The 72,089-nt window shown below is 26.9% G+C and overlaps 1 protein-coding gene across 1 annotated transcript; it reads left to right on the top strand.

Annotated features, from left to right (window-relative positions):
* Positions 1 to 24,798: 24,798 nt before the first annotated feature.
* LOC100163518 lies at positions 24,799 to 66,423 on the top strand. The gene is made up of 3 exons (XM_029487883.1): positions 24,799 to 24,820; positions 31,398 to 31,544; positions 65,935 to 66,423. The coding sequence occupies exons 2-3, from the start codon at positions 31,401 to 31,403 to the stop codon at positions 66,097 to 66,099; spliced, it is 309 nt and encodes a 102-aa protein (XP_029343743.1). The 5' UTR covers positions 24,799 to 24,820; positions 31,398 to 31,400; the 3' UTR covers positions 66,100 to 66,423.
* The last annotated feature ends 5,666 nt before the right edge of the window (positions 66,424 to 72,089 follow it).

Below are 72,089 nucleotides of genomic sequence, written 5' to 3'. Positions count from 1 at the left end.
CTGAAATTCAAATATCATATATATTTTATAAATTAATATATAATAGTTTTGTATTTATGATTTTTAAAATATGTACAGATTAAAATCATTTCAATGAACAACAACAGCACAAATATATAAATAAAAACTGTGATAACTTAATACGTATAATAATTGATGGCATCAAATTGTATTATAATGAAATAATAATAAATAATATTTTTTCTGTTTATATTATGTAAAAATTAGTTGTATATTACTATATTAGTTTGTGCTCAAAATCATTGAATTGATTTTTAAAAATCAAAATCAAAATCGTTAAAAAAAATATTTTAAAAATCAAAAATCAAAATCTTGTCAAAAATGATTTTGAAAATCAAAAATCATGATTTTGATTTTGATTTTTGATTTTAAAAATCGTTTGATTTGAAATCATGCCCGTCTCTGCTTATCAGTTATTACCCATCATACGTATAAACTTTCTCGAAAATTACTACAACCTCGTGTTCAATACAATACGCACATAACTACGCAAATTCATTACCATTTACATAAGCAGAGTAAATTGGCCACGTAAGACGCCTAAAAATCTGGTACACCGCTCTATCTGGCTTTGACACGGTCGACGATTATCTTTACGATCGCTGTTCCTTACCGAACGGCAAACGTATACTTGCAGGATAATATCTACATTCAGTGATTCGGACGTTTTATATAAATAATTATTTTATAGAAAATAGGCGATATTTCATAGGGACTGTATTATTTCTATACTCTACGTATATTATAGTAAACATATTTTTTTCATAAATTATATCGAATGTATAAGCGGTGACTGCGCATTAGCGTATTGAACGAGTCAGTAAGTTTTAAATTGTATTTTACCCAAAATCGTTCAGTCATTAATCACTTACAAGTTGCAACTATTCGCTTTCCTAATATCAGCACAAGACGTTATAGAAATATATAAATAATTTACCTTCGATATCTTTGGAATTGGTATACTAATATCGATATTACTATAGTAGTAATATCATTTTTCATCTTTCGGTATTTTCTAGAGTTGCAGACACAAAAATTTATGCTATATTATAAATCATTTATTTTTATTTTGTATACATTTTCATTATATGTTGACAAATATTATATTATACCAAATAATAACGGGCTCACAAAATATTATTATATAAATCATAAAAATAAAAGCCATTAGTTCATTTTTGGAAAATGTATTTAAATTAATCAAAAATAAAATTATATTGATAAAATATTATACGGAAAATTCCAAAACTTTTAGCTTTACGAGTGAGAGGCTGTAATAGATCAATAGTAATAGGTATATTTGGTTAAACGTATTCATTAAATGACGAATATATTATTATTATAGATACGTAATTACTAATTAGTCATAGTAATAAATTACAGACAAGTACTTAAATTTGAAGTATTAGTAAAATAAAAGCCAGTTTCACTATGAAATTGTTCAATGTGTAAATCTGTTACTATTACTATAGCAAAAATATTTATTTTGGCTGCAGGAAATCATTTTATCGTTATCTTACATAATATGAGTAATGAGTATATAAACTCTATATTATATTAAGCAAGAACAATATTGTTATTATTATAATGCAGGATTTGTTACAACATTGTAAGTATGAAGAAATAGCTGAGCCGAGTACATTAATTATTTAATTAGTTGCTATTAACATGCTAATATATTAATATATTTTATTTTAAAAGATAACAGATGAGTAATATAAATAATGCATACCGTTAAATTTTTATTAGTTTTTTAACTTTCGTAAAAATAAAATTACCATTTTAGACTATAAAACTTATCTTAAAGTAAAAGAAGTTTTCAAGATCTAAAATCAAAAGGTGCCTAGAAATTTAGGACTTAAATAAATTATAATATATAAATTACTGTATTATTTTCAAAATGTTTGGAAAATGTATTCATAATTTAGTGAATATCACTGATTAATTGTAGAATAATGACAAAAAGTGTAGGTATTCCATAAAAAAAATTGAATCAACTAAAATTTAAGAATAAATTTATAATGTATACATTGTGGATACTACAGAGTACCTACCTACTGGCTTATACAATTGTTAAATTATTATATTTTATAGTGTGTATAATAAAATTATTATAGTTACGAATCAAGGCATATATAATGTATTTTTATCAGAAACGGATAATAAATAAAAATATATTAAGTGTAAATTCAATTAGTTCTATGTCCATTATAGCCACGGACTTCATCCGAAAACACATTTAAAAAAAAAATATATAAAATACGATATTTGGTGTATTTTGATTTGAGTGTTTTTATTACCTCAATTCACGGGAAGTCAGTGTTGTTGTACTAGGTATACCTAAATTAGTTAAACAATCCGACCGAGATGGACAATCCACCTGTACGTGGCGGATTAAATACATCACTTGGTGTATATTGGTTTAAGTGCAATAGTTACGTTAGAAAATCTGTTTAGGTGTACCTTCGCCTGGGAAAATAAAACAGATTTTAACAATGTAAAGTCAGTAGTTCCGTGGACATTTATTTTTTAAATTGTCAGTGTAAAAACATGACAAATGGTACCACGGGTGTATTCCTATTTAATAAAACGATGAGCTTAAAGTCTTGCGGTGAAATAGATAAGGTACCTAAGTATAGTTAAGACCTCAATCCACAATGAACATTTCAGATTCACTGTATGAAATTGTTCTCGAACTATATGGACTTTATATAACATGGTACCTACGTATTAAACTTATTAGTTATTTCATTTTTTGGACGCAAATGCATGAAATATATATATATGTATAACTCAATACTAATTTGCAAATTATATGATAAAATCTTAATTAGGTATAAATTCCTTATTTAATTGGAAGTCAAAAACTGGTTATTGAAGTATGAAACTAGACTTACTGGACTTTCTATTAGTATGTTATAATTATATTAAATAATAAATAATGACAAGACTGAATTGAATTATGCATTTTTTTTTTTTTTTAATGAAAAGATAATTATAATTTAATTTTTTTTTTTCATGATGAACGTAAATATATTAATCAAATAGTATAATATAATTACACAATTTACATTATTTTACATAATAATTGATATTTTTAGTTGAGCAATGAAAATACAAATTGTATAATAAAAGTCTGTCCAAAATGTAAATTTAATTCTGATGTGTCCAATAGTAGGTAATCAATATAAATAACTTTTCAAATGTTGACAAATGTTTTGACTAACCGGAATGGTTTTTAATTGCTTTCAAATTTAAAGACACCCAGCTTTTATTTCATTCATTTTCATTTGATTAGAAATTGTAAAAATATATTTTACATTTTATAATCATTACTAAAATATATAAAATCATCACATTATTTTAGAAATTTGTAGTATTTTAAATAGATATAACGTCACTAATTATAATATTATGTACCTACACAAGTGATGATTTTACAGCTTTATCTTTCATTCTAATAAATTATAACAGTTAGTTTTTAATTACTAATAATTAGCTTAGTATAATAATATGATACGTTGTGGCCAAATAAATAATATTATGACTCAAGTTATGCTTGCCATGATTCCTTTATATTATATAATAAAACGGTTAACTACTCGGTTGTTCGCTTAAACTCGGAGACGGTACGGTTATCTTATAATATAATTGTATATACTTACGAATAAAATATAAAAGATAAAAACATTTTATTGCTGCACATGCAACTCACATTTGAATTCAATAATGATTTAATGTTAAATTAATTCACATTACACATAATGCATCTAATTAGGTTAAGTTTTTAATTTTAGATTGTAATGCATTTACTCCTATTTGCTTTGACCCTACCACCTTTTACTTAACCAGATTATACATATTACACACAATATTATATAATCCCTAATTGTGATTTTCTATCGTCTATATAGGCATTGTTATCATTATCAATAGCCAATAGGTACCTATCTACTTCTAAGATGTTTGGATCTACTAACAGTTGTGCATCTTTCCACTCCAGGTTTAAGAGTAAATAGTGTGTTTTATTCAGTTCACCGTAACATTTTCCAATGTATTGATATCTTAAAAAATTTACAGAAATATTCAAATATGTACAAGCTATTATGTACAAGCAATTCTTGAGAAAAAGGGATTTCGACTATTTTTGAAACGAAATTCATATGCAACGTCGTATTCCTTGAAAACAATAATGTACCTATTTTTGGACAAAAAGGTATAACTAAAACGGTTATTATATACTTATAAAAAATTCTGTATATCACGATAACTCATAATAATATAGTGTATGGTAATGCACATTACCATACACTATATACAAGTACGACAAATAAACAATAGTATTGTGGATAAAATATAAAAAGTTTTTATTTACACCAATATTTCAGTTGTTCAGTTTGTTCACGAATTCTAACGAGTTGGAATATTTTTTCTATTCGTGTTATTCTTTCTTGATTTACAACGCTAATTAAATTTGTTTTCCATCATTACAATAAAATAGATAATACACTTTAGCCAGTATAGTACAACACCACATTATCGCTTCCGCGCAGTATTATTTTAAAGTCGAGTCACAACGAAGGAACAAACCGTGTGAGCGTGCAGAGTGTGTGCGAGGGGCTATATATTATATATATACACATTATTTCCTCGACCTTTTGGATGTCACTTGGGCGGTGAAACACTATAGTGCCAGAGCACAAGAGGGTCGTGTCGGTAGTTTGCGGCGCCGCCGGATTGTCTACTCGGACCCTGCCCACTGCGCCCTCTCCCCCCGTCAGGTTCCCTCTCACATCGCCGCCAGAACAGTATAATGTAGCGGCGACCGGGGCACCGTTTTCTCCGCACATTTTCGCCTAGAGCGTAGGGGTAGGTACGACGACGACGACGTTCGCATGTTGTCTGCAAAAATTATTATATTGTTGCCGCACAGAAAGAAAAGAAGGGAAAATAATAGTTTTATTTTTGTACGCTCACGCCAAAGGATTTATTTTATAAAGCGAATCAGATATAATGCAGGGCGCCTGCAACTTTTTATTTCACAGGGGTCAATAATATTTTTAATCATCGAACATTTACTGGTGTGTTTTCTCGTAGGTACCAGCTCGGTGTGTGGGATTTTACGAAAAAAATAACCATTTACTATATAATATATATATCTATATTGATTAATTCAGACGATTATTCGCCGAAAATATTATATTTACACCTGCAATATATAACGTCACAATAATTGCTCTTGAACACACACACACATTGCATTATATATACGTCGTGCACGTGCATGTGCATGTGGGCATTATTATGTGTTGATAGAAATACTATGGCATTAAATAATCGTGTAAATATACAACCAAAAACGATACCTACTGTGTTATTATAATTTTGACTTGCCTAGTAGTTGTGTACTTACCTAGTAGTAAGTACCACGTGGCCTGTACTCGAAACATTAATATTTCTGTTGGTGCGTTTGATATTATTATTATTCTGATTAGCATCTATACGTCTTTAAATATGATATATAATATAATAATATGTGAGTACCCACGGTCAATTTATTACGACAGTAAACGTAATCTTGTCGTAGGTTTTCGACCATGGTTGTTTTAATAATATCTGGTTACGTGATCTTGGTCTAGGTCCCAGAGCGATGAAATAATTTTATCTCGTGCTTTTACTATGATGATATCATATTATACACAACCCGTAAGCTGCAATCATCGTATTATTAGTGCAAAGAATTGTATCACTGTATTCGTCCCCTCAACAATTTGTTAATAATATAATGACACTATTGTTGTTTTTACACATACATATTTTATTATGTATTACGACAGTTGTAGTTAGTTAGGTACCTATTGTTTTATAAAATTTTCACGTATGAATATTTTATTTGGAGAGGGGCTAAACTGCCTTTTAACTTGTTGATGAAAAAATCAATACAAGATTTGTTCTTATTCTAGTAAACCTGATTTATTCGTTTTGCTCGATTACATTTATTAGTGATATTGCTTGTACATATTTCTATAAATCGATATTATCTTTTATCTTTTATAGCTTCTGAAATAAAATTAATATCGTTAAAATCTTGAATTATAAGTTCTGCTTTACACTATTATCTAATTCTATTCGACTAGATTCCAAGAGTTTCGTGTATAATTTATGTCTATAGATATAAAGTTATTTTAATTGGCATAAGTGTAGACATTTTATTTTGTGTACGATATTTTCATTGATTATGTTGAAAAATAGCTAATAAGAAGAAAAAGTAAATGCAATTATTATTATATTTCCGTATCGAACAAAATCGAGTTTAATTATTTTGTTGTATTTTAGAAAATTAAAATCGCTAACTTAAAATGTTCGCATAATATAAACATGAAATAGTTTTCAAAAAAAATGAAATGTTGGGGTGAAATAAAGCATTTTCAAAATTATTGTATAAGTATTAGTTTGCTTAAAGGTTATTTATATATTTGTCTTTTAAATATAACTAAAAACTTTTAAATACCAATATTAAAGCTAACAATTTTATTTATAAACTGCAATTTAATGATATAAGTTTCCTTCAAAATTGTATACTCTTACAAACAATTAAGATTTTCTTTGTCAAATTGTAACTTATAAAACTAATATATTTTACCCACGCCTGGCTTCGTTTGCATCGTTTTTATGTTTTTACTTTAATTATATGTAACACTATCAATGTAACAATATAAAAAACATGTTTTTGTTTATAGTGTGAAGATATAATTAATTTTAACATCGAGAGTATGTTTTTTGGATGGATAAAACTTTTTGTTTTATAACTGATTTAGGGTAACATTTTGTTTATTGCCATAGCAACGCAAATCAACAATAAAGAAAAAACATATCTATAATTCATTGATTCCTTAATTGTTCTTACTTCTTGCAGAAGAAAAATATCTAGTTGCATTTTTTGATTATTTAAGCATTATGAATACCAGACACTTTGTTTAAAATATTAAGTCAAAAATAAAGCAAATTATGTAATAATATAATCAAAACCATCAAAAAGATCATTTTTACTGCATTTCAAACATCTATATTATAGACTTACAAAAATATAATATATATTTTGAAGATGATTCTTTAATTTTTCGTCGTGTTTTTATTTAATTTTTATACATATTGTAAATATATATGTCCTCTATATTTTAATATTACATCTGTATAAACAATTTATGTATCAAGTCACAATAAATATACAATAAGTAAAAACTGTTTAATTGACCACTACCTAAATAATGATAATCGTCTCGTCAATTCGCATAAAACAACCCTTACCTAACTTTTACCTTTGTTTCAATGCATTTATTCAGCCATAATGTGATACTCATTAATTGTTCTATTACCTACTTACATTTGTAAGAATCTGATACCTAAACAGAAAACTAATTACTTAATTATACGTTAATTCGTTTACTAAAGTGAATAATAATTTGTATTGTGCCTTTTTTGTCATTTAAAACTGTTTGACATGTATTCATATTCTGTATAATAAGATATATTGAATGAGTGAATTATATAATAACTAATAATATAATTGTTATCAATTAATAATAAATACATATAATAATTATATGTTAAAATTTAGAATTATTTTAATCAGCTAAATTTATTCGAATATTTAAGAATAATTTCCTAACAGGTATTTCGGTTTTAAAAAATATATGGTAACAAATAAATATGGAATAATTTATAAAAACTAAATTACACATTATCTTCCGTTGAGACATTTTATTGGAGTCCATTAAGTCATTTCAATTTTTATTAATATAAAATAATATAATATTTACATTTAATCTTTATAAATTGTACTTTATTATTATTTATTAATCTTATAAGCGGCACCTAATACTTTTGTCTATTTTTTTTAAGTAGCGATAATTAGTTGAATTGAAAAGCATTTCTTACTTTTATAAACCCACCTATAAAGCTTATAAATTATTTCATCGTTATAACAGTATTTTTTTTTTTGTATATTTTAATAATTTAACTGTCAGCAATTATAATAAATTAGGTACTTATGCTGGTAATTTTATTTTTATTTTTTAGAACGATTTCATTTTTGAAATAAAATCTTTTTCTTTATCTAGTGTAACAACTAAATTGATAGTCAAACATTAAATTTAAATGTAGTGAATAGTTAAAAGACAAAAAATGAGTGTGTATTACATTTTTTATGTCGTACGATATCCTGGTACATATAATATTTAAATTGAATAAAAAAGCGATTTCAAAGTAAAGAAGGTAATAAAAATAAAATACTACTGAAGCAATTATTCAAATGTATATCGTACTAGAAAATATATTTTATACTTTAATCTCTTAACATTATATAAATTGTGATATTATCTAATTTAGAAGTTTCGCATTTTATTTTAGATTCATTATAAAATATCATAAAATTATAAATTTAATTTTTGTGATGTTACTTCACTGGTTCAAATATTTTGTATTTTATAGACTAGGAACTTATGCGTCAAACATGTTCTAATTTTGTTTGTCATTATGTTTCTAATTTAATTTTGTGATTCAACAAAATTACTCGACATTATTAACGTTTTTGTAAACGAATCTGTATTATTCATTAAGTTAAGCTTTCAGCTGGTCAGTTGCAACTAAAACAAAATTTGAATTTTATGATCAGTGTACCATTTGTGGTTATCTTTAAGTTTTTCCTTCAGGAATGAAAAAAATGTTTTTGTCTAATATAATTTCTTCGATATTGAAGTAATTATACATTCTACAGAAACTATTAAAATAATTGAAAGTAAAAAATCATATAATATTGTTCTATTGATTATGAAAGGCTCATTAAATATTTTATTTTAATAATGATTTTTAATATTTAATATTTTTTTTATTTACTAAATTTACTACTTAATTTACTATTACAGTTTATTTATCATGGATAAATAGCAAAATTGTATTTAAACTATTAATTTAACACCTAGCGCTTATCGGGTGTCTGTCTTCGTTACTACTATCTTGGTCCCGTTTTATTAGTGTTGAGAAGCTGTACTCGATAAAATCAATATTATTTTTACATAATTTAAATGGCTGTCGGTTATTATTTAGCAAAATTGATCTAGCAACCCTACAAATGACTAGTCTCAACTGATCAATGAATGGGACAATCGAAAATAATTTTTGCGTAATTGTTTGTGAATGCAAAGGCGTAATTATTGGTAAACTCCCTTTCATATGACTGCAGGTCCCCTGGTTTAACTCTCACAATTATATTAAACAATGGTTTTGAAATATTATATAATGGACTATTAAAAAGCTTGTATTCAATGGATATTTAATTATATTGATTCATGGTAAATTGGTCTAGATTTGTAGAGCGATTCAACATTGATTAAAATAATAAACTTAAAGACGTTCTATAGTTCGAACAATTTAAGGGTTCAGTTCAAAATCTTCTCAATAATATCTCATATCTCCTTGAATATTATTAAAAGGTTTGTCACATTGTCATGCGATATATAATCTTTAAATCTCGATGATTGGTGATATCAGTGATTGTACACGAACGGTGGATTATACATTCCGCCATTCATACAGGTATATCAATCTTGATTATTAATTATTATCCTTGGTATGGCTATTATTTTATTGATAACAAATGAATTCGATTTTGTGCTGCTGCTTCGTTCGTTTGTTATAATTTGCCAATCTAAAATAATGTATGTTAACGTATTATATATTCGATAATTACGTTCCTATATTATTATTTTGGTAATTTATCAATTTGAGAATTAGTCAATATTACATTAATAATAGTAATTATAAGCCCTAACACACCAATACTTATACATGATACATTTAATGTAATATTTATAAAAAAAAATGCAAAGAAATGCACTTATGACACCAATATGATTATTGGTCAGCAGTCACTGAACCCACTCGATATAAAAACTAGACAGAGCGATACAATTACGTATAAAAAGATTCGCCCAAATGGTGTATTGGCTTATACACTTTTATATTAATTTCTACTTATAAAATATTATTTATGCTACTTTTTATGCATAATATTAGAAAATAAACCACTAGGTAATGTCTTATATTATATTACATAAAAAATTAACAAATTCGGTACTTGGTTTAAATTTTCGATGATAATAGTAAAATCATATGACTAACACAACGTGCAAATATTAACATTTTAATAAGATTCAAATACCTTGTTTGCTTATAACTTAAATTTCAGTTATCTGGGAGAATAAGAAAATTAGTATTTTACATGTCTTCAATCTTCGATTAAGTCTCGTTTGACAACCGGATTTTGCAGTATTTTAACGTGTATACTGTACATAATAACAATAAAAACATTGCTGATGGCTGTTTGGCCGTTCGCATATTACTTATTTCTAAAACTGTTTGAACAGAATACATTTTTATTTGTAAGGAATAGCTTGTATTTTGAACAATTTGAATATTATGTTTTTAAATCAACACTAACAACTGCAACCAACCAGTAAAATGTCAATATCTTGAATGTTAGGATAATCGCAATAAATAAAAAACAATATATTATTATTCAACATTAATTGTATACCAGTTACCTATACGTAATATTAAACCAGTTTAAAATCGTATTAAAACTTCAAACGTATTTATACAAACACATGTTCATTAAATTAAACTTCTCTCTACAATAAGAAGTGTTGACTACTGACAATACCGTGATAAGACCGATATTTTTTAAAGCAGCCTTAGGGCTCAAAATTTGTTATTAATTCTTCAAAACACATTGGGATTTTTTAGTTTTAGCATTTAGTTTTTAGCATTTAGCATTTAGCATTTAGCTATTTAGCATTTCAGCCAGTAATAATATTATTGTAATAAATATATGTCATCCATCGATAATATAAAACATCGTACACACAGGTACTGTCATAGAAAAAAGTAGAACAATTATGCATTCCAAGATAATGTTACAAGAGAGTGATTCCACCACAATACACAACTTCAGTTAGCTAACAAGCCAGTAAGATCGTGAATTCCTACAGGGCAAATGAATTGCATGGCAACGTGTTGCGTCCGCCTTGCCTACACATTACGCCGTTTTAAAATGAGTGTAAAATAATTATATAATTTATTAACGTACGTTGATTTATGATCAATGCAAATAATTTATCAGGTTTTGGTAAATGATAAACCATTGCAACCTGAACATATTTCGACTTCTATAATGAAACTTTTTTCATTGTTGAGTTGCTTATAAAAAATTCTTATTCAAATAATTGGTGATATTCTCAAATCTATTATAATTATAATTATACTAAATTTTTCATTATTATTAGAATACTAATTTAACCAAAATAAATTCAGTTCAAAATCAATGTGCTGTGTTTTTTTAATATAGTTTATTTTATTTAGTGCAACTTTATTATCATCAGCGGCCACAGTGCACTGAAATATTATTAACTACATATTTGTCTGAAATTCTTGGTAGTTTTTTGTTGAGCTTAGAAAAACTAATTCCAAAAAATTAAATTTTCTATCTAAAAAGTTAAATTATACAAGACTTTTATATTCAAAATATTGGTCATATTTTAATACAAACCTAAAAAAAGGTCATTCATGTTAAATTAATATTACATTTTATTATATAAATTATTATCAATCTACGTAAATCTCGAGTTTCCATAAGTTTCAATATTTTATTTTACCACCTAAATATAAAATAACAAAATTATACGTACGTTTATTTTTTTCATTACACTTGTTGCATATTTTAATTTTGAAATTTCCATTTTTTCCACATCAAGTATTAAAAAGTACTGGTTATAATTAATAACATAAAACGCATCTTGTCTAACTGTTTCTGTGTAATCAATAACTAATTATCCATAACAAATAAAATGAGTTTAATTAAAAAGTTTTAAATGTTACACGAGATAAAAAAAAATCCTGCTTCTCTACTTGTCTATACTAAGCTATATAGGTACCAGAAAAAAAAGTAATGCAATAAATAAATAGATAAAATAAATCTGAACAAAAAGCAAATCTTAGGTATTGGATCTAAATTGGGAAATTTATTGGAAACATAACGTTTACTTTTTGCTGTGCTCGTAACGATCTGTTTTTATAGGTTGTGTGTCTTATTTATTTGTGGGGGTTTATAGGTATATCAGTATCGATAAAGCAAGGGAGATTTGTCAACTATTAACGAAGTCAAAACCCACATTAAAAAGATATTATACCAATGTTCTTGAGTAGCTTTTCAATTAAACGAACCATACATTCATTTCAAAACATTAACCATCTCTGATTATCAAAAACATTTAAGATAAGCACTTAATTGTTTTTATTTGAATGATTGAACTAAATACTCGGAGGTTGTCGGTTGAAACAGTTTTATACAAAACGAATCACCGATATATTGTTAAATAGTATGTAATGCGGTGAGTACTTATTCGTTTTATTTTACACTATTAACTGCATCTATAATACTACTATAATAGCCATTAGCTAATTAATAAAATAACTAGTGATTTTCTATCCACAGTGAAAAAAAATATATTTTATGAAAACTATTTATTTTTAGTAGCCTCTGACGAAAATTGAATTGTTCTATATCAACATAATATCAGAACACTATAGTACAATATGTGCCAAATCAGTTAAATGTTTGTTATATTTAATTTGTTTTGTTTTGAATAAATTAATAATTAATATACATATTTCTATACACTAATTTAATAAACTTAATTAACGTATTCAAATTCAGAATTAATATAGTTATTGTGGTTTCGGTGTTATTATAAATACATAACATAATGTCGATTGAAACAACAGTTGTTACAAACAATGTATTCATAAAAATAATTAATTTGTAAGTATACTTATGAAACTTTTTTCATATCTTTAATGTCATGTAGCGATACAGAACTTTTTTTTTTTTATAAGAACCTCTTGGTTATAGTATTAATAATTGATAAGCAGGTGATTTTTTTTATGTTTATTAACCGAAATTTAAACTAGTTGTTTCAATTTTATTAATCTTTATTTACTAAGAATAATATTCTATGGTTCTATTAGTTGATTTAGATAATATTGAGATAAATGATTTGAAAATTATAGGTAGTACTTGTTAATAAATAATAATATATTCTAGTTATATAATATACAAAAGTTGTTTGAGTATAATAAAAATACTAGACTAGGTATAAAACATATTAGATATTCTATAATCCATGGAAAACTATTTTAAAATTTAAAGGACTGTTATCCTTAGTGCATAAAGTTTAATAATTCAAAAACTATACGTCCAAAAATTTATACCTATTCAGATACCTACATCGATATCGAAAAAAAAACCGTCTGTAAAAATTTTCAGTATAAAATGTAAGTTTTTATTTCAAAAATCATGTTTGTACTTTTGTAGTGATACGAATACTCTTCCTTAAATTGTATAAAAAAAATGTTACCTACTATATATGATGAACATTCTTGATTAAATCACCCAGTTTATTGTAGATGTACCACATTATTTTGCATTGGTTAGATTGTTAGGAATGAAAGATATAGTAAAATATAAGGAATTGAAAAAATAAACGTGGAGGTAAACCTAACAATACAACTTATAAGAATATGAAGTGAAGTGTTTACACATTGAAATTTAAAATTTATACTAAGCCCATTAAATATATAGAAATAAAACTGAAGTCCAGAATAAAGATTTCCATCTAGTTACAAATGGTTAGCGATAAGTCCGTAGACTAATACTTTTTCGAATAACTTCACTACTTCAGGTATTCAGCACGATATGCTATATATGTATACCAATGCTGTATAGATACACCGTAGTATTCAGTTTTCAACTATATTTATAATAAATAGTTTTGCTAGAATTTACAACTTCAAAATATCGATGGTAATTCAAATATGAAAATTCTTGATATGTATTATTTAATTCTAACTGTCGGTAGTTTTAGCCGTTTTAGGCATAGTTTTTTTTTTTTTATTATTATTATTATTATTTACTTAAAGAATAAGGCTTCAACATCGAAGGCTATTAGCCTGACAATATTTTACATATATGTTTCTTAAAATTAGGTATTCAATTTATGAGGTTATTACAGAATTTACAATCTATTGATAATATTGGTAATATTTAGAAATTCTATGATTTTTGACGTGTTATGTCCATCGAGTGCTTCTGCAACGTTAGGTAGCATGTTTAGGTCGGTGCGTGTTGAGGTGTACAGTGTGCGTTCCTCCACTATATGTTTAATGGTGAGTGTTTGATTGCATGTGTCGCATCTTGGTTGGGGCTCTTTGAGGCATAGTTTATTTTATAGAATTTTAAATTTTTCAACATTTTACATAATATAATGTATTTAAATCTTCAATATACATAATATTATAGTTTGTATGGATATGTAATAATTTAAACATTCATTTTTTTGTATATGTAATATCACTGAAAAAAGAAATGCCTATGCCAATTACTTTATTTTAATTTATATTAATTATAAAGCCAAAGTTTTTTATTATTTTTTGTAATTATTATATAATAAGGTATTAAAATAATAATTATACCTATTATATATATATATGTATATTTGAATATTTAGTACTGTACATATTATTATTGTTTAAATATACAATATATACTTTAATACTTATATAAGTAGTAAGACAAAATATGTACAAAATAATGACAAATGATAATTTCAAAACAACATTGAAAACTGAAAAGGTTTGAGCAATTTATGTTTCGACAATGTATTATTAGTATCTAGTTTGAATTATCTTTAATTTTGTTTAATTTCGTTGGTATTTGTTTTATTTTTGGTGGGTGGTTGTTATTTTTGAACATTTGACATCCATGGTGGTAATTGGCGGGTTGATATCTATTGTATATTGCACATATTGCGGACAATCGCCACTTTTAGTGCATGAGTCAGTTCGATGATTTTTGACGCAGCGGACTCATCTGGAGCAATTTTTAGTTGTTAAAGTGTGTTCTGGTGTGAGTGTGTGACCATAGTTTTTACAAATTAGACATTGAGCCATTGAGGTACATGTTTATTGATTCGATATGATTCTATTTTAATTTAAGTTTACCGTAAATATTTAAATATATAAATATATATCTTTGTTGTATATTACATGCGTTCTAAATCAACAAACAAATAAAGGTAGGGTGTTTTCGGATATTCCGTTATGAGCGTTCGTATAGTGTTTCGCGCTAAGAAACCTTTTTATTCAAGTTCCTCTTTAATATAGTAGATGTTCATAGTGGGATGTAAATTTTCAATAACAATACGTTATGGTATTTTAAGTTACGGATAAAAAATACAGTTAATAATTATTTTAAGAACATGATGATAGCTGTGTAGCCATTTTGTAAAGTATTATTAAATTTAAGTAGCTCAGTAGACCTTTTTCAAGTAAATTCATAAGTTGGTTTTTTCACATAACTCCTGGTAATCTAGTATTTCGGATTTCATGAATATTGGAAAGGGTATTTTTTGATAGTTTCGTTTCCCCGGTGGTTTCCATTTCTGTATCGTAATTTTCTGATAAACTTTCAAATCTATTTGGCGTAGAAAATTGTATGCGTTATTGGTTTAAATTGACTTAGTTAATGATTATAATCTGGCTGAATTTAAACGTTTAATATGAGATTTAGGCGAAACAACCCGAGTCCAATCGAAATCCAAGATACTGTTTATATCTATACCTGGGTGCATCATTAATAAGAATTTTCTTATTTGATTGTTGAATGGTCTTTTGGTTTATAATGTTAATCGATAGCGCTTTTGTTTAACGTGGATTGAGGCATGTTGATAGGTAGTGACGTTTTTCTGTTCATTTTAGCGGATATCGATAATAATGTACGCTTGTGTAATTTTGGTTGGTTAAAAAAAATTTGTTTTGGCGGAATGGTTGATGGATAAATGCCAGGCAGTAATACTAGCAGAGATATATTAGTATTATAGCCTAAGGAGTATCACTTAAAATCGTTAAATTTAAATGATGATCTACACACATTTGAAATAATATGAAGAACAGCACACGCACAGATCCGTGTCCGTACAGTACGCGTAGACTGGTACGAAACTGGCCTGAAAGATTTAAACATGAAATATATACTTATACCTATGAGGTTAATACAAAGTTGCATTTTTGTTAGTACGTCAAAACTTCTATAGTTCTATCTTATGTTACATACATTTATTTAAAACTGGCATTAAAATAAAGTACCAATATTCGATTATTAAAGCTAAAAACCGGGATCTTTGACAGAACCACAAGAAATTATAGTTTTATACAACGATAGAGATGTTTAGAAAACCTTAAACAATTATTTTAAAGGACAGGTGGACGCTCTAGTTCAGAACTGCAACAACTCAAAATATTATTGGTTTATTGGGTATAATATGTTTTCTATATTGTTTCTATATGTAACGTTATATCTCGAGTTGTTGCAGTTCTGAACTGGTCCTGCTCAAAATACATACGTATTTTAAAATTAAATAACTATATTTGTTTTTCAAGTATATAATATATAATATGTATTTAATTATTTAAACCGCACAAGATCGAAATACATGATGAACTAGCCACAAAAATTAAGTCCTCATTTTTATGATAGTTGAAAGTTACACAATACGGCCAAATAGCGCGAGAGGTTATTTCGTACCATGAATCATTTGGTCATCTTTATTTTGTTTTTTTCAACATTACGTCATACACGAACACCGCAAAGCAGACTAATTTGATAATTTAATAATCAGCACAAATTACCAAACCTAGTTGGGGGCGTTTACGACTATTGCCCAGGGACAAATATTATAATATATTGTAGGTACATCCAAAAATTCCTATTCCGTAACCAATTTGCCTTTCCAAATATTTGAAAATTGCATTTTTTTTCTTACATAACGTATACAATTCGTTTTGATAAATTAACCAGAAATCAAATCACAGTGACGTATATTCTAATCATTGACGCTTGCCTTTTTTGAATGAAGATCATTGATCTTCGACTCGTTCACAAATTATTTATTACTATAGTGAGTTGTATAAATTATAAATCTATTTTAATACTTACAAACGAATAGTATTTACATTATATTTTATTATTGTTTTATTTGATTATACGTTACCCACTCGTCAAATAACTCGCGTGTAGAGGACTTTTTGAGGATCGGTCATTATAATATTATGTATTATTATGCACAGCTCGGTTCGTAAAACACGATTTACAAAATAAATGTTCAATTAATATACATATAGTGGTTTTAATGCGTATCTATAATTAATAATAAAATATATATATATATATAATAATCATTACCATCAACACGATAACACTCCACAGTTATTTGAAATCAAACTGAAATGTGATATTATAAAATAAGTTGAAAACTTGAAATCAACTGAATTATGTTCGTTTTAAAACTTAACGTTGAAAATTAATGAATTTAATCAAATTTGATTACAATTTAAAAGTTTTAAACATAACTACATCTATCTGAAAACTAATTTTAACTATGAGATGTACATTAAATAATTAATAAGATTTTAATATTGTGTGTCATTAATGTTGCAACAAAATAGTGTGATTATATTATAAATAAGAGTAAATTTTTAATTAACTTATTCCATTTGAACAGTATATTGTCTAAAAGCATACTTCTTCCTTACTTAGTAAACAGTATGCTTTATTTATAACTGCATGTTTGTTATCGGAAAATTTTTCCTCTGAATTTTGATTCGTTCGATAATAGTTCCAATAATGAGTACCACCTACCTATAGCCATCAGTTCTATATATACACCACAACACCATGTCGATTTTCAGTACTAGAGTAATTTTCTAATTTCAGTGAATTTTTATAAAGCTAACTGTTACAATTCTATATTTATAAATATTTCGTAGAAATAATTATAAAAGTATATTATATAATATATTGTAGGCTAGGTTAGGTTAGATTAGATTATATATTTGTTAGTATACGCATTATAAACGTAGTTTTATGTAAAAATTAATTCACAAATAATGTTGTTTGACAATGCCCACTAGATTTTTTGTGCTTTATGATACTGCAATATTGTTATTGTGGTTTGCATACTACAATATTATGTAACCAGATATTATTTTTTTTTTTTTTTTGTTATTCTTTTATAATATTATTCAGTAAAGAAATAGCAATTTGATTTAATGGAAGACGTGTACTCCTAACATTAAATGTAGGTACCTAGAACATTTATGAAACTCAAGTTTAAATAATTGCAAACGATAAATTATTTAATTTTATATCTCAACATTGAAAATTAATTAATTATAATTATCGACCACTTGCAATAGTACATTTAACGAAGATTGTACATTCAAATGGATTTACATATTATAAAATACATTTTTGATTATTTCACTGTCCAATCTCCAAAATCATAATTTATTGTATGATTATGGTTCATTTAACTTATACGGTTTGACCATTTGTCGAGTAAACGCTTTTTTATGGTTAGGTACCTATGTAAATTCATGCAAATACGTATGATGTAATTTCATTGATTTAAGTATTACAAATAGGACATTCGGATTAACTATTTGATTAATTCAAATTATTCAGTTAATGAAATTTCATAAACCAATTAATTTCTATATTCAAAACAATAGTTATAAACTAACGAGTATGTAATATGCATTGTATACTTGTACTGTTTGTTGTTTTTAATAATAACAATCAAATGTATTGTCATATTATATAAATTGATCAATTTAACATAGGTACCTTAAAATAACAAATCTCATTTAACAAAAGCGCATTGCATTTATTGTTTTTATTATTTTTTTCAATTGTTTGCTTAATTGTAAAAAAAAGTACGATAGTCTTTTCAAATTCGTATCAAACACTGCCACTTAAAACGTCGAAGAGTCGTATATTATTTTGGTACAGTAGACCAATTTAACATTTTTACCCACCTTTAGGTAACCTCCTATTGATTTTACTGTTATTTTCCAATTTGAAAATGTATGGTGGTGTTCATCCCCCACTAGTCACTGCTAACTATAGCATCCAATTAATGTTACATCACAGCCAAGCAATCCGTATAGGTGTGTATTATTTGTTCTAATGATGTACTCTTGTGGTTTTGTATGCATAATAAATATAAAGCATTTGAAATGTGTAGTAGGAAAATAGATTTTAACAATAATATATATATTATATAGGTACACAATAATACATTACGAGACCGACATTTTCCACCGTCGGTTGTAGTTGCTTAAAATATATGATCTTTATTTTAACTACCTAGTTAAAAATAGTAAGTTGAGTCATAAAGTTAATATTTTTTAAACTTTTTACTTTCCTAATTAGTTAGTAAATTTTTGTAATTTTGAAATTACAAATTTTGTAATTTTGAACTTATCTGGTTAAATAAAATGTTGAAATACTAAAAATTTTTCGGTTGATTTATCAAGTTAAAATAAAAAAAATTTTTGTAATTTTTAGTTTTATACATTATAATAAAAATAACGTACTATATAGTATATACCTACTTTTTGAAAAAATAATCTAATAACTATAATAGTAATAATAATACTATAATATAATATGTTATATTGATAAGTTTCTTGAGAAAATTAGATTATATTAATATATTATTATAATAATTTACAGATAGGCGGAAAATAATCGATATGAGATCCATGTACTAGGACACTGGGTAATCAAAAAAGTAGATATTAGAGTTAATATTTTTTTCCATATCAACATTAATATTTACTTGGTGAGTCAAATTTTTATTGTTTGGTTATTTTTACTTTTATAACTCACTTCTAACTTAATGAGCTTGTGTTCACCAAACTTCGCTTGAGTTTCTATTTTCATTAACTTGCCTATCTTTGCACTAATGTATATGAAATCAACCGTTATTAATATTATTATGATCAACTCTATTGCGATTATTGCGATTATTGCGATTATTGCGATTATTGCGATTAAAAGGTTATAACTTAATACCTAGGGTAAACACTAAATTGTACTATTAATTATTATTGTCACTCCTAGGAGCAGGAATGTTTATTGGCAGCATTGCACCAAGTAATTTTTTTTTCATATAAAATAATTTTTTGATTATGAATTTTAGATATAAAATAGAAATTACACATTTTCAAACAAAATTCAAGCCTTAAATTATTTGCTTTTATAAATTAATTATACTACCTACGATCACTAACTACATCAAACATTCTTGTTCTAACTAATAACAAATTACCCATAAACGTATGTTTAAGAAGAATAAGGTTAAAACCTACTAGGAATTTGGTATATTGCTTCAATTTTTAATGAAACGAATAAGGTAAATTTTACCTAGCAATTGTACCTATCTACAATGTACTATGTACTATAATATATTGTAATATAGAGATTATTTGGAAATAAATTATCATAGTATTTTCTAAAGGTTTTTTTTTTAACTTTATTTTAAAAAAAAACAATTTATAATTTATTTATTACAATAAGCTTGTATGCAGAATATATATATTTATGACTTGAGAAGACACGTTAGAAAAGTAGCCACCCAATGAAAACATGTATATATTTTATTTATAGCCTTTTTAGGCTGCGATGAGAATTCCCAATAATGGTTTTATTTTTAAATCCGAATTTAGGGTGTCATTTGATATATAGAATTAATCAGATAGGCATCAAAAGAGTTTTGTAAAGCAGAATCTTTGTATTCATGCTGAGCATGGAATGTTTACCAAGTAAGTAACAGAGAGATCTCCTCTTTGAGTTAAGAAGAATTCGTTTGGTTTTTATAATGTGGTCAGCTCAAGTTAGACGTTAGCCTAGGGTTAAGTCGACTAAGAAGCGATAGCTTGTGGATTTTGGGATGTTTTGACTATTGAAGGTGACAGGTGTGAGGTGATAGGTACTATTCCTCTTTTTAGGGGGAAAGTTAAAGGTAAAGTTTGAAGTTAAATTAAAAGTTAAATTCGTATTTGTATAAAAATGTAGTAACAATAAAAAATAAAAAATACTATTACCACTGAAAAAAGTTATTTTAACTTACATGAGTTATGAGGGTAGTGTTGTATATAAAATATCTGTTTGTATTTACTGTTGTATACCTATATATGATTTTATGTGAATTTTCTAAATGAATTATTTCATTTATTAAAATATTGGTTTAAAAAAAAATTGTTTTTAACTCTGTCATAAATAAAAAAGTATATAGTAATATCATTGGGCATAGATAGCATATATATATTATATACTATCTAGTAGGTATCTATTCTCAATGGAAATAGTTTAATGCTGACGTGTTAAAATAACACATATTAAAATAAAAGTTATATTTAAATATTTTTAATTATAATATGTTACTGGAACTATACCCAATAGTTGAACTTATTTTTGTTTTGTTATCTGTTTAAAAGTCAACTTGATACTGGATAATTTTACAGATTCCAATTAATTTTTAAATAGTATAAAAAAATTTTGATAAAAGAGTAAACATTTGAAATAAGTTTTTGATTTATCACATGTGATTCATGATTTCAATATCCGTTATTGCCAACCACCATAACTTCTGCGATCGTACCCCGAATCGAATTAGGAATGATAAAAAAATATAAATATTTCTTAAGCTAGTAAATGGAATCGTAGGTTTTCCGATGATTTATATTATATATGGCTAAGATCAAAATTCTAGAAGCTGATTTAGGTTGAAAATATACATAAAAAAAAAGTTAGAGTAAAATATCAAGCCATGATAAGAAATTGTAATTTTAAAATTATGCGAAGTTCAAAACTAGTACATTTTTATAGCCTTATTCGTTCTATATGATAATACAGTTTCCCCATTCTTCGGTGAAAATGCTCAAACTCTTCAATATTTTATTTCACAACATTGTGCAAAGTAAAATACTGTATAGTACTATCTAAACTCAATGATATTACAAATAAATGCAAATTAAAAGCTCATTTAAAAAAATGATTATATATAATTACTAATTAAGTAATTGTATACATATACAAATATTGTATGAATATAAAAAAAATGGTTATGTAATGATATAAATGTATACAGGGTGATTTCCCAAGCATTTTTCACCCCTATTTTTCATTTAATAATGACTTTATTCAAATGATTATAATTTTTTTTAAATACTTTATTTTAAAATTCTCGAAATTTGTTGTACTACTTTTTTTGTCATAGGCCATAGGAATACCAACAAGATTCTGTTTTTGAAATGAGAACACTCTTTTTAACTTTAAATTATTGAGTGGATAATTTTTATGGAACTGTTGATATACATAATTCAAAATTCAAAAAAGTGGTTTCTCAATTATTAAGATATTCAAACTAATAAGAAAATAGTCCTTGATTATGATTTTTCAAGAAATAAAAATATAAAATGGATGTGATATTAGAATAAACTTTATAGAATTTGAGCATTTTATCCCAATGTTTGAGTTACCAAATGTGATGAATTATAATTATAGCCTGTAGGTACCGTTGATACAAGAGGAATAAAAAAAAATGAATTACATTTTCCATGAGAATGCTGTTTAATATGTAGGTACATAAATATAACATTTTATAAAGCTCAATGCAATTAACATCTAAATATGTAAAAAATGTCTATCTAACAATAGAACGATGTTGCAATAATTCACATAAAAAATATATACCTATAAAAGATGAAATTATTATAAGTCATTTCGAGAAATTACCCGTCACTTTTGATTTTAAATTTAATAAACCCACGGCTGCTGCAATATTACACCTGCAGCTAGGAAACTGTGGCCTGTAATTCTGTATTTGGTCTGCTTTATTCTTAACGATTGCAATTTGTACTTTAGCCGTACACTTTTATGTACTTTAAGGTTTAGACGTCATTTAAGTCGCAATCTCACAAAACAAGTTGTTTGATATACAAAATCATCTCGAAAAAAAATAAACAGACAAGCATCATAATGGGTTTGCACATACTTTGTAAACTTACTACAAATGGACCAAAGGTGAATCGCTGATTTTGTTGTCATGCATAAAAACTAGTTATACTCAACTCCAGTATAATTTACACTATAGTGGCAACCAACTCGACGCTCCACTTGAAATGTAGTGTTTTGTATAACGTGTACCGTACACAAAGCGACCATTTCCGTTTTTGAACTTTTCCGAGGGACATACGTGAAAAATCAACATTCGCCGCAATGTGTTGTTTTGCTTAAATTTTCGTACATTGCACAACGTATGTGTTAAGAAAATAAAACATTTCCTGTTAAAATATTATTATTGTTGTTGTTGTTGTTGTTGTTACTGTTGGGATAGAGAAATGAAAGAATTGAATCTGTGACGGATACGAAATAACATTTTAGTTATATTTTCGCCACGTACGGAACGCAACCGGAGACTAAAATAAATTAATACTTTTACCTCGAAAGACCGAATAACGGCAATCTAGTCAACTAATATGGCAGCCACGTTTGTGGAAATAAAATATCATCTGTGTAACGGTGTTCTTAAGGCACCTCTGATTAGATTAAACTATACCTAACAGACGTGTAATATACAGACCCAACGTACACTGAGTATTTTACTGTGACCGTTTTCAAAAATAAAAATAAATTTATTTTACACATAATTCGGTATTATCAATTTCATAATATTTGATTTTCTATATTATCATATAAATTTTAGACAAGAGATGATTAGTCGTACTTACAATGTATTGAAGTCAATAATATTTAAACAAGGAATACGCGTGTCTATATTGTATGAGATTTAAATTTGCATTAGTTAAATGTATTTATATATATGTATGTATCATATTATTTTGTAGTTGGATAATGTTTTAATTGTGTTTCATCGAGATTAAAGTATCATCGGTTAAATTTTATCATAAATCATAAAAAAAATTCCTTAAAACATGCAATTACTTTTCAACAATAGCACACCTACTTATATTTTGCCTACCCAGTACCCGCATATTGTTTATAGTAATTAATTATTTATTAAACACAAACAAATTCATATAATCTTTGTTATTTATTACCATACCATTATTACCATTACTTAACCTTAATTATTTTTTGCTTTGATCCAGATAAATGGTAATTTATTAATTTGAAAATTACACTGTTATAATATATTTTAGACAACCTGTACCTTTAATGATTATATTATACTATATTATACTTGAATATTATAATAAATTAATTTTACAGTAGTACGTCACACATAGTTTATTTTACTACTACTTCTATATTATTGTTTAAAATAAATAATAATACCTACCTACACAATTTATTACATTTGCATTTTTTGAACACTGATTGCTGATTGCTGATTCAAAATTATATTTCCTGAAGAAATCCTGAACCTTAATAAGCTTTTATTATATTTAATTTTTTAAGGAGCTGTAAAGTAATTTATACATTTTATTGCTATAATTTATATTAGAAAACAATATTATGATTTATATTATACACTTTGTTGTAGCTAATTATATTAGATGAAATAATATTATATGAGTCATGCGATGTTTTTGGCAAAAATTAGTTTGACCTACACTTACTATATTATAAGTACAGAAATAAATTACTAATAGCTATATAAAATATAAATGTACAATAAACTATCCTTAGGAATATGCTGATTAACCGTTTCAGCTCAAAATCATTCTTTATCATTGAATTTTTAATTAACTTAAATTTTTTTTTTAACTTTTGAATTCTATTTTACACATCCATCACAGTGATTTACTCAACTACAAGGTATGCGCTAAATATATACTGATTTTCCCCTCTTATTTTTATACAGCGGATTCCGCTTAATGTAGGCACTAGACGCAATGGAACTAACTCATTTGCCCACATTGAGTGGTTGGCCATATAAACCGATATTATAGTTAAATTTAGTATACATTGGAATTGAGATGACCATATTTTGTCAATTTTGCTCAAATTTACCGGTGCCCGTATTATGTGGAGTCCACAGTATATTTATTTTGTATGTCACCTTTGAGTGAGTTTTTTGGTGCTAAATTTTAATGCTATTTTGGTGCTAAGTTTTAATAATTCTCAGAACATCAAATCGGGAAAAACATATAAATTAGGTAAACCATATTTTTATTAAGAAAATCTGTTTTTGACTAAATTGATTTTGTTTTGTTGTTGTTGTTTAAAAATGTATGACTTTAGAAACTTAAATATTTATATTAAAATTTTCGAGACAAGATATAATTTTAAAAATATTTTGGCTTTTTTGTACAATTTATATACAGTGGGTTCCGCTTAATGTGATCACTGGTTTATAGAATCAACCATTTATTAGAATCAAAAATGAAAATCCCAAACCAAATTGTATGTTACTAATGTTAAATTGACTTTTTATTAGAATCACTAGGTACCAGATAATTGAATCACTTTTATGAACAATCTCATTGTTTTTATGGTATTTCAAACTGATTAATTTATAAAACCCATTTTATTTTTGAACTTATCAGTATGGCAGTATAACGTTGTACGTTGAATTATGTCATTCAATTTGTGCGTCGTGTACTTGTGTCATTTAGTTTATTCTGTTCATGATCAGATGTGTTTTTTGAAATGTCGACCAAACGAAAATATTTGACAATAAAAGAAAAAAAGATTTACTCGTTCGTTATGATAAGTTGGATAAATGTTCTCAAAGATAATCCGCATTAGCCCTGAAAATTCCCCGACCAACGTTAAACAAAATTTTTAAAAATCGTAAGGAAATTGTCGTAAGCAAATATAATATTTTAAATTGTTGAGTTTTTTTGATTAATTTATGTATGTTACAATTTTTGTTTGTGCATAAAAATATTGGAAAAAATTAATTAGAAAACGAGTTTGTCATACCATACTACTCATAGAAAAATAAATTTCTAATAATACTTTACATAAATGAATTATAAAATATCCTTATAAATAGAGGGTGACATTGTGATACAGTATCCGCTCAGAATCATTTTTTGTACATATGTTATGATTTATCATTGAATTAAAATTTAACATTTTATCCATTGCAGTGACCTATATTAAATTTTGATATACAATCAAAACCTACTATACAGCAGAGCGACTTCCCCAGTCATTGTTCTGCTTCTACTAACCACTAACGTAACTATAATATATCATGTTTTGAGTTTTCACATATACTTATAATTTGTGTCGTATAATATTATGGTCCATGGTAGATGTTGTTGTTGAAATAATTGTACGCTGTTGATTTTTAAATGTTTTAGCGACATAATATCTGGTCCAGACTTTTTATACTTTATGAACAAATCGTGAACAAAAAAAACATCGTTATTGTGGCAACCATGTCCAAAGGAAAAAATGTCACGTTCAATTCTCCTCTCCAATATTAAACAAGTATTACAAGCAGCATTAGATTCATTCACGAACTCAAATTTTAAAAATATAATAATAATAAAATCTGTTTTTACGAAAAAAGTGGTTGATCAATAATTGTTGTAACTAAGCTAGGTATATGACTTATAATTTGATTACAGATATTTTATTTTGTGATTTGTATGTTATTATAAATTGTTATATATTGAAGCCACAATAAATGGCACAAAGAATTCCATCACTTATTATATTGAATGTACAATCCACGTATTAAACAGATTGTTTCACCAGGCATTTATATTGCATATACCATAAACTTGTCTTAAATGTTTTTAAATTCTAAACATTTTGAATTTTGAATTTACATGAGACCGTCATATTTTCAATATATTAAAATATTTTTGTTTGACATTTAAGGAGTCATTTGGCAATACAAACAAATTTTTCAAATGAGAAAACTATATTAAATAATATTATCTTTTTTATATTTGATGTAAATTATTAACTCATAACCAAGGATTATTACCCTAACAAAGTACATTCATAAAGCTTAACAACTCTGATACTACTTAGATTTCTATTAAGATGCACTATTTGAAAATTTACTTCAAAAAAATTATTTGCTTAGCAATTTTTCAATAAAAAGGCTATCTAGTAGATATCTAAAAATACAATGCTTTATTAAGGGGAAAATGGGAGAGGGTAGAGAACCACTGACCATGTTTGTTGAATCGCAATATTTAAAAACAACTTATTGTATAGGTACACTTGACAATTATATTACCTACTTTGAAATTTTGAATTATTTTAGCTTCTAATATTGCTTGAGTTCTGGATACATTCTTCTAGAAAGACGTATAATTAAAAAACGAAAGTATTGTATGTTTGTATATGCGTACGTCAGCGTACCGTCATAATATATTTGACGTTTACTGTTCCAATACTAATAAAATATGTATACAATTAGGTACATTTATCGTAACCAGATTTAAAAATAAATATACTTTAGTATATTATATTTATACAAATTATGACTTTTTGTTAGGTTAGAAAATTAAGTAAAACTTTTCAGTCTTTTCAATTTTATTTTATTTTTCAGTAATTTATATTAATTATAAATGTAACTTTTGTTTTTATTCTTATTATTAATAAATTAATTGCATTCTTGAAGTATATTTTTATCAAAACTCTCAAAATACTAAATTAATTATTTTATACAGATGTTTTAATTGTATATCTTTAAAAAACTTGTATTGGTTAGTCTATTATTTATTATTATTCTGAGTTTAAAGTTGCGTAATTTAATGTATAGGTATAGAATTACATTATTATTATTATTCATGCTTTCCTTCTTTTGACATCAAAGTGCTCTTTAATTTCCTAAAATATAATTTGTATTTTATAGGTTTTAGCTTATTATAGTAGATGACACTGGCTTCTTAATTTAAACTTTGTGTTTCTATAATTTTTTTTTTAAATTTAACTAACAAATTATTGATATTTCATATTAAACCATTAATAGCTACTGGAAAAAAATTCTTATTAGGTTTTAAGACGTATAACCAAATTAAAGAATCGATGGATTTAAAATCACCGGAACATTGCCGGGAACGAGACTGGACGAGTGTGATAAAACTATACCCGCACAATAGATAGGTAGATAATATCATTATTGTAAGCGAATCACCGGTACCTAACCACATTATTCATTTTCTTTTCGTGTAAATTAAATTAATTTTCATCGATTACGCATATAATATAGCTTAATATTTTTTAAAGCCCTATAACCGGTAATAGGATTTTTTTTCATTCGACCAAAGTGTACCTATATATAGGTAGTAACGGCATCGTGTGTGTACATAAATAATATTATGACGACGATAAATTGACGATTTCACAAGATCTGAAATGAAATTAATATTATGGCACACATCATATCCACATATAACGTTTCACAAATACCACGCGGTACACATAATATTCATAATTCACATAGACGTGCATATATTATTCTGAATCCGTGTTGCAAAATCATGATTTGATCGAACTGCAAAACGCATTATTAGATTTTTGTAATGAACGTTTATTTTTTTTTTTTCAATTTCATGTTGTCAATGTGGAGATTGGTTAAGCGCAAATCTAACGCCGACAATATTATTATATATTGGCCATATAGCACGTCATATAAAAAAAACATATTCCTCGATATCCTCCCCGATATTGGCATCCGGACACATTCCTCGACACCATGTTATTGGTTTGTCGGTGGTTTTCTGGGGGGGGGGGAGTCTGACGGTTTTTGAAGCGTCGACTTTTTATTGCGTTATTTTAACGACTTCGTTATGAAACGGACATCTCCAGCTTCGATGCACCTCCATGATTGTTGTCATTATGCACATTAAATGGCCGGACATTATTAGGCGATGAAATAATACAAAATAATATGCACGAATGAATGTTGAAGTGCAAAAATATAATAATATAATCGACTTTATAAAATATTAAAACTCGTCCCAATACCATTATGTTTGAGAATCAGCTAGGACATGGTAGTACGTATATGTATATTATATTAAGTTCAACATGAATGTACAATGTACATAAGTAGGCTGGTACTCAACATTTAGAACCTAGCATAATATCGTAAGGTTTTATTCAGTTGGATATTTTTTCACTATAGTGAATATATATGGTTTTAAATTAAAAGGCATTCAATAAAATATGTTAAAATACTGTTTATTCGATATATTATACCAATATACCCAATATTACAATCAACCAAGTAGGTTTCAAAATAATAAAGAAATTACTATTCGATTGGAGCAAATAACTTCCTAAATTGGTTGTCATTATTGGTACCCTAATATATTTGAATAAATAAAAATTGTTTTATTCTGATTCCACGATGACTTGAATTAATGTTTATTAAATTATTTACAATGATCATGATCTACATTTATTTTTAAATCAATGCAGTCGTAGGCAAATTGAACTCTAATTTCTTATGGTTATGCTATTAGTTATTGTATCTATAAAACAAATTTTTAAATCGTTGGCCATTTTTTAATAAAATTATTCACTTTAAATACCTTTAGCCATTTGGAGGAATTAAAATGCACTTCAACATTAAAGTAGTTAAGTGCCTATATAAAATCTAAATGACTAAATAGTATTTTAAGAATGATATTTTTCATAACTTACATAATAAAATATATATAATGTGTCTGTATTCAGTGCAGATTACTTTTTAAGCATTTATCACAGCTAAGTTGTCTTATTTTTTGTAACTGCAACTTGCAAGGAAGCTTAGTGTATAGGTTATGTATGAAGTTCTTTAAAAATAACTTTTTATCTAATTATGACTAATGTTCTATATTTTTTTCAAATCTGTCATAATTTCTTAGATTTATCTAAAATACGGCTATTCTAAATTATTATTATGTCACCATATAATATTTTGCTTAGAATTTGAAATCTTTAGATCGTATATTATGTATAGTATAATATATTAATATGCTTTATGCATAATTCACATGATATTTGTGTTAATATTTTTTTTTTTACATCTACGCTGATATATTATGTATAATATATTTTATATTCATATAAAGATAAGAAATAAATACAATAGATAACGTAGAAATATAAATAGGTACGTAATTTAGAAACAAAAACCAAAAACAGGTACACATAATGATATAAGATATTATTTTGGAAGTAGTTATTTATTAATTATTATAAACATCAAATACATTATTTATATAAACTCGAAAACAAAATATTTTAAAACGTTTTATTTGAACACGTCATATGCGTACCGGTAATTCGATTTTCTTAGCAATACAAATAATAATTTAAAATACTATATAGGTACCTATATACTATGGATATTCAGTATTTTCGCCATGTGAAATATTATCGCCTATTTATTTTTAAAAATTATTTAGACGGTATATATAAGCAACGTTTGAAAGGTTGCCTTACATTATAGCACATAATATTATGAAGGAGAACAATCTGTCGATATTTAGCGAGAACGACGACGACACGGCGCAGCCGAACTGCAACATATAATATTAATAGCAATATCAATATCGTACGACGGAGTATTGTTTCGTGTGTCGGACTCATTTCGGACCATGAATGAACGTGTTTTAAGGGCGGTGACGACCGTGAGGCGTATGTGGAGTGGGGGGAAGATTGTAGGGCGCACCAGAATAACAACGCCGTCATATATTTTATCGACTTACGAGACACGATAAAAATGAGAAAACAGTATCAGTGGGCAAATTGGTAGCGTTAGTGCAACGTATATATATATAACATGATAAGTTGACTGTATACAATACACGCCATATTATAAACATATATATATATATATAAATTATAAACATATATGTATAATATATACATAACACACTGTGGTGGTGATATCGTGGCCGGCGCTGGTCGCGTACAACCCGGCGTGGGGGTGTGGCGCTTACGGGGTATGACTCACGGCCCGCATTGGCCGTTAAAGCACGTGACATCGGAGCACCGTTCATTCATCGCAGACCTTAACGTACACCCACTCGCAACCCCGTGGAGTACGGCGGCCGTCACTATAAAAATCTGCACCCGAAGCTCGAGACTCGAACTCTTCCGATCGCACGGTCAGTCAGCGCTCGTGGTTGTACCTATAGAAGACAACAGTATAGCCTACGACTAACAATATATATATTATACATTCATACGATTTTCTTATCTTCCGTTACTACACACAAAGGTAGGTTTTCATCAGCGGCGAAATCGTTTGGACGATATTATTATTGTTATAACATATTGTGATGTCATAGCGTTTATTATTGTATAATATTATATGACCGCGCAAGCCATATAGATCCTCGAACCAAACGACTCTGGTTTACGATCTATAATTTTGTTCAACATCCTGTGCGCTTAATTTTTGTATTTGTGTTTTGTTCTCTTCTAGACGATGGCAGGTAAATTTTCCGCGTTGTTTCTCGTCGGATTCGTGGCCGCTGTGGTCGTCGCCCCGTACATGATGGCAGAGGCGAGATACCTACCCACCCGGGGAAATGACGACCGGTTGACCAGATTGAAAGAACTGTTGACGGATGTAAGTAGCTATATGTATTTTGGAGTAAAAAAATAAGCACACAGAACGCGTCCCATCCAACGTTCGATTTGAATCGGTTCGCCGAAAAAAGTTATTTATACCCAAAATATGTAATGGCTTTTCGTAACTGATATAGTTGTATAGAGGATAGTTTTAATAAAGGAATAGGTATACAAATTCAAGTTTTCAAAATAATGACATTATTAAATTATTTACAAAACAATTTTGTAAAATATGGTTTATTCGATTGTTTAAAAAAATTACTCTACGAACAAACTAACACGAATTAACTCCTATTTAAAAGCAAAGAAAGTATGATTTTATAAAAAAAAAACTTATAAAAAAAATTATAAAGAATTGTATTAATACAAATACAATTATTTAATAAGTTGTAAAATAAATTCTATTATACAATGAACTGATAAAATGTTTTAGATTTAGGTACGAAAGTTAATTTGTTATTTAACATTTTTAACTATTGATAGTTTTTATAAAATATTTTTAAACTAATTCATAAACTATATTATATTAGATAATATTCCACGTAAAAATGATTTAACATAATATCGTAACAATAGTACAAAATATGTACAAAACATTTAAAAATATTAATTTAATTTAAATAAAGGTTAATATTATTTTTAAAAACAAATATTTTCTGATAGAAAACGAAATTAGTATAAAACAGTGAAAACTGTTTCAATAAAAAAAAAAAAATTAAAAACTTTTTCATTCAATTCAACCGTTTTGTATTTTCATAAAAACCATCAAATCAATGCATCTTATGATAATTCATGTTTATCCGATGTTCCTATTTTAGGGAATTATTTAATCCAAATAACGAATTTGACATATTTTATATAATACAAAATTGTCAACTAAGTATTAGAAAATTCAAAGCAATATATTTTTTTAAATAATGTACATTTTACATTAATTACAGTTTTTACATTTTTTTTTTATTATTTTTTTATAGTATATAATAAAATATTATACGTAGTACTCACATAATATTTTCAAATGAATAATAGTATACTAGTATAATGTAACCTATCTGTTATTGAAATGTATGTAAATAACTAGGAGCTTATTTAATACTAAAAAATAATATTTAGGCAATTTTTTGAAAATTTAATTAAAGAAAAAAATTATTATTGGTGAATTTTAACTGTGGTAATACTTAATTCCCTTTTTGTTTTATTTTTTTGTATCTATAATCCCTATGCAATTGAAAAAAATATGACGAATTTTTGCCATCACAATATTTTTAAATCTGCAAAGTGCAAAGTGTTAAAATATATATAATGTATAGTACACTGTATATATTATACATTATAACATAAGACGTGACGATCTGTTGATTTATCAGCATATTTTTATCATTATGAAAAATGGTTATATTTAATGTATCCATACATGCAATGTGGACTTGCATTGTGTTTTAACAATGCCTTTATAAAAATGCTAAAAGATAATCGTTGATGACTTAATTACTGTTGGGTGAATTTCTTTTTTTTATTTTAGAATCTTTTTGAATTTCTGTATTAATTTTTTTTTTACTAATTAGTTTCCATGCAAATTAGTCTAACAGGTAGATATAATACTAATTGTATTTATTTTCAAAAAGGTTGATGCACACACATAAATATATAATATGTAATATAATATTATTATATACGTATAATATGTTGATCCTTTATTAAGATACTACGGGAAGAGATAATATTTAATATTGTACGGTAAAAAATTGTGTTCCGAGAACAAAAACCAAAATTTAATGACAAAACCAGAATACCATAGAATTTTATATTCCAAAAAATAGTACCTACTTTGTAAGCGAAATTACACATGTGTATAATAAGCTGCATAAAAACATCGTGTAAGTAAATTACAATAGTTACCTACGTCCTACGTGTTTGGTACCTATATGGTCAGTGAATTATAATTTTCATACAAAAAAGATTGTTTATAATATGAGATTAATTCGTAGATAATACTTTGTAAATTATTAGGAATGACATATTATTCGTTTTTAATTCTTTTTAACATATATTAGTAATTAATATTATGATATCTGTCTGATAAATGATAATCTAGGTACTGTGATAATTATGTTGCATTCTTCATTTTTTTAAGGGGTAATCATATAATTTATTCATTTTGTTATCAGCTGATGGACAGTATAGTTAAAAACGTGTAGTTATGTTAATTGAGAAGTCAGATGCACAGATATAATTCAATAACTTTTTTGTTTAAAAGATCCTGATTTTTCCAGAATACTGAATTTAAAATAAAGATCCATTTATAAACTATAATATATTATAATATAATCAAGCTCCACTCAGATCGTTTCCTGACTGCAATTATTTATGTGTAACACAATGAACGAATCGGAACGTGAGTCTGACCACTATTCTCTGTACATAGTAGGTTTTTTTTTTTGACATGACAATTTGAACATAATCTGTCGAACCAAATGGTATACTTTTTACGTGGATTTTTCATAAACAATGCGAATGTATTTATAGAACAGCCTTTGAGGGATCAAAATCGTTAATAGTGACTGATAATAGCTTACAATATAAACGTCCAGTCGAGATTTTTTAATTATGTCCCTCGAAACTAGAAAAACTTGTCGTATATGATAATATTATAATCAATAAACATTCGTGATAATTACTAATTATCACCAATCTATGTTAGAGAAAAAATGATCGGCAGTTATCTAAACTGAGCAATTTCAAGAAAATATAATCATTTTAATTTGGCACACTTTAATATTAACACATAATACATCACATTTTTCTATAGATCATGTATAAATTGAAAAATACCAATGCAGTAGGTTCCTACTCTTTTTAATCTAATTTCTTTTGAGTAAAAATAATCATTTTAATAATTATAATAAGTCGGAAAGTTTGATTCTTTGAATATAATTTAATAACCAATACAATTTTATGTATCAAAATAATAAACGCTTACATTTTTAAAAAAAATAAATAGTTCACGAAATATACATATATATTTTTTGAGAACATATAAGAAATATAAACTCGTGACTTATTCTTTAAATAAAGAATTAATTTAATTATGCACCTAGAGTCCTACATTACAAAAGAGTTATACGTTTATTCTTATAAATAAAATTACTTTTTACAACAGCAGTTATTTAATTCATTTAAAATGTCTGTATGGTACCTACGGCAATTATGGAACCTACGCAAAGGTTCGACGGGCTGGACATAATATTTTCTCTCAAGCCTCTTGTTAGATTCAAATATGATTTTAAATATCTTTTGTTTTTTTACTGATAATGAGTATTATAACTTTTTTGACTAATCAATATTTGAGTTCTTAATTTATAATTGTCAATTACCTTTTTCATATGTGTGCTTTGAAGTTTGAATTATTATACTGAACCGGCGAAAAATAAATGGTATTTCAGTTATATATTTCTGTTTGGAATTCCACCAAGAGTATTATATGATATTTAACTAAAATAATCTATTGAACCGGACTAGATATTATATTGAAGATAATAATCATTTAGGTTTAAGATACTTTTATGACACAGTATTGAACTTACACATAAATGTAGTAATATTTTGAAATAAAGCTATTATAAAATGCATTTATATTATTTTCTACTATATAATATATTATACTTAATATTATATAGGAAATTTATGACTATGACAGTATGACGCGTAACTCTAAGTTGAGTAATGTACCAAATAATTTCGATTTGAATCCTGCATCGTACTGACATGAATTTAAGAGCTTATAACTATTTTTATAGGAAATAATTAATAGCACATGCTTGAAAAAGCTGAACAAATTCTTTGAATATTAATAACAAAACATAATACAATGGTAGATTTATCTATTTTTACTTCCTTACAACTGGGGTTTACTATTATATATTGGTCGAAAGATTTTAAACGTTTTTCTTATAATAGATAAACTATTTATTTAGGTATATAATATTCTAATATTGCTGTATCCCACGACTTCAGTGCAGGAGTAAAAGTCCAGACTCACTATTTATAAGTTTAAAATAACTGTAAATTACCTATGTAAGTTCATACTATACCTATAGTACTATAATACTTAATACTATACACATGAACTATACAATTTACTAAAAATACGTCCGTGTATTATATACGATATAATATGTTAATAATATGTTAATAATCGTATGTTAATAATCCACTGTTATTATTATAGGATGATTTAAAAAGGACAAATTTGACTAATTTTATAATTATTATAAAAAAATCATCAAATAATTTCATATCACGTTATCGGTCTTTATCTATCATACCGTATACATATTACGTTTTTGAAACCATCGCACAAAATAATTATCTTAATATAAAAAAGTACGTTGTCTCCAGACGGCAGACAAACTCATAGTTCTCCCATAATATAAGTAGCCAAGTTATTCAATAAATATCAAATCATATTGTGTTGTAAAAAAACATAAATTGATATAATATATATATTAATCATTTTTTTTAGTAGTAACCTACCTATACTAAAAAAATTGTGATTCTATAATAAAATGTATTATTAACGTGAAAGTTCTATCAATTATATTTTTAAACAGCTAATTAGATACCTTAAAAGAATTAGGTACTCCACTTTGAGTAAACACCCATATAATTAGACTTTGGACTAACATAAACGATATCCGGGTAAAAATCGCATTGTAATGTTACACGTGGGAAAACCATTCATAATGAGTCAACAATAATTACACGATTAAAAAATATTTAATTATTTTTATTAGCGGAAATGTACAACAAACGCTCCTCGGTGAGAACAGCCGGTTTTTATATTTTCGAGACAACAGTACTAAATATTAATAAAATACCATAGGTACTTTGATGGACTGTAACTTTTCAAACAATTCATGAATCCACGTATTGATAATCAAATTATTGAACTCTGGTACCTATCCAGTAAAATTAACATATTAAGATATGTATATTGTATAGGTATAGTATAAAGGAATATAAACTATATATTCGGTTATCAAATATAGTGTTGCCAATAAGCGCCCTTAACAATTTGAATTCCATTCATATTTGGTTCCCGGTCGCTGATAACAAATATAAATTAAATACCTACGTAGAACTTGGACATATTTTTTAAATTTAAATAACATATTATTTTTGACAATTTAATCAAATTTAAATTTTTTTAAACTTTATTAACATTATATATTCATAATAATAATATGTACATATAGCCATATAGGTACATAGGTAGTAAGGAATTACTTTGAATATATAAACCATTAAACCTATTACAGAATTTTTGTAAAAGGTGATAAAAAACTGAAAACAAAAATTGCGCTTAAATGTCCTTTTATAACTGATTCATTTTTTTTAAAACTTATGTCAATTTTTGAAAACAATTAAAAAAACTTCATATTTACAATCTACGGTGATTATCTTCTCTATAAGTAAATCGACTGTTATCATTTACGACGCCAAACTCAATATTATATTCTAAAATAATGAAAACCTGTCATACGCAGTTACGCAGGTCATCCTACAGGGCTACAGTCATAGTCAACAAAAACTCAATTGTTTTTACTGATGAAAATAAAATACATTTATGTGTGTCTTTGAGTTTTTATATATACACGCAGAATAAAATGTTTTGAACTATAAAAATAAAACGAGTCTGAGAACTCCTTATTATTTAATTATTGTTAAGCTATTTTAAGTACCAATTTTTTTTTAACAATTTACCTTCGATTACTAATATATGACACTCGAAATGCCCGAGTTTACTAAAATTGCCTCTTGATTTTATAAAATATTATTCTATTCAGTTGCCTCCTCTATTTTAGGTAGTTAGCCATTTAGTACTGGAATCGCTTCTGATAGATAAATTAGTCTATAGTTTGAAATGTTTGAATATTATTTTGTTAAATCTCAACATTGGTTTTTATTTCAAAGCCAAAAATAATTAAAATATAGTGGTGTCGCGACCTGCTAGCTTAACTATAAAGTCTCACTCGTGTCGTATAGTACGGACGCTGGGAGGCATCTACAGTCTGTTTAATCTGCCTTTTTATTTTGACCTTTATTTATCATAAATTGTTCTTATTGTTCTCTTTTTAGTTTTTTGTAACATATTGAATAAAAAGGTATGAACCAAAAAATAATTACAAACGTACACATAACGGTTAATCCAGAAATATACATGTCCACAATTACATTAAAGGACAAATTAATAAATTAAATAACAAATCAATATAAATGTGTGATGGCATAATGATAACAATTCAATATCCCTATGCTACCTAATAATACGAAAATGTTTTTAATATGAATATAATCATAGTGAATAAATAGGACTTTGGCTACAGTCAATACCACGGTAAATAATCAGTTGTAAAAAGTAATATTTCAATAATATTATGCCAACACAGCAATAATTGGTAATAAAACAGAATATAATAGCAAATAATTATACCTATGCTGACAAATAGTAGGTACAAAAAACGAAAATATTTTTGAACATTACGAAAATTGATATAACACACGCACCTATACTAACGGTCAATTAAATTATAATCTAAGTATGCTATAATTGCTTCCGAAAACACCTGGAGGAAATTGGAATGAAAAATGTGCGAGCCCCCTCTATATATCCTACAATTTACTAACACCTAATCATGTATAAAAACGAACGATTTCAATAAATTCTGATAAGCTTTGTTATAGGTATAATATAGTTAGTAGGTACATACTACATAGGTACATCATACAAGGATATTATACATACCACTAAACATTGAAACATTTATGCTTTTCTTTAGTTTGTTATTAGAAAAGTAACTATTAATATTCGATTATTTTCTCTACAAACAGTCTTATATATTTATGGGAACAAATACTGAAATACGATACCTAATATAATATCATGTGAATCTTGTTTACGTGGAGGTAATTAAAAGTCAAACCAATAATTATCTTATTGTGCCGTCAAAACATATATTCGTAAATTTATAGATAATGTAAATATTATATTATTATATTTTAATTTCCGTGTATTTATTTTAAGATTAAATTGAACATCCTAAGCAACGGACTAGATCAAAGTCAAAAGTTTTGTATATTGTATTGGTTGATTACGCTAAAATTGGGACTAAAAGTATAAAACCATCTGCTTTCAGATTAAAATACACTGTGTCACTATTAGTTATAAAACACAAACACTTTCAGTGTACTAAAGAAAAAGAAATTTAAAAGAGTCATTTCCTAGAAGTATAAAGTCACATGAGTGTAATCGCTTAAATCATAACAATCTGGTTAATTGTTTTATGTAATCCAAAATTTTCACTTTTTTCCGTTCATCAACTTAGACGCACGCAACAATTTACAAACTTTACGCGTGAATCTTTGTTTCCCACATTTCTTGTTTTCTTTTTATAAGCTAAATATATACAGTCATACAGAACATTAAAACATGTATTGTTATTAATTATATCATATAATATAGTATGCATTAATTATAGTTTCAATTTAAATAAGAAAAACTCTAGATTTAACGACAAAAAAAAACATACACCCATTAAAAAATAATACACAATTCCACGCAGTTTCCCACTGAATTTAAAAAAAAAAATTAAATGCGTGCCTTCTATAATATGCCTATCTATTATTACTTTGTTTCTATTTTGTTTAAATCATATTATTAAATAGAAACAACACTCAATTATTATAATATTTAAATCAAAATATTTATTATCAAAAAAATCATCTGAACACCGTTTTGTAAAAAATGCATATTTATTTATGTAATTTTTCTTTCGTTAGTACTCTATAACTATATTATAGGCTTAAGTATTAATATCAGCTAAATAATAATGCAATTTTAGGTTAACAACCATAACAATTTATTATTAAATCAATTGGTTACTATTTTATTATTTGAACTAATATCATTACAAAACGATTATATTTAATAAGCTGTATCTATCTACTCGAATTTAATAAGATATAATTATTAGTTACGTTAATGTATAAAGGTGATAAAGGATAGAGGATGACTGTTATAAAAGTTTATGTATAGAATAAGTATGGAAGTTATATAACAATTAAACTACTTTTCATGAGCTGTTAAGTAGAGCAAGAAAAAAAATTCCATATTTAAAAACAATAGTTACAATCCTTTCAATATAATTAACATGTTCACTCTTAAATATTTAAGTGGATTATTTAAACTATAATTAGATAGTTGAAATAAAAGAAAACTACCATAACGCACCACCAAGACTATTATAATAAATTATGCAATAATTATAGTTGTCGAGGATCGTTTAAATTACATGGTACAAAATTATAATTATAATTTACACTAAATGTGTGGCCCAACATTATGTTGATTTATAAATTGTATACAATTACAATTTACAATATGTACAAGAAGAACATAATTACATCTACTTGATAATGAATTTAAATTACAATTTATTTATTTATATTCAACTGGACTTGGCATTTCTATAAGTTCCCAGTAAACTATATATGGGTAATTCCACGAGCACGCTCGCTTTAAAAAATGAGTGATTCTCGTTTGAAAAAGGAAGTTGTCGGTAAAAAATCTAAGTATTTGAAAAATTAGTCCTTGAGTACTTTTAATATTTATGAAAATTATAATTAAAATTATTTTATTTCTATAGAAAATTGCAGTGAGCATGCTCGGTGAATCATTTTGAATATTTATGTTATATGATTAAGGTTTTGAAGAAACAATAAATTGTTCATATTTTATGAATGTAATTTTAAAATCAAATTTTGAACGTTTTCTCGTTGCAATACCCTTTTGGCGAGGTATTAACATTAACATAATATTTTTATACTTTAGAAAATTATATTAACATTTTATAGCAACATTGACGATGTTTAATAATTTATGAAACCAAAAAAGATAAACAGAAAACTATTAGTCAAATACTGCGAATATAATAATGTCGAAATAATATAGTGGTTTATGCAAATTAAAACGCAAAGTGAACAAATCTAAATTGTTTATGTTTACCAACTTATTTTACGGCACAAATAAAATAATATCATATTTTGATAAATTGAGTATAATATACTCATTTTCCTACAACACTGATGACAAAACAGCTTTAATGCTGTGAAAAATAAAATACTAGGCGTGTAATTATATCATGTGCTTAGCAGGAGTATAATATTAGATGGGGTACTATAGTAAGTAATTGGTATACTACAATATTATTTAGGCCAAGTTAGAAAAAAATTAATAATATTAAAAGTGAAATACAAAATTATTATTCAATATTTTAAATATTTTATCGAAAAAATTGTGATTCAGCTATTAATCGATCAAGAAAAAAAATGCATTATGATTATTACATTATTACAATAAGAGCACGTAGGTACCATATTATATAGGTACGTTTAAGAGAAGTGAAAGTGCGCTGATCGTGGTGATTCGCCAAGTATGCCCACCCCATTTTTCCATTTAATAATGTATTTATTCAAATTCTGAATTTTTGAATACGTATACTACGAGAGACCCTATTTTGAATAACTTAAATTTGTTATCTATACCATTTAAGGCACTCCTAGTGTAACACTACAAGTGTCCTGTGGTAATTGGTGATACCAACTTCTTTTTTCAATTAAAAACTTACTATTTTACTGTAAACTCTTAAGCAGATTTTTTTTATGGCTTAACAAATCAAAGTAAGTAATAAGAAATATGGTCTATACTTATAAGTATATACTCACAAAATCTAAAAGTTGGAGTTTTAATAAATACATAATTGAACAGGGGTGATCATGCATGGTGAATCGCTTTGTATGTAAAATATAGTTATTCCCGTGGCATAATTTAGGCGAGGAAGAGAAGGGAATAAAATTCGATTAAAAATGTGATCACAATAATATATCATTGGACCGGAACGTATCAAGACACTACACCAACATCAGATTCACTTAGGCAGCTATATTATACCCAACACTATTTTCCTGTTGTATTTGTACCAAAGTAGCCGGTAGGTATCAAACAGTTCGACGAGCCAATAACATACCCAATCAATGGGATTGATTTGGTCGACATTTCGAAGACTATGACGACGATGATCATAATTTATTGTAATAATTACACAACAGGTGCGATATTTTACTATTTGTATGGTGCACTGTGCACATGTCAGCAGATAATGTGATTTATATACTATACTGCTTTGATTTTTGTCAATATAATGCATTGTAATGTTATGTATTAATAGTGTACTAGGCACTGTTATAATATAATATGGTGATGTCGAAGTCTCCGTCTCTCAGTATTGGGACGGTAATACGAATATTAATTATAATAATATAATACATCATCATAATAATTTATAATTATATTATATCGATCAGCAATCATAATAAAATGTTTATGAAACTCGCTGGCGGGTAATCGTTCTATTCTGTAATACTATTATTATATAGGTACTCGAACAATATATTATACAAATATTATATATTATCATTGGTTATTTGGTTATAGCTAGATAGCATGTATAGGTACTATATATAAAATCGATGATATTACATACCAAAATTATTACAGATGCAATTATTGTCATGAGTGGCTGATTCAAAACGTTTTAAACAGACGTATTCTCGTCTCTCGACCACGGCTATTATAGAGTGGATTGCGATTTCCAAATAGTCTATATAAACATGGAATTCAATTAAAATTGTTCACTATACGTAACTTCCAAAGATTATTATATCCACGCGGAAATCAAAAAATCTCCATCAACTAATTATCACACTTTATAGCCATACTATTTTAAATGAACAAAATTCAATACAATACACCTACTTTTTTAATTTCAATAACACGAATGTGATATTAAGCTTTACAAAGTAGCTATTACCTATTATAATAAACCTGCTTCAGATTTAATTACGACCTAACATATATATATATATATCTATAAATAGATATTGCTTTTTGCCTTTTTCTATGATTATACATACATTTACTAGCGAGAGGTTAAATAATTAAAAATATTGTTACACGTAAGTAATGTCAGTTTTTAATTATCAAGATTCAAGATAGGTTTTTAATTTTTACTAATATTATCTCTGAAATTATAAAATACCGCGATACCTGTACAGAATTATAAAGACAATTAAAATATCATTGCACTATTGTATGGTGTCGTTAACATTATTTAGTATTACATATTAAAATATTTCAAGTATTAACCATCTAGCCTTACATAAACTATAAAACAATTAAACATATTATAGATAATTATTATATTACATAATTATGCGTTTATTGCCCAATTTATATTTAAATAGATATTTAAAATTGAAGTTTTGTAATTTTTATTCAACAATAGTAAATTTCTTATAAGGAAATTAATATTGAGAGAATTCAAATATATTATAGAAAATTTATTTGGTGTCCACCAATGTATAGGTAGCAATGCAAATTTATTTTAGCAGTGTTTGCTTTTGGCATATTTACACTTTATAAAACGACCAACCAATATACTATATATGTGTAGCACGTTTTTACTTTCACCAAAACGCTTTACAAATCTAAATCGAAATTTTGCGTTCGTGACCAAGGTTTGTACATGTGAAAATTGTTCACTTTAAATTAAAGAAAACGGTTTTGACTAAATTATTACTCATTAGTATTCCTATCAAGCATTCGGCTCCACAGGTTTCAATAAAAACAAATCAAAGAATTTCGTTTTTGAAAACTTAAATGTTTATTTAACTCTAAATATTTAATAATAATCCATCGTCTTTATTTATATATTATTTGAAAATTTACTTTCTACAGTCATTAATTGTTTCATTAGTAATTGCTGTATAACCACAATTTAAAATAATAGTTGTCATACATATTTAATTAAAACAATAGGTATGCACCACTATTTAATCAAAACAATAATGCATTACTATGTAATATTACACAATATATTCTATTCATGTTATTTATACAATTTATATTTAAACAAAACGAAATTCTTTATTTTAAATTATTAAAATTAATGCAAAATTAATTATTTACAATACCGAACATCATGTATTTAGTTTTTATAAATTATTCTAATAACCATGAAATAAAGATATCGTTTAAAATGTAATATATATCTAAGAACTGATTTATCATAAAACTTTTTTTACCTTTTTTTAAAATACATAATTAAGAAAGTTCAACTACTTAAAAAAATTATGCGAGCAAATAAAACTACCACTAAAAAGTGTTATAAAGTAAAATTGTTTTTTACTGTTTCTTATGAAGAAAAATGGTTGAACTTTAAACTGTAACTGATGATGACACATAAGCTTTTGTAACTACGTTTACTTGACTTAAGCTATTAAAAATGAAATAACAATTTTAAGACGTTAATACATTTCCCAACGATGTTATCAATTTACAAATCAAGTAAAATTGTATGGAGCTTGATATCTAACAAAAAAAAAAAATAGTATATATTTTTTTTTTTTATAACAGCCCATTCGTATTGTGTCAACTTTCAACGCTTAGTTATTTTTATCTACTGCAGATTTCATAAATAAAAATTCAATTTGTATACCTAACACTCAATCGCATTTGTTTCAAAGTGTTTTTATTAAAAACTTTCTAAGATATTTGTAATGAAAAATTATGAAAACCTTGTACATGAATAGTATATAATTATAAAATAGTTAATTTTCAACTATGGAAATATTTATTCACAATATACACTATAGTCTAGACTCTAGACCATAAGATAGCATAACGTTTCAGAAGTTAGTCACAATTCAGGATAGGTACTTTTATAGTTTCAATTCATAAAAAAAAAATTGTTCATTAGCCACGATAGTTCAAAGTTTTATACAATTGTTACGTTTTTGAGGGGCAATAATATTATACAATAATTGTAATATTATAAGACTGTGTTGAGTTGTTCTAAATATTCTTGTTGTGAAATAATCAACATTTAAAAAAAATCTATAATTCTTAATTTTTGCCCGTGTCCGAATGCTTCTTTGGATAAGATAGTGTTAACTTTAAATTTTGAAGAAACGTATTGGTAGGTGGGACATTCTAAAGTTATGGGTCTTAAGGAGGGTACACAGAGGCATGTTCCGCACATGGGTTTAGCTTGTTCGCTGCGCCATAGATGTGAGTGTGTAAGTCTTGTGTGTCTAATGCGGCAATGCATACTCTGGTAACCAATTTTAAATTGTATCAATACAATTATGTATCATATTTTTAATATTATAATAACATACTAATAAGGACTTTTATTAAAATTCAAACACAGATGATCTATTACATCATCTATCAACGGATGTCTTCAAAACTTTGTAACACGTAGTGCACCTTATTGCACTGGGGGTTAACGTTGAAAAGTGATTAGTATTTGGAAAGTGTAAAAGTAACCCTAAGACTTACACGCTGTTTTAAAAAGCATTTAAAATGATGAACAACTTTCTGAAATAATTTGTCTAGTATGTCGCAGAGCCAAATGTGACGCCAGTACGCCATTCAATATCTTCGCGTAATTAGATGGTTCTCTTTAAATTTGTTTTCATGCGTTATCAATTTACTATCAGGCATAACTTATTACTGCATTACAAATAAATTCCTTTACAGCTAAGTACATCATGTATCGTGAACGTGATACATACACGGCAAACAATGTCAAGGAAAGTGTACAGAAAGCAAGCGTTAATATGATATGTCCATTTCATTTGATGATTTAACCATAAATTGACTATAATATACCAATGAAATTCAAAATTTCCCAACAATAAAATATACATTTTTCATTATTATGAATTGACTTGCTTCATTATTATTATTCATACTTAGGCAATATGCAGGTATAATACTGGCACGTAAACGATAACTAAGTGATTTAATTAATAGCATAAATAACAATATAGAAACACACCATATATTTTATTCTCATAGACATTGTTATTTAATTACGTGAAAATATGGTGTACACTGACATCGAAAATGCATTTAATAAATAATCTGCTTATTAATATTATTATTATTGTATATATATATACCTACACACAAAATCAAAATTCAAAATTGCCAATTGGTATTTTTTTTTATAAATTTAAATAGTGAAGTTGATATAATAGTAGTTCAGTCATTAGAAAAAACATTTCTAAACTGTTTCTGTATGGGTGCACTCTAAACATATATATCTATAAAATATATACCCGACAGCGTATTAAAATGATTTCTTAATGATAAATAATTAATACCCAAATTAAAATAATTAAAAACAATTTTAGTTATAATTATTCTCATTTACAAATTTCCAAGTTTTTAGTAGTTACTATACCTATCTAGTGTACCTAAATCCCAAACCCTAAATTAATATTAAAATTTGTTATTGCTTTTTTTTTTAATTATCACAATTTGCACATTTCATACGTAATAATGATAAATGTATAATTAATAATATATATATATATACTGAGTATAATTAAGAAAAAGTCAGTAGGTATTACAGTTTTAATAACTATACCTGATTTAACTATAATATAATATAGTGTTTCATAAAAATGGGTGAACTATAATGTAATTTAGAATATATTCATCCTTTATGGTAGGTACTTACTAATTTGTAATTTTTAAAAGCTGTGTCCGCGCCACAATTATAATAGTCATAATATAGTAGGTTTACAAATAAAACTAAAAACAACCACTAGGATAATTAGGTGGTGCTTAAGGTGGATTGGAGTTTGAATGAATATTTTTCCCGTGAAATCCAATTGGTAACCAAATGCGTGCAGCCTTATTACGAATTTCTACTCACATTATTTCTTTTTCCAGTTGCCACTGTACTGTTAAAGGTCTTTTTTCGCTGTGTGAATAATAATGAAGCATTGAATATGCAACAGGTTCACTACGTTTTTCGTTCCGCAATAATATTAAACCATCATACGACGCATATTGCATACCTATATGTATAATAACATTATTATATTGTGTATGTATGTATCTTGCCTTATATGTTCTTGTTTCTAAAGTTATGTAAACTCAACACGAGCGCAAACCGTCGTCCAAAAATAATATTATTTGACTTTTGCGTTGCGATGCAGACTACCAACTGAATGTGAAATAAGTAACAACTAATATTATTAGTGATATTAATGATAATTCTATTATATTGTATGACGAACGATTTCGATTATCGATTGTCTCACTCGATTCACAAAAAGGCCACAGCGATGAACGGGGCAAATCTGAATACGAAAAACGATGGAATATGGAAATGCACCGTATAGGTATATACGTAACGATACGCAAGGGAATATTATTGACTTAAGAATTATTTGAAACACTAACGATCTTAACACACATCTACGTAATAAGTGATAATACATTATTTAATATTGTATAATAATATATGTTGTTAATTGTCATAAACGTATAATGAGTATTAATGATAGGTTGTGTAATAGTGTTCACCGTTATAATTATTATCATACTAAATCTAAATTAATGCCTAATAATTAATATTTAATAAGAAACCGGACGTTTTACAATAAAATCACGTTGTTATTTTTTATAGTACACATTGGTTCGTGAAAAACAAGATGTCGTAGACTCGCAGCTCTTAAAAATAACTCAGAATAGTGATTATTTATTATTTTTAAACACGGTACAAAAGAATATTATGGCAAAATATTAGTTTGCCATATAAATATAAAATGTTGTATACATTGCTTGCTTAACTTTTCATGGCTTGGGGTGCCTTGCTTTTTAGGCTATATCGGATCTTGCTAAAACCCTGCGCATCCAACCAAAAATCGTAAATACGCCATTGCGTGTAATGATATATTATATGAATATGACTCTAGTATGGCAATAATAATACAACCCTTTAAATTAAACTCAAGACGGTCTTAGATAGTAGTCGGGTTAAAATAAGATATCTAGTCTTAGCGAAGGGGGTTCAACGGTCTACACTATTATACGTCAAGCTGTGCTCGGTCGACCCGCTCGAGTTTCGACGTATAATAAATAAATGTTTACAATTTTCAGCCGGTTTTCACTCATGTATACATGTATTTACATTATTATGACTTATTGCTGGTTGCCTCTTTGAAAGCAAACAATTTCCGCATTCTGGTCACACCGCAAGCACAGCACGCATAACCGACCAAATTTGCAGGCCAAAAAATAAGTTTAATATTGCAAATTGTTAAACAGGTTGACTTAAAAGTTGCTGAAATTGGACTCATTTTCATATGCCCTCACAGTGTATACTCATCAATAACCAGTTATGATTTATGAATTTGGATGCGATTGCGTTTATGTGGTTTTCTTATAAAAAGAAAATAGGATTGGAAAATTCCATGGATATGTATTACTGAGAGGTTATATACTAAAAATACCTATAAACAAAACTGTACAGGTGATTTCTGATTTTTGCTCGGTTCATATTTGTTTTTTTTTTTAACAATTACCTATTTGTAGGACTTTAAATTGAAACATCGAAAATCGGACTTCTTACGGAACCAAATTTGAATCTCTTCTACAATTTTGTTCATAGATGTTTTTCAATAAAACCACTCGGTAACCCATCATATTCTTTGAACGCAAAAATATGTTTTTAAAAGAATTTTTCGCGTACGCATTTTAGTGACATGTCCTCTTAAGCGACGACCGCAATTATTTTCGCATATGTATTATACATATGCGAAAATACGTGTCCAGTGCCCAAGGGATTCAATGGTTTTTACCACGTCAATTAAAAAGTCCATGTTTTAGGGATTTATTTCTTGTAATGTCATTCTATGTATTAATTTAATATTTACAATCAGACACCGGGAAACCTCTCGAAGCACACGCGTGAACGACATCAGTCAAAATCACCAGTAAAAACAATCTTACACTGTTGTTTAATAATATATAATATTATATTGCCTACCTTCAGAAGGATACACGCCACCATAGCACATCAATACGCAAAGGAAAAATAAAAAACTCTCCTGCTAATGTTGTGTTTTTCTCTCGCGCTATAACGATGTGCTATTAGGCTGTAAATTATAACACCGCCGTGGCGACAATGACGCGAAATCCATTTTTTTCCGTTTCAGAAACTGCCGGAAACTACTCGAATTCCAAAACGGAAGCTTGTCGTTGAACCTCAATTTTCGAACGTTGGAAAATAGTCACATCTTGTTTTATTATAATCATCATACTGATAAGCAGGGCTCGGAAGTTCTAGGAAATGCATATTTTCATTGGTTCGTCCTAGAACATCCAAAGTAAGATACAAATATGTTTCACACTTCTCTGATGTCATACACGAAATTTTATTATGCTATTTTTTTTGCATATTTATGATTTTTATTGCTTTTTTTGGGTATATTTTCATAATAAACATAATATAGTAAATTATCACATCATGATGAAAATGATGATTAACTTGGTTAAGAAATAAATAGACCTTATAAGTTATAACAATTATAACTATAGTTATTATAGTATACTTTTACAAACATATTTAAGTAATTTAATATTTTTGTTAACAGTTTCAGTCCCTGAAGTCTATGAGCCCAAAAATGTTATAAAATTGTAAAATTACATTTAATTTTTTTTCTAATAAATTTGTAATTTTTTCAAGTTAAATGCATATTTTCTAATTTTTCGCGCTATTTATAGCGCATACTTTGGAGTTTTTAAGTTCATATTTAAGAGCTATTTTAGTGCTACAACTGCCGAGCCCTGCTTATAAGTTAAAATAATTATTTGTTATGTCGATTAATATTTTTATTTCATGCGTATTTTTCACTTTTCTTTATTATTTAGGAATCTCTGTAAAAACCTGTCCTAAACAACTACCTATAGGTAAAAGATACCTAACAACAACCCTAAAATACATTTTTTTCCACCTAATTACAATATTAAAACTGCTGTTTAATCTACAAAATGATATCATCTCATCGAAAAACGTTCTAGTGCAGATAATATATAAATGTATACTTTATACACACTGACCAACTTACGCGTGGAAATGAAAAAAACGTTTTTTAAAAGTTCATAAGTTACAAAAACAATTTTTATCAAAACACTACGTTTTCGATAATGCAACAGTAATCATTTTTGACACAGATTTTTCACTTGCAACAGTCATTGTATTGATACCTATAGTCACCATAGTGAGTAATATAATAATAATAATATATTATATTATATATCACTATTATTGTGATATAACTGAACAACAATAATTCACATACGAGTTCACTTCTAATGATTGAATACAAACATAATATGTAGTATAAGCACCTATACGTCCTATAACATTCAATACGCACTATAATAGTATATACAACTAGCTATCGTGTGTGTAATACAAGTTTCCTCACCAGCTGTCATATTCGCCTTATTGATACGGTATCACCAATTTTACACAACAAAATTTCTCTTATAAGATTCATTCAGCGCTCACAACAACGCCGTTTTAATCACCGTTGATCATTATGTTTTAATAGACTTGACGATGCCGACAATTTAAAATTTACATGCATAACGTCTTTCTAAATGGGCAATAATATAAAAATCTTGTGTTCAATAAGAACAACACTCAAGTGTCTAACCGACAATTATTTATTATCCAGATTATTATAATTAAATTGTGTGATACTTTGGTGTACATTTATTTTTCAGAGCAAACATAAATGCGCTTTGATATTAACCAATTAATTTTATATAATATTATGTAATATTACACGTAGACAAATATTAAATAAATATTTGTATGGAATATATTACAAAAATGAAATGTGGGTGTGTTATTTTATTTAGTAGGTATTATAATATAAATTCAATGTATCTAATACTCATCAGTCGTCATAAACTGTATAATATATAATACATATATTTTTAAAAAGACAATTATAATTTATATATTATGCTCGATAATGATATTATATATTACTAGCTGATCCCGTGCACTTCGTTACCCGTTAAATGTACTAACTGTATATCGTTTAAACTTTGTTCAATGCGTTATTTAATATTCGGTGTGTGATGTTCTAGATTTATCTTAACTTTTCTGTTGCCCAGGATAAAAATTCTGATTCACAGCAGTACATTATCAGGTAGGCAATCTACCAGCGGTAGATCGCTGACCCCGTGCTGTTTGTACGTAAGTGTATGATTTAGCTCTAAAATATCAAAGTTATACCAAGTTTGTCGTTTTTACTTAATTTCACCTACGATGGATTAATATAATTAATCAATACAAAAACCTAACCTAACCGTTCTAAAATCCGATGAGTAAAAAAAACCAAATTTAACCCTTTTTAAATTAGCCTATCTTTTTCCCAGTGGTCTAATCTACCCACAAACATTCTAACTACTGTGTGATTAATATTGTGCACTTAAGAGGCCATAACTCCGGAATTACTTATAGTACAGCATAAAAACTTAGATAATAGCCGATTCTCAGACATATATATGGATAAAAATAATAATACTAATCAACAAACATGCCCGATTAACCAATAGCAACCAATATATAATACACTATTATTTTTTTAATAATAGTATTATTATTTTTTATATATATAACCAATAGCAACCATTTATAAACAAATATTTCTATCGTAAATAATAATATTTTTATTTTATTTTTTTCTGGACAACCCTTATCACTTAGGGGTATGAAAAATAGATGTTGGCCGATTCTCATACCTACTGAATATGCATAAAAAATTTCATAAAAATCGGTCAAGCCGTTTCGGAAGAGTATCGAGACTAACATTGTGACACGAGAATTGTATATATAAGATTATATTTTATTATTATTAATATTTAATATTTCAAAATTTTGCAAGAAAAAATGTGAATAACCTAAGTATGAAATTCAACTCAGTAACCAGTAACATTGAAAATCATATTTGAGTCAGCTCCTGGTATTCTAATTCACATGTCATTATTTGCATTTTCACATGCATATTTCACATGAAACAATAATATAAGTATCATAAATACTTAGAAATCGATATCAAAATCGAGATGGATCTGGTTAAGTCATACACCAATAGAGAATGCAATTGTCATCGTGATAACAATAATTTGCAATTATAAAATATATCACTGAAACCGATCGTAAACAATAAATCACGTTTCATTTTACACGTAAAGCCATTATTTTCAAGTATTGTCCGATTTTTTTCTGAATATAACTCGAAGATCTATAGAATGACAAGTCATACCATAACTACACAAAAATATTTAGTAGATAGATCAAAACATTTCATGTTCATACTTGACCAAATTATATTAATACAGGTAAAGATCATTCCCAAGTAATTACAAGTTTTCATCTATTTATTATTTGATTATAACATAGGCATTTTTTAAAATGTAAATAAATTGATAAACGATGATTGATGAATGAATAAAAACAAGCGCAAAAATAAAGAGACATGCTGGATGCAGACACCGGGTGTTGGGCACTCGTCTCCTTTCGGTTGTCTCGCCGCAGAACAGTGGTGTACCTATTGTTTAATTATTTATTGATTATCATACATATTTTTTAATGTAATAATAAATCAATTCATTTGAAAAATTAATGTGAGCAGAACTTCGTTAAAAACCAAACTTGCTGTGATAAATTCAACATTTTCCGCAATAAGCAGACGATAGTAAAAGTTTCTCATCGCGGTGATTTATACTTTTAGAATCAAACAATTACTTCTTCAAAGTACCTACCAATATTATTATGCTATACGACTAGACTCTAATAGTCAATAGAGCTACTGTAGCTCAGTTACATAAAAGTATAAAACTAAAGGCAACAGATATTAACACAAAAAAAAATGTATTGTTAACCAATATACTTTGCTCAGTATCAAAAATTTAAAAATAAATAAAAAAAACCATTGATATAATATAAACTATTAAAAAAAATGATTATCAATACCTATTTGTAAAAGTTAATTTTGATTAATTTAATTCATATCGAGTCAAAAATATTCAAGTTATAAAATGATTTTAAAATGTTTGTTCATTATTATTAATTTTAAATATATTTTTAGATTACAACAATACAAAAGGTTTACGCAAATAATGTCGGTGACTAATTTTCCTAATAATTAAGTTTGTAAATGTATTAAAATGTATGTTAAATGTCATAAATTATTGTGCAAAAGAGAAAGTAAAAATAATATTGCATTTTAAGTTGAAAATAATTTTGTTGATCCATTTTTAAAACACAATAATAATAGAATGTATGAAATCATGTAATAAGGACATCATGGTATATATAAATATAAAGGTACAGAATATTGAATTAAAAAATATGTCACCAAAAGTTATTTCTTTGGTTATAAAAGAATATTTGGTTTATTTATTTTTACGGATATAATTTAATACATTTTAATAAATTAGAATATTCGAATGATATTTTTATTAAAATGTTAACATTTAATGTGACTTAATACTTGAATAGTTAAGTATATACTACCTATATTAATTTTATTATAATATTACTAAAGATGTTAAACTTTATAAACAGATCAAAAAACACTTTAAAACTATAATTTTATATGTGTAATACAAATTACAAATCATAACAGATTAATGTACTATGTATTATTTTATCTAAAATATGTAGCCATATAGGTTACATTGTGACAATAGTTATGTGTGGTGTAAATGTTGTATCAAATTATCCAAAATACTAATAATTCACCAACAGTTTTAAATCTAAATAACTATTTAATATTTTTCAACTTTATTTATTTATGATATTTTTTGTGTATTTAACATTAAAATTGTCAAGCCAAGCTTCTATAAGAGCTTACAACAATATTCATTAAAACTTGATAAACTATATAAAATCTTTAAATTTATTCAGTACTATTTCAATTTTTAAACAATCATCCAGTTCTGTTTCTGTTAGCTGACTGTTAAATGTTGAACATGTCTAAAGTCGAAAACAATTAGAAAAGAGGAAATGAACTCATAAATCTTTTCTCCAGACACACAAGGCCACGATTGTTCTTCACTTAGAAATATTCTTCAGTGTTGTCATTAGAGAATAATTTAAAAACATTTATGTTGTAAAGCTTTAATTTAAAATAAGAATCTATACAATATATTTCATTTTGAAAATGAACGTTAGTCCATGAATGTAGCCACAATAATCATGAAAAAGTACTTATATAGACATTTAAAATAAATTGTATGAATAAAAATATTATGTTGCTTGCCTATAGATCCTACTGTCAAAAATGAAAAGAGGCATTTAGAATTAATGTAAGAATTAGATATTTCAAAACGTGGGAATAAAAAACGTTTTACAAGTACAAAATAAATGATTTTTGAAGTGCTAAATATTGACGATAAAAATGTGGCACCAGACGAAACGTATAAAACCATCATTATTACATTATAATATATTATATTATGAATAATAATCTTATTTCATTGAGACATTATTTGACTACATGTTAATGTGTTATTTCAGATTTCAGAATAAGTAAGAATTAGTTAGTTTTTTTTTTCGATATCGTGACAGAATTTAACGTGTTTATAAACGTTCCAATGAAATTATTATCATTGCTCGGAATCTTCGCGCTGTTACCAATAGATTACGCGTGACTTAGGTACGGCTGCTTGTAGAGCGGTTGCCAAATCGTTTGCTAATAGATTGACATTTCCGGAGAACTCGGTTAATGGCATTATCGGCTTACGTAAAAAAAAAAAAAATAGTACACAAGTGATTTTTGTTTGACTTGCAATACGATATTATAAGTACACACACGCACACGCACAAAATGTACCTACATATCGTATACGTAAGGGTAAAGCAAATAAAACCACGTTGAATAGAAGAAAATCCATGTAACGTCGTGCAATTTCCTTTCCATCTAGTGTGCGTGTGTACTGAACAATGGGAGACACATGGTTTTTGAAGATCTAAGTGAAAGGAAAAATGGACGTGAAACATGTTACGTTTGACAGGGTATTGTCTCAGATACAGTGCAGGACACATGACGCTATATGGGAGAAGAAAAAATACACGTCGAAAAATCGACACGAAAACAATATTTAGGACGGACTACGTTATTAATATAATATATTATATTATGACGTGTTTGTTTACAGTATGTTTCACTTTAAATCGTGTTGTCCGAGTGGTCACATTCTTCTTTGTGCACGCGTGCATACAAATTTTAACTTAATAGTAGGTAGGTAATATTAATAATATTATTATGTTACAAAATATTATCACAAACGATATTTTACGCTCTTGTTATAATGTAGGTACATATGTTTCTTTATATAAAATTCAAAATCATGACAGTATAGTATAATTAAAAGGTATAATCGTTTATGTTTATTATAATCAGTAAGTGGGTGTGGTAATAGGTAGACAATATAAAATATTTTTGTCTCCTTCAACCATTTTTTTAGTATAATAGTAGGTACTATTATTGTTTTGACTAACGTCAGTGTAGTATATTTTGTTTTCGCCATCCGGTCGATTAAATTCTTAAATATTTCGAATTAACAACACATTAAAACACTATAAAATACAATATTCATAAAAGAAGAATCTAATTAAACTTGTAGGTAGTAGGTACCTAATAAACAATAGTACATTATTATACATTCTGATAAAAATGCATTTGTAGATTTTCGGAGATTCGTTTATTTGAGTATAATATATTATTGATGGTATAAAAATGTTCTATTCTAATTTCTAAATAATGCATTTCACTAACTATCACATAGCTATTATTGTAAGTATTTTTGATATAGATACAATATTATATTATAAATGATTAATTATATATTTTGTGGTTGGAATATAATGTAATACCTATGATCTATATTGTATCTCTATAACAAATTGCATATTGTATTATTGTGATGTATAAAACAAGATTAATATGGCCAAAACACAAACGGCGTTCATAAGATCATCGGTTTAATTTCGTGGTCCTATTTAATATGCATCACAATTGGCCAAACAAACAATTTACTCAACCATACTAAATCGCTTCAATATATTAAATTATAATCGATACGTCTACCTATTTAATGTGTGTTCGATAAATACGTCTGAGTGAACCCACACAACTATATAATGGTTTTAGGGTATCTGGGTATATAATGAGTTTATTTTATCGGTGACAGCGTTTTTACACTGATACAAGTATTTAGTATATACGACCGAAATTCAAAAATTCTGAACTAATACATCGTTAATAGCACTTAACGAATCATCCCTAAACGATATTTCATAGAAACCTTTTAGAAAACTGGTCGAATATGACTAAAATATTTCATCAAAATATTAGGTTAAATACTAATTGTATTTTGCCAGGATGTCGAAGCGAGGCGACCGTAGATTAATGTTTGTTGGCAATTACGCTAAATTCGATTCTGAAATAATACAATTCTATCTGCTAATAATAATATGACAATGAAAACTACAACTCCAATTTTATGCGTGTTCGTGTGTTTTTCAGTTTTTATAACTCTAAAACTAAATCGAATGGATTCCTAAAAATACGCAGCTATATAGATTTCAACATTTTACTTGCATAACACAATTTTAAAAACATTCACTGAGCCTATAACTAACTTTTATTCATAAATCATAATATTATTATAATTTATAAACGTCGGAACGAAATACTAATCGTGTAACACCTAAATTGTTTAGATCATTAGAAGTTTATACTCAATAATGCGTCGATAACTACAATATTTTGCAATTTAACTAATAATTGATGTATATATCCCACAGACATGAAAAACCGTCCAATTTATTGTAATATAATAAGTATAGCTCGTTCATCATAATTAGATACAAAAACATAACTTATGGAACGTACAATGAATATTAAGATACAATAATATTAGCACGTTTATTTGCTTATAAGTTATAACTACTAGATTACACTCTTGTGGCAGTCTGTCAGATTTCAAACGTATTATTAATGTATATAATTTTTTCTTTTTTACTTCTTTCTATACTCTACAGTAATGATATTAATTTAGATTTGTATGAGAGTAAACCTCGACAAGTTAGTTTAAAGGTACCTATATAATTATCGTGTACCTACACGTATTTGGTTAAGGCACCCAGTGCCCATGCCATTTTGACCTCAAAAATACACTCTGAGGGAATAACGATACCATCTTGTAGAATCAACCAAATTTCATAATTTTTTTGTTTAATTGCATATTCTACAGCCCACCTCAATCTCTGTTTTTCAATATTTTATTCTCAAACTTTATAATATGTCTAAAAAAATACAAGATAAAAAGCATTTTTAAAAAAAAATTTTAATACAATTATTTGAAAAAAACACAAAATCAGAGATTGATGCGAGTTGTAGGAATTCTTCTTCTTTCAGATAAAAAAATAGTCATAAAAATCCGACAATTCTACAAAGATTCCCGTAAAGTCATTTTTTACGATATAATACACCCTATCATACAGCCCCCCCCCCCCCATAAATAGTTATCGGGTGGTAGATTGGTGGAAAAGTCTTATAATTGAGGTGGCAACTAAAATATAAAATATAATTTTCAAATGTATAGAATTGTGGAAAATTTGAAATACACGTACCTACGATATAGACTAAATGCGTTTATGCTGTCTGCAGAGTATAAATCGCTCAATTTTGGTTTTAGAGTAAAAATACCTATTATAGACAACACATACGGGTGAGACGTCCTCTTAAATAAGATAAAAGTCGACGCGCTAATCGCTCATTTTACTTATTTTGTTTTTGAATTGTATAATATGAATAAACAATAAAAATAATGTAGGAAATTAATTATTTTCATCCGATCATACCTTATAATTTTGAGGATAACAATGCAATGTATTACAAATATTTTCACAACCTAATCTAAAAACAAAAATAATAATAAATTATTAATGGTTAGGTAGGTATACAACACCTATATGTCTGGTAGCTGTTTAAATTACTTTTGGCTCCGATTATATTAAACGCGCGTGGTATAGAATCTATAAGGACAGTATTTCGTAATTATTACACAGATTGCTTTATCGTAAAAAATTATGACCGTTGTGTTACACACACGTCATGTACACCATTTACATTTTCCAAACTCTATACATGCAACTTATCATTCATTATTAGGAGCTCAAAACCATATTTTTTCACGGCTTAGCAATAAAATGATAGCCAATATCTATAGGTACCTACTTATTTGTTTTTATCGTTATCTAAATGTTATTTTACTATGTTATACACACTTATACATTATTGGTTAGGTTATATAGCCTAAAAGTTTAATATAACCGTTCTAGATACATTCCACCCGACTAAAATTTCCACATAATGTCTGATACACGTAAATTACACTCCTTCAGCGATATTCAATGTAAAAAAGACATATCTAACTGTATGTATATCGTACAACAAATATTGTATAATCGAAGTACTCGTGTTACGCGATTATGCTCAAAATTCAGTCATGTTCCTAATCAATTGATTGCAGTTAATAGTATGCCAATGAGAATTATTGAGAGTACAATACATATTAATACATATTAATAATATAAGTGTAAGATAATATTAATAACAAAATCAAATACAATTCAAACACAAATCAACTCTAATATTTTATATTCTATAACAATTAAATCAAAAAGTAAGAAAAAATCGGGGATCTCACTTTTTTCGTACATTAGGTTTCAATTGTGAATATCATATGGAAGACGTATTAAATATTTTTTAATTAAATGATAAAACCGTTGCATTCTAAAAAACTACTCTGAGTGAGGAAGAGAGGTCAGCATATTTTTCTAAGGATGATAATTGTTGTTATATTTATATTATTATTAATAATTTCTATTGTATAGGAGGTATGATTTGTACAATTTGATAGACTGAATTAATTTTTGGCAAAAAAAAAAATCGCAAATACCATGTCAAGTACCGTAGAATGGTGTGGATATGGTATAAATAGTTTAAAATTAGTCCAAACATTTTAAAAACTGCATTGTTTATAAAATAAAAAAAATAGAAAACGTAATGATGGAATATGTTTCAAGCCTGCAGTACGATTAATATTTACTTTTAATTACAACAAAAACCTAAAATTGATTCAGGAAAAAAGGTTTTTTTTCGTTTAAATATCCAATTTCATCAAAATGTTAACTTCAAACACTTATATCGAAAAAAATGCGACGACATTTTTCAATATTTTGTGACTTTTGTAAGAGCAACTTATGAATTATTACAAACTTAGTACCACATTTCAACCTTTTTGACCAAGAAACAGAAATTCTGTCAACATAAATCAAAAAAAAAAAACACATTATCGCAAGACCGATACATTTCACGCTCCGCTCATAACCTAAAATGGATTAAGACGATTTTTTTAAATCTATAAAATAATAAATTGTTATTGAATAATAATAAATATTAAATGAAACTTATAAAATTTCGTGATTAATCATTGAATAAATTTAAAAGAAATAGTGTTTGTAAGCCTGCAATCCTATTAAAAATCAGGGCGGAATATACTTATATACACAAATTGTACCCAAACTCCAAAGTTGTGTATATAACTATTGTTGAAAATCACATGCGATGATTTTGCAAGAATTTTGAAAAACCGGTCACTGTCACTATTAGCCTTATATTTTTTATAGAATATCTTTGTTGCCCTACGCACGTATAATAATAATATAATGTTATATCGTTGAAATATATCTTATAATATATTACGCATACACATAATTATATAGAGGTCACCGTTCCGAATATCCTCGAATCCCCTAACACGGATACACCATAGACACCTACTGGTAAACGACATCTGGTTTACAAAAACAACAAATTCGAAAAAAAATTGTACAAACTAAAATTATAATACACGCATAACACCAGCTACATAGGTATATTATATATTATTATATTGTATTCGCTGTTACTTGATGAAATTCGGCGAGCAGTGCATTACGTAAAAAAAGGCGAATGCGTGCGTGTGTACGAGAGTGTGAATTACTCGCATAATAACTCGCGTGTACTTGCAGTGTGTTGGATAATAATAATAATAATAGTAATAATAATAATAATAGTTATAAAATATAACACAACGACGACGTAGGTCCCACACACACGCGCGCTCTCGCATAATATAATATAAAATGTAGGTATATTTCTATATATGACGTACTCTATAACAATAAGACTCGGCGACGCTACATAATAATAATATTATTATTATTATTATTATAACATATATATGTAACGATTTAATGTTGTTACATTTTATGTAACCACCGACGGTGACTGATGAATTTCAAGATATCGTAGGTACGCGTATATTGTTATAAGCCGTGTTATAATAACGACATAATAGGTACACATTATTATTACAATATTACCGTACGACGGAAAAGCATAGACGTATCTATAATATACGTTTCTTCGGAAGTAAATTCGGCAATTATTTCGTTTTCTATAAATTATGTATTTCTCTTATCTATGTAAACGGGTGCCGTTCGCGGTTCTTCTACGCTGAGCCGACCCGTGTGCCTGAACTAACGAGTGCCCGCAACTATGACGATGAGATGACGATCACAGTATTATAATATTATTATACCGATTACTATTTACTCGGAAGTAAGTCTTTACTTACTAGAAAAAAAATCCAGCGTATTAAAATGTCGAGTTACATAGGTAGGCACACTATTCTTGAATACGTCACACACTCACACTCGTGTGAGCTGTTCTGTCTTTGAAACGTACAATGAAGATCAATAATATTTCGTTCTGTAGAACCAATTTTATTTGTAGTCATAGCATATACCTATATCTATATATATTTATTTTTTATTAAAACTAAGAGGAACCGAATTCGTACAATATTTCAATTTTTCTGCGATACATTAGCATGTCACCTATTATACTACAACCTACTCACAACTTTGAAAAATATTGAAATATCGTAAAAAGCCTACGAGACAGTGTTCTAAACTTCAATGCCTATTTAACTCAGTCCACCATTGAAGATAACAAAACAAGATTAGTTCTGGTAAATGCAAATTTGGTATATTTAGCGTGGGTCAGAGAGGGAAAGAGGGAGAGAAAACAAATAATGAGCTGACGTCCTCTCAAAGCGCGGACGTGCTTCGAAACCAGTCAGAAAATAACGCCGTGATTGCGTAAGTAGCTACCTACGATGGCCGGAAACTGCATAATTAATATTATGTACCAGCTCGCATCAATAGTTTGATATAATATCATCACCGTACGGCTATCGCGAGGGTTGGAAAAAAACAAAAAAAGTATAAAACAGTTTTAAAAAGATAGTTTTTTTTACATGTTCAAAACGTGAATTTTTGTTTAAACGGCCTTAAAAAAAAATGTACAAAAAAAAACCATCTTTTAAAAACGTTTAATATGCCGTTCTAACGTTTTTTTTGTTATTCGTAATTTAATGAAGCCCTTTAAATTATAATAGACCATCATGTCATTATGTTATTATTATTTTTTATAAATATATAGATTAGGTTCTCCTGACGGGTCACCATTTTTTAAAACTTATTTTTGATTCATACTTATGTAGTTTTTGACGCTGAGAACGTTGGTGAAATCAAAACATTGGGGGGGGGGGGGGGAATTGTGCTTATTTTCAGTTATGGAGTTTTGTCTAAAACAATTGGCCCAATTTTTTTAGATGCCATTGTTTTTAATTTTTAAATCATTGAAATCGTTTATTTTCAACAAAAATATAATCCCGCTGAGTGGAAAAAATCCAATGATTGTTTTAATTTAAAATATACCAAAAATATCGCTTTAAACACACGTTTTTCATTGATGTTTAAAACAAAATCAAAATGTTTTGGATGTTTCAAACGCGTACTAAACAAAAACGCCGGACCGGTGGTTTTAAACCATATAACAACCCTGGTTATCGCGTATATAGCTGTGTTTTTCTGAGCAAAGCTGTTTCAATAGCGAGATGATACAGCTCTCGGCCCGCCAAGATTTTCGTCGGATAACAACCGAACAGTTCTCGCAGCGCTGGCACTGCAGTATTTTACGTAATATTCCACGCGAGTTTTCTCTTTTTCGTTTACATTTTACATTATTATACGCAGGTACGCATGGATATGTCAGGATATACATAATATATTTTGGTATAAACGCTTAATCGCAATTTCATTAGTGTGATTTATTTACTCGTTTAACGGCTGTTATATCGTGTACAAGTGCGTATATATAGATGTACCTATATTATATTCACTGCCCGAACGGCTGCACAAAAATGACATGATGTAATGATATATAACGCGGCGGATGAACATTTTCTTACTAAAACACTGCTATATACCTGTGCTACGTGGCAGTGTTTTTACGATCCACATTTTTCTCTCTCCGATCTTAGTTGTACTGTATTCCATTCAAACGCGAATGAAACGCGAATAATAAAAATATATTATGAAATGGGTGTATTTTTGTTTCTATTTTTACAGACATTTATAAAATAATAATTATAAATGATTTATATTAAAAAAAAAAAAACACTGAATAAAATATTTAACATTAAATAATAACTACGAATTATACAGAATTCAATAAAATCAACTACTACCCTATTGTATTACCTAATGGTATTGTTGTAGTATTCAAATTATTATTATTTTTTATTAAATCCATTGTATAATATATATTTTCTTTTTAATCGGTTGGTATCAAAATAAAGATTAGCCGAACGTAAAATATAACCAAACCAGTGCGTCATAAAATCTTAAAATATACTCTGCGTGTTTAAATAACTCATAATATACCAGTGAAACATTTCATAACTTAATTATCTTAAGTGCTCGAATCAGGAAAAATATAATAGATGGAAAAATAGCTTCCCATTATTGCGAGTATAATTTGTAAAATTACTACCTATTGGAGTTGCGGTTTACACTGAACATGCCCGTGAAAATAATTAGACTTCTGCATCGTGCTCGAAGCAAGTGCTGATATTAAACTTCAAATTGGTAGGTACTCGTATTCTTCGTTTCACGTTTTAACTAAACAAGTTGTTTTATTCTATTTTTAATTATAATTATTTTTATCAGCTATGATAATGCTGTGTTAAACCGTATAACTATTATTATAGCCGTATTATATTTACTACCTAACAATACACATGGTACCTAGCTTAAAAGTCTTAAGACATTTTTTATTATACTTTTTATTTATTTTATTTAGGCGTTATGTTATTTAAAACTAGTAAGACATCAAAAAAGCTATTTTTAAAACCATTGTTTTTATTTTATTTCTGGATTTTTACTTTTCGGAATATAACGATCCGTGTTCTACAGTAAGTAAATTATATGCTTCAACATTTCACCCGAATGTTTTCGGGACAGAATTTACAATTATCCAAAGTGATACGTACGGTTGACGGTGACAAGGGGACGTGGACCGTTTGGTCTGGCGCAGTGTGTGACTGTCATCTGTCCCTCTGTGACTTTTATTGTTTTATGGTGTACTTACAAATTTATAATTAACCTATATTTTCGTTACAAGTATTATATTTTAAAATTCCAATCGAATCATGAGAAACCTACAAATACGCAGCCTACAAATTACTGAATTTTCATCTGCAATAGAAATTAAATACATAAAAAAATATTTGTGGTAATATTACCTCCAGAAAATTCCAGAATATTCGGAATATTACGGACCGTGATTTTAAATTCTGGAATTGTACGTTCCGTATTACGGATTCTTATAGCCCTCCCGGCTCCCTGTATAATATAATAATAATATAATATAACGTACCTATATATTAGTAATACTACAGCGAGAATCGTTTTTCAATTATGTGTTCATGGGCGTGATTTTGGAGGCAATTCAAGTATAATGCATTGGTGTCCACGAATCATACCCAAACCATATTATAATAAACTGATAAATTGATTCGATATTATGTTATTATTTCATCTGATAGTATCGATTATATTCGAAACAAGTGCAAAAATCTAGGAAAAGCTTTTTATTGATTTATTATTAGGTACCTACTTGCTTACTTAGGTACATTTTTGCCTAAACATAAGTATTTTTAACTAATATTGCAAGTAAATTTAATCTTTTAAAAATTGATTTGGGTATATTATATGATAATTATTATTAACTATTATAAGCTGTACATTTTTTATTATTCCAAATAAAGAGAAACTACCTATTAAAAAATCCAAATCTTTTTTATAAAATTGGTAGTTATGACAAAATAAAATGATTACAGATTAGGACCAATAGACGCTATACACGAAACTTTTAGGGCATTTTCCGTGCACCAAAAAGGTTTTTCCAAATAGAAAACCCACATAATTTATTATAGCTCTATATCGGTCCCCACGGAATTAGAAATATGTTTAACCACGAACAGATAACGGTTATAAATTAAAAAGTAACAAAAAAAATATATATGTTTTTATTTATTAAATTTATGTATTCTCAATATCAATAAGGTTACAATCAAACAATAATTAAAATAACATTTAATTCAAAATTAATATAATTTGGAATAATAAATCATGCCTTATTGGTAATATGGCAATTCAAATAAATCATAAAACCAATTATTTAAAACTTTTCAAGGATACCGATTAAAAACTTTTCAAATTTAATTTAACCAATTTAATTTATGTATTTAATTGCAGTTTTTATGATTATAACTTATATACATAGGTATATAATATTATGTATAATTCATAAACAGAAAACGGTTTGTTTGTGTTTATAGGCGAAGAATTCAGTACCTAACCACCTAATTTATCATAATACTAAAATAGATTGCTCACGTTAAATCTTAAGTTATTTATCCAAAAAAAATATTAAATATATACTTGCTACTTACCTGTAAGTAATGTACCTATCAAATATTTCGCGGAATTCAATGTTTCGTTAAATGTTTAGTACTATTGCAATATTGTTTACCAATAATATATTACACCGATCAATAACTACGAATAGGTAACATTGCATATTATTATTATTATTATAAAATATCATAATACACTATATTGACCTAAAGACGGCTAAAGTCCTAAAGACTTAAGTATAACTTATAAATCTTGGTATTATTGTTTTTTCATTGTTTTTAAAGTAAAAGTCAATATCATTAATCGGTTACGATAAGTCGATACAACGATAAATCGACACACTTGTCATCGACCTTAAATGACGTTTTTAATTCAATTTTATTGTAACAGTAATGAATAAAAAAATTTTATCAACGACGAAATTTCAACAAACAGAATTATAAATTGCTGATCTGTGATGTATTAGATCTTTTACTGTTCCGGGTGTGACAAACGTGCATATAGTTACGTAAACGACGTGCGTTGTGTGCACTGCCACGGTGGACAATGCAAAATAAAGTGGCTTATCCGTTGTCGTTATGATGTAGGAAGTAGTGCGTAAAAAATCGTATCATCCGCAAATAGTTAACCTTATTACATTTTATGTCCAAATCTCAGTAAGGATTCGATTCGAATACTAACGATACGATATTTAAGTACCTATCTGTTTCTAAAGAGAAATCGTAACATCGAAATTTACATATACGTATAAAATCATTATTATGATAAGTGTTTTATTTTTCATTCAACGATAAAAATAGAAAACGTTTTTGTATAATAGATATTTACTCAGTTGAAGCATTTGACATCAATTTGTATTTAAATAATTGATACCTCGATGGTACAAAACTTCTAGTTTGTGAAAACTTGAATTATTTTTTATGTTGATTTTAAAAACATTCTTAAACGTTTAAATAGTTAGATAAAAAATATATGTATCAAGCATTTCACATAAAAGAAATGTACGTAAAGAAAACTAATAAGTAAATCGACAATAATTAATGGGCAAATGCGTACTTATATATAAGTTATATATTCATATGTACAACTTAACGGTTAAATTTACTAATCCGTCTATTCAATTTTCATGGTACTTATAGTTATAATAATATATAGCTTTTATCTAAAATGTAATAGTTTTAGTATATAGACATGTCAACATTATTTCATACAATACAATACAACATTGTTTTATAAGCAAACAACAATACGTTATCAGAAAAATATATATAATATCATAACTAAAATCCGAATAAATTCAAAGTTATTCGTATTTAATGTTTCACTTAAGAATTAATAAAGATAAAGATAAATATCTCATCTTTAAGTTTATACACAATACACTTAACAGTTTACATTTGATATACTCGTGTACCTGATTACATTAGCTATACTATTATATACTAGGTACCTATATTATTTGTATTGTTAATATAACGAAAAATGTGTATATTTTTTCAGTTATTGGATTCAGGCGCGCAACCAAACTTGGAGATGGAAAGACCATACGTGGATGTAAACGGTGATTTTAGCAGACTAAGACCTAGAGAATACAACATACCTGAAAAGTCAATAATGGAACTATTCAACCCGACAGTGCCACACCATCAGAGGCCTAGGTCTTAAAGATGCGAAACTAATTTTTAATTTAAAAATATACATATAATAATATACAATATACATATACAAACTGTCTTAAGTCCGTTTGTTTTTTTCCATTTAAGTTATTTTATCGCTTTTTCAAGCCAAATAAATATTATTATATCTATATACCTTTAATAATTTTCGTCACAAAATAAAATGTAGTCTGTAGGTATTACTGCGTGAACAATCTATTTTCCTCTTAAAAATGTATTAACTAAAACTATAAGTTTGAATGATATATCTTATGTTTGAAATTTGAATTGTTCCACATGTTAATGGAAAATAAATAAACGTTCGCTAAAATAATGGAGTTTCATAATTTATAAGAGTTCATTTATAAATGGAAAATATCATAGTAATGTTAATATGTTTTTAGGGACACAACGATGTTAATAATTAATTATTAAAAAATAAGAGGACAAAAAGTACGAGTACTATTCACGAAGAACTTTTTGAAAGTTCAATATAAAGTATTGTATATAAAGTTTCGAGGAATTTTATAATTTACTTCCACAAATGGTTTTCCAATAAGGTATTTCCACATAAATTTCACTGAATAAAATTAATAGAAAGCGAGAAATAAATAGATAAAAAGGTTAAAAAAATATAATTTTAGTATCCGTTCTATAGAATGGCAGTCAGAATTTTATCTATATAGTCTGACTTTCACGAGAATAATGTAACAATAGTCTTAAACAATAGGATTACGATTTACATTTGGATTATTATATTATATTATATACATCCAAAATATTTAACAATAATTATATGTAAATAAGATTTTATGTTTGAGGAAAATTGTAGTGCTATGAAATTGTGTTTAAATCATTGAACAATAATAACAATATTATGCTTTAATATTATTTAGATCATAAAACATATTAAGAAAACTCAGTTCCACGAATTCTAACAGTGGAATTGAAGATATTTTAGAAGTATAATAAAATGCACACAAATAGTGATCAATAATAATCTGTGACCATAAATGTTTTTAACCTATATTTTTCGTTCACTTTTAAATAATACAAGTTTATCAATATTAAATATAATTTGAAAATTAGTGGAAAACGTTCAATTTTGACTGACCAAAGTCCAAAAGTGAAATCATCAATTATTTATTATTTATTTGTTAAATAATTTACATCTGCGGGAGGTAAGTGTACAATACTTAGTAAAATGTGAAACTAAAACATATACACATAAATAAGAATATACAATTTAAATTAATTTATTATATGCTATATCATAACTCATAAGTCATAAGTTTAGAATACGCCATATTTAATTTGGACTTTTTTTCTATGAAAAAATAAAAAAATTTTAAATCGTAACTTATAGTTAAGTATTATTCAATTATTCTGAAATTTTACTTAGAATGAAGTTGTTTGCTCGTAACTCACTTTAGAACAATGATGATAATGGATTTTAACTTGAGGAACATTCAATTTTATAATTTTTAATAAATGTGAACTGTCAAGGCGAATATTTTTGAATGGTCAAAGATCAGTAAATTTATACATAAAAAATACATCCATACAATTTCATCTAGATTTTAATGATATCTCAATGCAATACCATTGCACCTCAGAAATTGGATTTAATCTGTTAGACCGAATTGTTTAGGGTTCCAAACAACTAACCCGAATTTGAGACCACATAAACTAATGCATGGGCCATGGATCAAAGTTGTAAGGTACCTTATGCAATTTATTGAATCTTTCTTAAATCCTTTTAGTAAATACAAGATTAATTACTTATGCATTTGCACGTGGTATTTATATAGTTCTTATTATTTCAAATATAACAACAATGATATTGTACATTAAATAGTATGAACGTAGTAAAAACGGTCAATAATATATTGTTTAAATATACAAAAAAAACCACTAGGTAGTAGGTACTACACTTTTCGGGTTTTATTCAAATAAAAACTAATTACAACGTATACATATTACATACTTTTCATTTTTAATTAAATTATATCATGACGTCATATATACAAAATTGATTTCATTTATTTTGTCCCAACCAGCTGCGATTCAAAATTTAATCATAAATTCAAACACTTGTCTAAATCCATATTTCCGAGTTCATTAAAAACTTAGTGGCTGTAAATCCTGTGATAAATAATTCATTGTTAACATTTTTAAATTAGTACAATACGTGATTAAATATTAAATAATGAGTAAGTACCTATAAGTTAAGTCACAGTAATGACTCCTCAACTCATGAGAGACACAAACTGGGGACTAATTAAAATGTTTTGATTGAGAATTATGTAAAGAAGTAAAGAACGTAATATATATGAAGTGTAGCTAGTGAGTAAACTTAAGAGCTGAAGTATAGTTAAATATCATATAATACGTCTCAAAAGTGTGAGCAATAGGCGATGGACGAGTTTAAACCGATACAAATTGCGGGGATTATGATTTGGCAAGTTTCTTGAAGTGAGATACGTATTCAGGTCACGATAAAGAATTGATAAGAAGAGACTAGACGGAATAGAGAATAGGTTGTAATAATATTATTATTTATAGTGGAGAAGACGATATGCAGGGTCGCCATTCGCTACCCGATACGTCTGGATAGTCATAATTACTTATAATAATAAAATTGCTGCCATTATTTTAAATGTATGTTATTTTATCTTACAATGACGTGTAATTAGTTTCAAAAATATGAATTATTCTACTTAGTACAGAGGGTTATATAAAAAAAAATATTTATAAAATATATTAGCAAATAGTAAAATGTAAAAACAACAGTTAACTTCTAATAAATGTTGCAAAACAATTGTTTTTTAAGTAGGTATTATGCAGGGTGATTAATCAAACATGCCCACCCTCATTTTTATATTTTTATAGATTAATATCCACCACTAAAATTGTCAAATCACCATAGCCCCTATATCTTACAAACCCATTACCATTGACCCATTATCCTTAGTACACAAAATTAAATTACTCATAAACTGTTCGTTCAAATTTTTATTTTGATAAGTCAACATTTTCAGAAAAACTATTCACTAAATAATTTAAAGTATAAAGGGAGTGTTTCATTTAAAAAGCAGAAGTTTTTATCTTCACAAGACACTTTTTAAGTAGGTAGTACAAACAATCTTAAGAATTTTAAAATATGATCATTAAGTATATTTAAAAAATTCAAAAATCAGATTTTGAGTAACTAATCGAAGAAAAAAGGGGATGATCATGCCATGTATTCACCCTATTTATCACAAACGATGTATGTATTTTTTAAAGACTTATGGTTTTAAAAATGAAAAAAATCATATATTGTTGATATAGTGTATATGTTGTAGATATCATATATATATCATTTATTGTAATATTATTGCATACAATATTATGTTCCACCATGTTTGTCTCTCCTAAGATAGAATAAATTAAGAATTATTTTTCAACAAAATGTTAACTTATTTTATAGGAAGTTGAGCTACGTTTGAAATCGCTTAAAGAATTAAGTTTGCGTTTAGATTATTCTTCAGTATTCAAAAATATTATATTGGTCTTATTTCATACATTTTAAAACTAACCTACCTACATATAATTATACGATCGACGAGTGACGACATAAAAGATTAAACGATTGGAAAACATAACATATTGTTCAAAATAAATAACGTAACAGTTTAATATAATTTTAATTGAGTTAAAATTATAGATTCTTTTAGAAAATAACATTTATGAAATTTGGTACTTGTAATCAAAATTACAATTTTATTATTTGAAAATCGAAATATTATACAACCTGTTTCGTTATAAACTAATTTATATTAATTACATGACTTTATGGTCTATGTCCAATTTAAATTGAAGATCATTTTCAGAAATATTGCAATGTGTGTTAGAAATATATGTAATATATGTAATAAATGCAGGTATAATTATTACAGAAAATATGTAATTAAGTTTCAAATATTAAATTTCCATATAGTGTCAAAATAGCTTCGTACGGTAGGTATGTTGAAAAACAGGACCTACATTGCATCTGTTTATCTCATACTAATATTTATCATTTTTCCACACATACCTATGTATATAAAATATGAACAATATATTGGTTTGGTAAGTATGTGTATTGTGTATACCTACTTTATACTTATAGATTTCAAAATACGCTATTGTGCTAATGTCAACGCGGTTTCAGCAGCTATATACCTACAACTTACAACCCTACAACATTTTAATAAAATATCAAATATGAACTAGCTATTTTAAATTTGTTTAAAATATTTTTGAAATGTCTTTATGTAGGTACCTAATGTAATTTATTAATTACATTATTGTTGAATTTCGAAATTACGTTTATATGTATAAGTGTATAACTGAATAACATTTACATGGCGGAATTTAAGTACAAATAGTGGAATTGGGCAACATGTGTGAAATTTCACAATGTCATGTCGACAGTTAATTTAATTGTTCGATAAAAACACCTTTAAACGTAATGAAGAAAAATCCGGGTCATGGCTGTCCAAGCTACAACTGTCCGAGTTTTAAATGAAGATAGTGATTTTTGGCATAAATGAAAAACAATTCTATAAGTCGTTAAAAAAGACATGAACACATGCGAGAGAAGAGCAAACTTATCTTAACATAAATATTTTTTTGTGATGGGAAAAAAGGTATTATGGTTTATAACCGATTTTGCGTAATGTTTTGTTTGTTGCCATAAAAACGAAAATCAACAATAGGTAATAATAATAAAAAAAAGGTGGGCAAGTGGGTGTCGATCTACTGTACAGTAGGTTACAAGTGGGTCACTGTAATGGATGGTGTTAAATTTTAATTCAATGATATATTAATATCATTGTATAAGAAAAACGATTCTGAGCGAAGACGGTCAGTCAGCCTATGATATATTAAAGGGGTGGCCAGCGAGAAGAGACTCGCAAGCCACCAAATATATTAATAAAAAAAGGTGGGTAAGTGGATGTCGCTCTGCTGTACAGTAGGTTACAAATGGGTCACTGTATAATGGATAGTATTAAATTTGAATTCAATGATATAATATCACTGTATAAGAAAAACGATTCTGAGCGGAGACTGTTTGTCAGTCTAGGTATTAGACATACCTATTATAGGTAGGTATACTTATCTATAGTATTAAAAAAAAATTGACCTATGATAGGTATTAATAATAAATTCCAAATTAATCATATCACAATATCCATCACGTACTTATAACGCGTTATACATCAACAACAAACCGTGATACCATCATAGATATATAATATTATACTTTAGAAGTTTTAAATACCCACGAATAATATTATACAATCATAACAAAATAATTAAAATAGTTATTCCAGGTTTTTTAATATGTAATTTCGTCCAAATTTGAACTTAAAATTACTATAAAAATAAACTGTGCTTATGTATTTCTTAGAATTTTTGGCAACAGAATTAAATATTTACGTGGAATCTTGTTTTAAATTTTCAATCCTTAGATATAAAAGTTGAATATTTTATAAATTTTTAACTACAAAATAATTATTCAATTTTAAATTTGATAAATTTTGTCAAAATTCGATCTTTAAATGCTTATAGAAAAAAATTGTGCCTATGTATTTTTAATATTTTTCAACTGATATTGTAACAATATATCAGGAGCTTTGTATTAAATTTTTACACTTTTTGGCCCAACAGATAAAACTTTATTGATATTTATAGAAAAAAAAACTAAAAAAATTGAAAACTGAAAATGTCCGTAAACAGCTCAAAAAGAGTCAAAATATTTTCAAAATTGTATGGCGTATAGGAAATGCTAATATGAACATTCAGTGAAATATTCAAGTATTTATAGTCATTCTTATTTTAATTAGGTATAACAAAATAAGAAAATCGTGACATGAGAAATTGAGTGAATATCAAATGTTGTAAAAATATGAATTTCAAACGCTCATAAAAATTTAATTTGATTTGCTAGTAGACAGTTTTTTTTTTAAAAAA

This window comes from Acyrthosiphon pisum, chromosome A1 (assembly GCF_005508785.2).
Source record: "Acyrthosiphon pisum isolate AL4f chromosome A1, pea_aphid_22Mar2018_4r6ur, whole genome shotgun sequence".
NCBI lineage: Eukaryota > Metazoa > Arthropoda > Insecta > Hemiptera > Aphididae > Acyrthosiphon > Acyrthosiphon pisum.
The sequence above is the reverse complement of the archived record's forward strand: the minus strand, read 5'-3'. Positions and strand labels throughout refer to the sequence as shown.

Excerpts from the sequence above, each read along its gene's own strand:
- LOC100163518 (XM_029487883.1), top strand. The coding sequence starts at position 31,401 with ATGGCAGGTAAATTTTCCGCGTTGTTTCTCGTCGGATTCGTGGCCGCT. Across the intron at positions 31,545-65,934 it reads TGAAAGAACTGTTGACGGAT|TTATTGGATTCAGGCGCGCA; the intron begins GTAAGTAGCTAT and ends ATATTTTTTCAG.